At 38.2% G+C, this 59,893-nt stretch overlaps 2 protein-coding genes across 2 annotated transcripts; both read left to right on the top strand.

Moving 5' to 3' along the window:
• Positions 1-1,533: 1,533 nt before the first annotated feature.
• On the top strand, positions 1,534-13,809 carry rb1cc1 (RB1-inducible coiled-coil 1). Its single transcript, XM_029524989.1, has 23 exons — positions 1,534-1,860; positions 2,871-3,003; positions 3,091-3,217; positions 3,315-3,485; positions 3,647-3,849; positions 4,095-4,509; positions 4,609-4,779; positions 4,864-5,048; positions 5,230-5,416; positions 5,621-5,702; positions 5,792-5,856; positions 6,024-6,127; positions 6,493-6,619; positions 6,845-8,778; positions 9,016-9,202; positions 9,713-9,821; positions 10,030-10,336; positions 11,370-11,421; positions 11,514-11,561; positions 12,007-12,065; positions 12,300-12,427; positions 12,594-12,664; positions 12,875-13,809. Exons 2-23 carry the CDS (start codon positions 2,933-2,935, stop codon positions 12,950-12,952), a joined length of 4,881 nt encoding a protein of 1,626 aa, XP_029380849.1. The 5' UTR covers positions 1,534-1,860; positions 2,871-2,932; the 3' UTR covers positions 12,953-13,809.
• A 7,453-nt stretch (positions 13,810-21,262) lies between these two features.
• On the top strand, positions 21,263-59,635 carry st18 (ST18 C2H2C-type zinc finger transcription factor). Its single transcript, XM_029525087.1, has 21 exons — positions 21,263-21,390; positions 39,288-39,403; positions 42,091-42,142; positions 42,971-43,001; positions 43,221-43,408; positions 48,396-48,530; positions 49,432-49,522; positions 49,615-49,707; positions 50,254-50,462; positions 50,757-50,956; positions 52,870-53,115; positions 54,161-54,270; positions 54,857-54,919; positions 55,160-55,228; positions 55,600-55,662; positions 56,250-56,330; positions 57,662-57,883; positions 58,041-58,129; positions 58,264-58,367; positions 58,483-58,626; positions 58,753-59,635. Exons 1-21 carry the CDS (start codon positions 21,297-21,299, stop codon positions 58,891-58,893), a joined length of 2,541 nt encoding a protein of 846 aa, XP_029380947.1. The 5' UTR covers positions 21,263-21,296; the 3' UTR covers positions 58,894-59,635.
• The last annotated feature ends 258 nt before the right edge of the window (positions 59,636-59,893 follow it).

Genomic DNA, 59,893 nt, shown 5'->3' with positions numbered 1-59,893 from the left:
GAATGCTTGGTAGGGGAAGAGTATTTGTCAACTGTCATATGCTTTGTCACAGATGAACTGGATTTTACATTTTGAAAATGTTCACTGCATCAAGCAGGGACAGTGATGCCATACGAACTTTAATGCTCTGCAGAGATAACTACTGCATACCTTTTTTCCACACTGCGTGACATTGTAGTGGTCTGTGCAGTCTTCCACAACATTGCCAGCATAAGGCTAGAGTCTTATTTCAGTTAACCTCACTGTGCACTGTGATTCTTGTTCAAGCAATCTTTTTTGCTTTGGGGGGGTACATGTGCCACAATAAACAAGACCCATGCCCTACCTTTTTTCGACCTGTTCGTCTCTATTGGAGTCCGGGAGTAAGTCCAGTCTCTGGTCTCTTCTCTCCATCTGTATTTGTCTGTTGCCAGGTCCTCCTTTGCCTCTTAGGTTGCTCCTGTTAAAATCAAAGAATGAATATGCAGGTCAAGGATGAATACATCAGAAGGGTCACAGTATTGGAGTTACGTTGTTGGTTGCAGACATGTTAAAAAGACAGAGACAGAGTGATCTGAATGTTCTTTCATATATTTTTTTAGGTACTTTAGTACAGAAAATGTCATACAGAGGTAAGAAGTACTTTATGGTGAAAGACCTTCCAGTCAGTCAGTCTGCAACAGTTTGCCATGCCTTGTCCCTCGACTTGTTGATGGCAGCCGTATTGCTTTTTTTTTTTTTTTTTTTTGTGATTATTGCTTTTTGTTCTTTATGAGGAGCGTTTGTCCAGCGGCTAAAAAAACAAAAACAAAAAACAAAAAACGGCGCTCTGCGTTTTCCCTCTCGTGCGTCATTTGATCGGTTTTTCATCCATCCATTCATCGGGGCTTCTTGGACAGCGCAGAGCCGAGCACAAAGCCCGGCTACAGAAGCCGGGCCTGGGTCAGCCCTGATGAAACCAGGCGGAACTGAGACCGTGGACCGGCTTGAGCCTTAATTCAGAGATGGCGCTAGTTTCATGCTGAACTTGTTAGAAAAACTGGGCTTAATTTAGCGACACTGATGGAACACCCCCTTGGAAAAGTACGCATGCACTGATGGGAAATTTGAGACTGTTTTCAGAGCTGAATTTATTGAACCCGTTCAGTGGAACGCAAATTGATTTTATAGTTTATTATATTTTATTTTATTGAGTTCAGGCCTATCAGATGTGTAGGCGGTACAAAATATAAGGACAAAAATATCTTATTGTTTTACACAAAATCTAGGAACAAAACTTATTTGTAAAAATCGAAATTGAGACTAAGAATTAGTTCATGATTCTTACACGAAATTCTGTATTTTTTATTTGTTATAACTTTTTTAGTTTCGCGTGGGCTATTCGTATTTAGACTTACTTAACATAAACGTATAAGTTCTAGTTTTTACAAAACTAGTTTTTTCATTACAGAAGTAGCGGCAGTGTGTCCTTTCCCCTGAAACGGCCCACCGCCTGTCGGGTCGGTGTCAGGTGTACGGATCGTTCACGGATCGCACATTAGCAGATGACAACAACAAAACAGAGCTGTTCAGAGGGTGTTAGCGTAGTTAGCTACCTGAGATAAACAACTGCTGGGTTAGCCCGTGTGTTACACCATCCCGGCCGGGGTTTGCCAAATCGGAAAGTGAATTCACAACAGGATGGTTAATCTGTGCAAATGACCATGGTTGTCAGTTATTCTAGTCTTGTTTAGTCTAGCTAACCTTAGAGGCTCGCTAAGCTAGCTCTATGTATGCCAAGCTAAAACAAGTTAGCTAGCTAGCTCAGTTGCTAGCTTTCAAGCTAGCCAACTCGCCTAGGCGAGGTACAGACCAAGAACGGGGAGATGCGAGCAAAGTGAGGTAAGACAAGCGAAATCGATTATTTAAACGAGTCACTGTCAAACTTCACTCTTATACCAGAATAAGTCTGAGTTGGGCGATGTGGATTATTTCGCTTACTCTCAGCATATTTGTCAAAATCATCGACGTTGGGCTGCGCTAGCTTGACAGCTGTGTTAGCTAATAGCCAGTTAGCGCAGTCAGCGGTTTATAATAGACTGGTTAGCTTGTTAGCAGCTGTCGTTGGCTCTTTCTTGGGCAACCAACGCTGACTGGAGGCCTCCGTGAAAATAACAACGGTGAAGTGTTCTCTCCCCTAAAACAGTAAACATAAACAAAACATAAACGATAAGGGGCCCGCAGACCGTCGACCACTGAAAAGGGTGATTTAGTGACGTTAGCCACCGTTCACACCATCTGTGTCTGTGATAGCCACTTATTTCATGAGATGTTTTTATACTGTCACACTATCAACATTTAACCGCGAGTGGTTCGCTCTTTCTAATTCCACTTCAGTGTCTCCAAGTCCGTGTTTTTCAGTCTTCTGACTCGCCCCTGTTTAGATGAAAGTCAACAAATGTGGCATAGTTTTATCTAGTTCCCTCACGTTTGGCCAACATGTCAGGTGGTTTCGAACAGATTACACACTCAACGTTGGCTTGTGCCCGACGACGGTGTTCAGCTAAACTATTTATACTAAAGTCCGCCGGCCTCTCAGCTGTAGGCTGAAAGGGACGGTGGCTGTGTCTCCAAACGTCAAAGACACAAATTATCTCAATAGAAGGACCGTGATAATAATATGCCAGTACATAATTGTAGCATTTAGTGCAGCCCAGAAAAAAAAAAACAACCATGCAGGATTTATTTAAGTAGCTTTATGGCGTTGTGTTTTCAGTAAGTTGCACCATCCTTCACTTACTCAGCATAGAGAAAACAAGTAACAATTGTCATTACATTAAAAAAATAAATAAATAAAAAATAAAGATCACCCAGCTCATGTTAATGTGATTGTTAACTTTTTATTTTTTCAGGGTGGCCTTGAATGACTAAATGAGCAAGATAGGCAAGTGCAAAGAACTGTGGGAGATTCAACATGAAGTTATATGTGTTCCAGGTCAACAATGGCAGCACACTGACATTTGATACTGATCTTGCTGTCCAAACGTAAGCATTTGGCATTTTGTTAATAATAGTTTGTGGTAAGAGCCTCTTTTTTTATTCTCACCTCACTAAATTCCTCCAATGTTTCAGTGTACTGGAGCTTAAACATGCCATCCAAGCCAAATATAAGATTGCAATTCAACATCAAGTCCTTGTTGTTAATGGAGGGGAATGTATGGCTGCAGAGAGACGAGTCTGCAGCTACAGTGCTGGCACTGTAAGTCTGTTTAGTATGTCACAGTGTTCATAGTGTTTTTGTAAAAAGTTGGCCTATAGAATGTCCCATTGCCTGATGTCTGACTCTTCAACTGTAGGAAACCAACCCCATATTTCTGTTCAACAAAGAGATGATCTTGTGTGACCGGGATCCAACCATCCCCAAAACCACCTTCTCCATTGAGAGTGAGATTCAGGTCAAGGTGGAGGAATCTCTACTGATGCCAGCTGTCTTTCACACCGTTGCCTCACGAACACAACTTGCTCTGGTATTTACCTGTTGTTTTTTTTGTTGTTGTTGCTGTTGTCTTTATGTTTGTTTGGATGATTATTTCTCAGTTACCTTCCATTGCAGCACCACTGGCCGAAAAATATGCTTTTAAATATTTGCCTGCTACCGTTCTCTGAGGTTATTTTCATGTTCTTTCAGGAAATGTTTGAAGTTGCCAAGAAACTTTGCTCTTTCTGTGAGCGTTTGGTTCATGATGAACACCTTCAGCACCAAGGCTGGGCTGCTATTATGGCAAACCTAGATGACTGCACTCTATCTTATCAGAAGTTACTCATGAAATTTGACACCTCATACACAAATTATCAACACGACTTGGAAGACATTAAAGTGAAACTTACAAAGTAAGTGCTGCCGAGGCAAACTGCCCTGTACTGTATTACTAATTGCTAACTACTGGATAAGAAAAAGTACTGTTTAACTATTGCTATTTGCATTTGCCTTTGACTTTTTTAATAATCCAAATTAAAACAACGTAATGATGAAAAACCTAACTGTAAAGAATTGCAGCGCATACTATTTCTGTGGAATGAGCTTGATCAACTTTCCCTCCTAATACACTTTTTTTTTTTTTTTTTTATGATTGCAGGTTAGGGACAGCGGTTTCTGTAATGGCTAGGATACCTCTACTGGAAAGCTTGACAAGACACAGTTACAAAGAGAGCATGGAGAAGTCCAGTTCAACCCCAGAAAAGGATTCAGATGAGACAGAAGAGGAGAAATCCACAGACTCTGTGCTCTGCACTGCTGAGGCACAGAAGCCCTCCAGTTTATCAGCACCCATCTCCACTTCAGGGAAAGCCACAAGTGAAACAACTGGTGACCAGGAAACAAATGAAATGACTGACAGTGGTGGATTGAGAGCTGCGCTATTAGATGAAGACACTCCAGAGTTCGCCAACCCGTCCTCTTTCAATGTCACACTTTTAGACTGGATCAACGTGCAAGACAGACCAAATGATGTGGAATCTGTAGTGAGGAAATGCTTCGACTCCATCAATAGAGTGCGTCACAGTTGCATGAAATACATCAAAATAGAATTTTGTATAACATATGTCATAAATTGTGTTTGAAAGTTTTGATAAAAATTTAATTTCTTTCAGCTTGACCCATGTATCATTCAGCCCTTCCTGACAGATTGTCGTGACACAATTGCCAAGCTCGATAATCAAAACATGAAAGCCATCAAGGGGCTTGAGGACAGGTTGTATGCTCTAGACCAAATGATTGCAAGCTGTAAGAAGTTGGTAAATGAGCAGAAAGAACTTGCTCAGGTATGTGAAGTAAGAGATAAACACTATCTTCTATTTACTGTCTTCTGTGTTGCATGACCTGGACTTGCATGCTGTTTCTTGCAGGGATTTTTGGCCAATCAGAAGCGGGCTGAAAACCTGAAAGATACATCTGTTCTGCCTGACTTGTGTCTTAGTCACACCAACCAGCTGATGATCATGCTGAACAACCACAGAAAGCTGCTAGACATCAAAAAGAAGTGCACCACTGCCAAACAAGAACTTGCAAACAACCTTCAAGTCAGACTCAAGTAAAACTGAAAACCAGTTCTTCCCTATTATTTATTTCCTGTTCTTATTTCCTGGTTAACGACTTAATGTGCATAGTGCGTATGATAATTTCTATTCAATTAAGACTTAGTTTAAGGAAAAAAAACACAGTTGAAGGAAATGATTTGTACTATTTTAATTGTGGCAATTATTTTGAATTAGATGGTGCTGCTACGTGATGCTTCACGCAGATCAGGATGGTGAGAAGCTTCAGGCTCTATTGAGACTTTTGACAGAGCTGATTGAAAGAGTGAGAGTGGTGGAGGCCCTCAGTACTGTGCCCCAGATGTACTGCTTGGCGGTGGTGGAGGTCGTCAGGAGGAAAATGTTTATGCGCCACTACAGAGAGGTCGGTGCTAATTATTGGCCGCTGTGAAATCTGTACCTGGTGATCAGCACATGACAACAATCCTTAGCATGCGTTAGTTTCCATAATTTCTAAAGTTCAATAACAGAAGACAATGAATGACAATGACAATGAACACTGAAAGTGGACTAAGAGAAACACAATAATCATTTTGCTATTGTTAAATTTTACAATTGATCTTTTCAGTGGGCTTATGCACTTGTGAAGGATGGGAAACAGCTGTATGAGGCAGAGAAGTTCAAAAGGGAATCCTTTGGAAAACTTTTCAGTAAGTGTCACATCACATTATGTGTTTTTGAGAAAATCATGATCAGTCTTGATCTATCAACTTTTTTTTTTTTTTTTTTTTTAATAAAGGGAAGTCTTTCCTTCGAAATCGTTTGTTCCGAGGACTCGATTCATGGCCCCCAACATCATTCTGTGTAAGTTTAAAAAGTAGATATTTATTTATTTATTTTTATTTTTATGTTTTTGTTTTTTTTTTATATATTTTTTTTTTTATATTTTGTCCATATTCATACATAAGGTGCATTATTTCCACTATATTTGAAGAGATTTCTACTTTTGGAATATTCTTTAATGTCTGTAGACACGAAAGCCGAGAAGGTTTGATGATGAACTTCCAGACATCTCACTTGAGGACCTGCAATACTTGAAGTCTTGCTGTCCTGTTGAGGTGCAACCTTTCCTTATGTAAGTCACTGTCCTCAGTCATGTACATTGTTTTGTTTTAGTATAATGGCATAAGTTATGTAATGCTACAAAAATAATTACAGGAAGCATACAAGTGTTACTTTCCAAATATTTCTAAATCAAATGAATTTGATTGCATCTAGTATTCAAATAATAATAGAATTTGTTCGTGTGAATAGAACAAAAAAAGCGATTTGTAATACTACCAAGTATGTAATCAAATTTGGTGGATAACTATGTAGCGCACCCACTGTATATCAGCTATTAATTTAAAGTTTATATACATACATATATATGTGTCTTCTTGCCATTTTAGCACTGATTTGCAGGCATAGACATTCATTCCTTCATAATTTTTCTCCCAGGGTTCCCACAATGTGTGACTTTGAGCCCTTACATCACCATGTGGGGGCGCTTCACCAACTGGTCCAAGCAGCACAGAGTGTGGATGAGATGTCTCAAACTATTACTGACCTGTTAAGTGAACAAAGGGTAATGACAGCAACCTCTTGTTCATTAGTTTGTAAAAAAATAAAATAAAATAAATAAATATATGTGTATATATATGTAATACACTTATTCAATTTACAGTTATTATAAACACTAATCTAAAGTAGGTTTTTATGCATAGTATGATTTTTAAATTTGCTTTTCACATTTCATGAAATTTGTAAGCATCCTCTCTTGCTCTTTTTTAATCTGTTTTTGATTTTTAAGGCATCCTGTTCTCAGAGCACTCAGAGATCGACTGTACTGACCCCACAGTCTGACAGTATACCTGGGACCACCATGCCAATATCCTCCAAAACCCCTTGCTCTCTTAGCCTTCAGGGACCCAGCTGCCAGCCCTTACATGTTCCTGTCCCAGCTCCTTTGGAAGATCTGTCCCCAGACAGCATTGACGCACAAACTTTTGACTTTGAAACCATTGGCCATCCGAACATGGATCCAGTCCTGCAACAGGGCTCCCTTGATCTGGATTCTCTAGCCGAGAGCCCTGAGTCAGATTTTATGTCTGCCGTCAATGAGTTTGTGATTGAAGAGAACTTAACCTCGCCAAACCCTATCAGTGATCCTACTAGCCCTGATATGATGGTTGAGTCTCTGTACTCTTCAGTGATCAATGCTATTGACAACAAGCGAATGCAGGATACTACAACACTAGAGAGGGAGAACTTAAGGATCACTGTCCTCAAACAAGTTATCGACAAGTACCAGTCTGCAGCAGAGGAGTCTCATTCCAACTTAAGAAGCGTGAAGGATGATCTCTGTCACTTACGAGGTCTGGTGTTAAAGGATCAACATGACTTTGGCTTTGTCCTGAGGGGTTTGACTACAGAGGTGAACAACATTGTGGACAACTTCTGCCAGACCCACGAACTGCAGTTAAAGGAGCAGCATCAAAGAGAGCTTCTCTCAGTTCAGCAAGAGCTAGAGAAGCAGGTTCAAACACTAACAGAGGAAAATCAAGTAAACCAGAATATTGTCAGAGACGTTCAGCGTGCAATGCTGGAGCTAGAGGGTCTTATGGAGCGGAAAGAGAAAGAACTTACTCAGCTGGAGAATGAGAAAGAGAGATGGGTTGAAATGGAGAGCAGCCAGAAGGATAGGATTCAAAAGATGGAGCAGATGATTAGTGATCAAGCTGAAGAGATGAAAACACTCACAGCTGCAAGAGACACCCTGACCAGCCAGCTGGAGAATTTGCACATTGAGGTGGAACAACATGAGCAAAAGATTCGACGCGAGTTGGAAGTTGTAGAACAATCTCATTTAAAGGAGCAAGAGGACAGAATGAAAGAGGAACACAAGGCTGAACTAGAGACCATTACAAAGGATAAACAGGAGGCTCTGGCACTTTTAGCTGCTGAACATTGTGCAAAGTTAAGTGAGGCAGCTGATAACCATACTACAGCTCTTAGAGAGAAAGACAGCCAAATCAAAGAATTGGAGGCTTATATTACTGAGCTTGCAGAACTCCGCTGCAAAGTGGAGGTGGAGCTAGCCCTCAAAGAATCAGAGACAGAAGAGATGAGGCTCTTACTGGAGGAGGCCAAGACTCAGCAAGCCGAGGCTGTGAAGTCTCAGGTAGAGACTGAGACCAAAGTCCTCAGTAAAGAGCTGGCAGTTATGAAAAAACAGCTTCAAGCAAAAAATGAAGAGTATGAAATGGACCTTGCTGAGCTGAGGACTCTTATGAGGATTGAGAGGGAACACTGCATCTCAGAGCTGGTGGAAAGACACGAGGAGGAGACTATTTTGTTGCGCAACGAGCTCTCATCATTGCAGCAGCAAGCCCAGGATGCTGAGAGGAACCATGCTCAGCAGCAGCAGAAAGTTAAGCAGGAATTAAACCAGCAAGTGACTCTAAGCGAAGAAAAGGAAAAGCAGTTGAGGCACTTGCAAGAAGTGGAGCAGGAGCTGAGGGCGAGCATCAATAAATTACAGGCAGAAAATGACCTGCTCTTGAAAAAACCAGAGCAAAAGAGACAAGTGGTCGAGAAAGATTTGGAAAAAGAGGAGGGCACCAAGTTTACATCAGCAGATGCCTTTAAAGAGTTGGAACAGGAAAAGGAAAAGATGGAAAAGAGACTGCTCGAGAAAATCAAGCAACTTGAGACTGAGCTGCATGAGAGACAATCCTTAAAAAGGTAAATGTCTGATCAAGACGTCAAATGTTACACGATTTGTTTCATGTTTTAAAAGCTGACTTGTTAACCCAAATTTGATCTGATTTCATTTAAGAGAAAGTAAATCAGTGATCAGACATAGAAAAAAGTTATCAAACTCTGGAGAGTTAGTTATCTATTCTTTCTCCTTGTATGTCTTTGTGTATCCTGATGATGTAATTACCCTGTAAGAATGAAAGTTTGCTGTGTGCTTTTGAGTGATGAAGGGTTATCACTGCATGCTGAGGGGCGTGCAGATTCCGGAGCTCCCCTGTCTTTGGACTCAGCGCTACAAGAGCGGCTACAGCAGGAGAGGGCTTCACTGCAGTCCCAAATGGAGCTCCTGGAGAAGAAAAAGAATGAGGAGATGCAGAACCTTAAGACATCACTAATTGCAGAGCAGCAGGTTTGCATTTTTGCTGTAAATAACATTTATCTAATTTCATTGCCAGACATTTCATGACATTGCTCATACCTATGAATGGTAATTTATTAACAATGAATGGCAAATATATATATGTATGTTGAGTAATCATACATAACAAGATGAGGATACTGATATTATTTTATTGTATAATAGGCTAAGCATTTTAAGTTCAATGTCCCCATAATAATGTTAAACTCAATAGGTGTAATATATTTACTTATAGTAATAATAATAATCAGTAAATCACCATCTCTCTGCAACTTGTTTTAACTTGGTGTTCATAGTAAACCTTCAACTGACTGTAGGATGTAGCTACAATGCTTTTGTAACTCTGACGCAAGCGACTGTTTATGTAGCGATTTAATCAAATTCACAAGTGAGTACATACTTTCTGCAACATTTAACTTGGCATAAATGTTGGCACGAACACAGCCAGATAGGCTTTTATTCATTTGTACAGCAAATCACCTTTCCTTTTTTCTTCCCCAGACTAATTTCAACACAGTTCTAACCCGAGAGAAGCTGAAGAAGGAGCAGATCATTAGTGAGCTCACAGAGAAGTTACGGAAAGTTACCCAACAGCAAGAGAAAGACAAAGGTGAGTGCTGTACCCTCTGAGTACTTGGAGTGGAGGGTAATCATTTCTATTTGTCTAATAAAAAATCATTGGGGCTAATTGTGTCACAGCTATTGTATTAACTTAGAAATGATCAGAAGACTTTTCTTATTAACTGGCGAAGAATAGCCAGTCAAGTGTTGGGTTATAGTTTGACATTTTGTGTCAAATTTATCCTCTCTTAATTCAGCTCTGATAGAGACGCTCTCTGAGGACCGGGCTAGTGTCATGCAGGAGAAGAAGCACTTGGAAGAAGAGCTTAATCGCCTGCGCAGCACTGCACTCGTGTCCTCTGCCTTCTTCCCTCCCAACCCATCAGCTCAGGAGGTCACAGAGGCTGGAACAGCAGCAGCAGCAGCAGCCGTCAGAGCTCTGCCTGTGACTGGGGCCTGCTCTTCTGAGCCTGTGGCAGAAACTGACAGACTGGCCTCTGTGGCAGCAATTCGAGATGACGAACATGTTGATTCAGCAGTGGAAGCCAGCATGATGACAGTCCAGTAAGCATCTTCGCTCCAATAAAAATTGATACATATTTTCAAGTGATTATTTTATCTGGATACTGAGGAGAAGTGACGCTCAGGCAAAAAGTGTTTACAGGTCACTGAAGGGCAAATCTGTCTTTTGGGGAAGCATACAAAAAAATTCAGGCAGACACAGGCATTTTATGCATGCCTGTGTCTGCCTGACTTTTACAAATAGCCCAGTGTTCATTCCATCGGTTTCATTTTCTAAGTACGGCTGTTACTGCAGTACTTTCCCAGTTGATTGATAAATGCACATCATTATCATCTGTGACACTCAGTATACACTACACAAAATCAGGATGTAAATTATCTTCTGTAGAAATGCAGTTCAGAGCATTGTGACACAGGAAACATTATTTAGATTACATAAAAGAAGTCAAGTTGAATAGCAGAAGTTTACCAGTGAATGACCGCATCCTCTTTAGCTTCACTGTAAAACAGCGTTTCTATAATGATGGGAGTGATATGCTATTTCATAAACTGTCATTTTGTATTTACCCAGTAGCAGTCGAAGATATCAGTATATGTCAGAATCCAAAGAGATATCAGACAGATGCCTTTTTCCTATTTGTGTAGTAAGTTTTCGTTTGCAGTACTTTTTCCTTTCCTGTTGTGTATCAACACAATCCCCTTAGTATTTTCCTTCACCTTTAACTATGACATTTTGAACAAACTGCAAGAGTTAGCAGAGTTACAGTACACCTGGAGGAAGTTATACTTACACACAGTGGAAAGCCTCTCATGCTATGATTATATCAAATTGGTTGCTAGTAACAGAAGAGAGAGAAGCCTTGGCATCCATAGTTTCAGAGGGCCTGAGGTTTTGTAGACAGGAGTGGAAAGAAGTCAGTAAGTGTTTCATTTATCACCATTAAGTTTCCGAACCGTTTAGTAGTTGTTATATGATTATAGTATATTTTTTTTAACTATCAATCACTTTTCATTTTCACATCATACAGTTTCTTAGCCTTTTGTCAGAGTGCAGTAACCTGTTTTCCTTTTTTAGTGAAAATGTCCTAATATCAGAGGAGAAACAGCGGATAATTTTACTTGAGAGAGTAAGTGGACACATTATACTTTTTACTTTACATATAGGTGAGATATGCTGTGTTTCTGGATGTCTTTTTAATGAACCTGTTATATGTTGCAGACTTTACACATGAAGGAGGAAGAAAACAAGCGCCTGAGTCAAAGACTGGTCAGTTAAATATTATCCCTATGGGTTGTCCATCACCTGCTCCACTAGGTGGCAGTAGCATCAAAGCATAAAAGCCTGACCCAGGAGGTTAACAAGCTGAGTGAAGACAAATACATTTTTAGCCAGTGTCATTAGTGTGTGTGGAGGGCTGAATTTTATTGAAACTGCCTTCTTATAATACAAATATAAAATGTATGCATGTGTTAATAATATGTATATATATATTTTTTTTTTTTGCTACAAAAGTTGTTTTAATGAGACACTACCTGGTTCAAAAAGGGTACAAGGGTACGTTAGTTTTGGTATAATTCTGCCAGTATGAATGCTAATCGCAAAGTCAATTTTTTCCAACTCTATACAGTTCTTCTTGGAAGTCATTTGTAGCCACTGTTGTTAACACTTCTCTGAAACATGTATAATGTCGGCGTAATCCCTTTCTTTGTAGATGTCTCAAAGCATGTCGTCGGTGTCGTCTCGGCATTCAGATAAAATCTCCATCAGAGAGTAAGTGGCTAGAATCTAATACATGGTTTGAACATGTGCATGCTGATGAGCCAAAAAAACAAAACAAACAAAAAAAAAACCAAGGAAAAAAAATAAACTCTTTCTGTCATTATGGGCTGTATAATTATACATATTATATAATTACGTTTAATGTGTTGTGTCTTTTGTTATCAGCTTGCAGAACTGTGTGTCATCATCCTTTTTGTCTGTTTGTCCATCTTTTTTATATTTCAGTTTCCAGGTAGGGGATTTGGTCCTAATCATCCTGGATGAAAGGCATGATAACTATGTGCTGTTCACAGTCGGTCCCACCCTCTACTTCCTCCACTCAGAGTCTCTCACTGCCCTGGACCTCAAACCAGGTCAGTTTTGTCCATTTGTTGTCATGCTTAGAATATTTGAATTTGTTTTGTGATTTACAGGTAAAATAAAGATGAATGAATGAATGAATGATTTTGAAACAATGGCTATATATTTTGTATGTACATGATTGTGTGTTTGACGTGTTTGAATTGTTTTGTTGTGTAGCATCGGGGACCTCAAGACGGCCGTGGGTACTTGGAAAGGTGATGGAGAAGGAATATTGCCAGGCAAAAAAGGTATTGAATTTATTTCAAGATATAACTTAATCTTTTGAATATATATATATATATAAATATAAACATAATTAAATTTAGGTCCTGGGTTTCTCATTTTATTTTCTAGTAACAGATTGCACACTGGATTTGGATTTGAGTTGATGTATACACAATTTGTACCTTCTGTCCGTCTCACAAAGCTTTTTTTCTTTCTCTCTATTCCTTCACCAGGCCCAGAACAGGTTCAAGGTTCCTTTAGGAACCAAGTTCTACAGAGTGAAAGCTGTTCCATGGAACAGAAAAGTATAATAGCCAAGTAATGAGCTAAAATGTATATTTATATTGCTTAATTTTTGAACAGCAACTTCACACTATAATTCATAACTTGAAAATTGAAAGACCTTAAAAATGGAAAGAATAAAGATCATCATCACCATCATCTTCATCATACTATTTTGAGTTTTGTTCAAAATCTTACCTGGCACCACTTTCTTTTTTTTTTTTTTTTTTTTTTTTTTTTGTTTCTTTTAAACCCAGATTTGTCATCGTGGACCAAAAGATGTTAACCTTCTTAGGGCATTGCCCTATACACTGTGGCATTACGCCATCTGACCTGTTTGTAAAATTGAACAAAATTTGGATGTTAAATATTAGTTCTCATTATCAGCATTTGTCCTTTTGTGGAAAATACTGTGTCATTATCAACATAATTAAATGAAAATATACATTTATTATAAATGTTAACGGAGGAATGTTCATGGCATGCATATTGATATATTTTCTTTGATTGACTTATCCAGATAAATGTTGTAGTTGGAAATGTAGTTAATGCTGTTTGTTACTCACAAAGCAGTATGGCCCTCTGTCAATACTGAAATGTACATTATAGCTGACTGATGGAAACAGTTAGCTTTGCAATCCTTGAAATGCACTTTCAAAAACAATGCTTTTGTTGATTTGAAAAGGGAAGTAATTGAGCTGTCAGAACTAAGTAAATATATCAGCACAAACTTCTCACTATCATAGAATATTGATATGTAGAAAGGAAAATTATGTGACTGTGTTTCATTATTGGAAGACATTGTACATTACCCATCAAATCACACATGTAACAATAAATGACTGTATTGTAAAAGATAGAGTTTTGAAACAATAAAGGATTGATCCCAAACATAATCTGTTCCTTTTGTCATGGCCAAATATTGCTCCATATATGATGATTATATGTGATAGAAATGTAAATCAATTTGTTGGACTCACCCTTTTCACCTTTAACTGTAATCTACGCATTTTACATCAGTAAACAACTGTTCCGTTTTGGGAGGAATCTCTCTCCGGCTGGAAATTTAGATCTTAAATCACTTAATCATAGATCATTATTCTGAAACTACATGCAAACAATACACAATGCCTTTTAGGGTGTATATATAGGAAATATCTTTTTAATCATGGTTCTAAAATTTCTGGGGGATTCAGAAGTCAGTGTGGAATAGCACAATATAGTGTGTTCATTTGATTAAGCATTTTTGCTTTTGTGGAAACATTAATGTTGGCACCCTGCCGCAGGAAACAGACTTCAAAAAGGCTTCAAATCGGGGCCCAAGAACGATGCGGCCCTCATGGAGAAGGAAGCCCACCAACATCACTTTCCCAGTTCACAGCGGGGAGCATAGCAGCTCTCCGCCGATCACTCTCTACCATGTGGGTCTAGGGGTGTTTTAACAATGTTTAGCTCTATTTTCTCCATTTAGCATAAGCCCGTTGTCACATTTGGATGGCTCCTTCATAAATTGATGGTGTGATTCCTACAATTTCGGGACAGGCCTGAATGACAAAATATGCAACACAACATTCAATACCGAGGTGGCTGGCAAGCACCAACCATGTGCACTGGACAGGCTCTTAGTGTAAATGTTTACAACCCCCCACTGAGCTCAGTGCTGCTGGGAGTCACTCTCATCAGGCTGAATGGGATTTAACATTGCCATGTGTAGTCTCTAGCTAGTTCCATCATTAAAACTGCCTTTGACTTGCTGTCAAACTTATTTCTAAAACAAATAACTACTTATCTTCAGTACTATGTCATGAAATTGGCTGTTGTTAAGAAAGAAGCATAGCAACTGACTCTGAGGTCTACATCTTTGTTTTAGAATATTTACTTGAACAGAAATGTATAATTTAATTCATTAGGAAAAGGAACAAAACAATGCTGTTTTAGAAGGAATACGCTTTTTGTGTGATACTTAAAAATCCGAGATTGCAGAGATTTCAATTTACATTAAGGGAAATAAAATTGAAATACAATTTGAACATATCAAGTCAAAAAGAAATTTTGATCGACTCATACATACAAACATATCTGTTGTGTACACTACATATTACAGACACTTGCAGACATCCAAATTAAATTTAACTTAGAAAACTCTTAGGATAGAAAGTAGTTTTTAGAGGTGATAAAAAGGGGCAATACTCATTTCAAAGGAATTGAGATAACGTGCAAGTTTTTATAATTAAAAGCATTTTTTACAAATCATACAAATAAAGTTTAATGAGAAAACAACCTGCTCGTGCTGAGTTCATGAGTTAAAATCTAACTTGAACTTTTTTATCCACAAACCCATAAATTCATCATAAACACACTCCAGTAATTGTATAAAGACAGATATATTAATGCAGGTTTTAAATACCATAAGCCGAAATTCAAAGACGCATTATAATAGCCTTTCTTTGCATGTCAACACATGCTGGAGGCACTAAATTAAGGTTTAGATGAGTAAATGTGAAATATCAAAATGATGTCAGAGAAGACTCACAAAGATTGTCATACAGTCCCAGATCTTGCCCTTTGTTACTGATATCTCCTGCATTTGAAGATAATACACAAGTTGTATTTGATTTTCAAATATCTCTGACACTACACTAGATAGACGGAGCTGCAAATAAACAAGCATTATTTCTCGAGAAAATATATGCATGAACTTCAAATGATGGATAAATGAAAATAAATAGGAAAGCCTTAACATAACATTTATATTTTCAAAATCTAAATAGGACGAGTGTGTTGAGGAAGAGCCAAGAGGCATTAAGGCTGAAACTGCAAACCAAGGAGTAAATCGACTTAATGCCATCACATTTCCACCCTATTCATGCCTAAGAAAAGGGTTAGGGAAAGAGATTAGGTTATATATCTGCTGTCAGGGACTGAAGAGACCAAGTAGAGAACTTCACCTAAACAGAATGATGATCAAACAGACATGCTTTAACAGACATGCTTCATAATCTCATCCGTTATTGTCCTCTCTCTGCTTTGACTACAGGTTCAGTAGAAAATCTTAGACAGGGGCAGATTAAATGTGTGATGAAATGTCTGAGAAATATGTGAGGATGCGCAATATAAGGATGGTTGATTTTCTACCCACATGACGAACATAATCACTATTAGTAACACATATCCACATAAATATGATAATTCAAAATTTAAACACATTTATTGGGTTCATATTGGAAATCATCAACATCTGATGGCATAGTTTTATGGATAATTACCGCCATGGAGATAATGCAGCATATGAAAGGAAAGCTTTGAGGCTTCGCCACTCTCTGGGAGGAGAGTGCGTAGGTTTAGTTGTGCATCTGAGCTGTGCCCAAAAGGCAAATATGTGGAAAGTTTGGTGACGAGCATCCAGGCGTGTGGTTAACAAGATTGCATCTGGTGAGCAGAAAGTGTAGGATATAGCTTAACTATGTATTTAAAGGGCAAATTATTTTCACATTAAGTTCAATGCCATCCGTAATCCTCCCAAATATAGATAGAAGTATTTCATTTTCAGTACAAAATAATTATTCAAATACCCTATAGTGCAAATCCCATTAATTTAGTGCATGACACAGTTTTTGATTTTCTACCACAAAACAAAATGGAAAAGAATCCAGTAAACATTAAAATCTGTTGTCTTATTTTGGTAATCTGGCTGCTTACTGACAAGTAAATAATCAATACAAATAGTTCTGAAGTGTCTGAAAATAGACAGGCGATTTAAACTGTAACTAACAGCCATGCATTTTCCAGCTGCAGTGCAGTGTTGAGGAAATGACACCAGCTTTGATGGGTTGTATAGCTTTTGAGATGAGCCTCTTTATGCCGCTTGCAGTTCCATTATGGCTTTGTTCGAAAGCTTGTTTACCTGCTGATAACATACACTGGTGGATTCAGGAGCACCGATCCAAAATCTGCTGCCAAAGTCACTCAAGTCTCATTGTACTGCAGGAGGGGAAGAATGAAATGTTTATGCGGAGGGGAATGCAAATGCTAAATGTGAAATCAAACTATGGGACCAATAAGGGATCAGAATAACTTTGCCAGGTTTTATTTTTAGCCCAGTCGCAATGCTAGCTTTGTGGAACACTCCTCAGTTTAGCCTCTGTGCATCTGTGTGCTTAGGTTTTACTCAGTGGAGAAATGCTGTTCCAATTTAACAAAAATGTTCAAGCTGTAGATGTCTATTTTTCAGATGAAGTGCAGAGAATTTAATCTGATTCAATCATGCTTCGTGTCACTTTAATTAAGATGAAAATGACCTACCTGGTTGAGGAAAATACCTGAATATGGTGCTGTTTGTCTGGTATAATATTCAGTATCAAATAACTAGGAGATCAAAAACTGTTAATCAGATCTCATCGTTGTACATCACTTGAATATTTTTGGATTTCACTATCAGAAAAGCTATGGTCTCGGGTCAAAGGAATAGCCCCTTGGTTTGCATATTAAAGAGGCTTTGCTAGACCTCTGTTAGCCATGCATCCCCATGCAGGCAGGTCTCCAGGGGGCCAGCAGGGCCCCACAGACGGGCAACTAGGGGGCCAGGTGACCCTGTCTCTGAGGTTAGCAGGAAACACTAAAGAGGGATGGGCAGGGAGCTGAGGAGCCACTGAGTGCGAGTGTGCAAGGCTGGTGATGGCAGCTGTCAATGGTTTGGAAGGAGAAGCAGACAGATTGTGCGTTCTGTTGGTGCAGCCAGTTCGCCACCTGGCAGGCTTTTCCTTGTTAGAACTTCTTGCTGTTTCTGTTCTCATCAGAGAAATGTTTTTCCTCTTATCCTCTGTGTTCAGAGGAAGTTAAATTTGTCAAAATGTTTAAAGATGTTTAGCGAAATGCAATTGTTTAAAGAATGCTGTGTGCATTCTACAGAATTGCTGCCGGTCTCGTTAGTAATCAAATTCAGTAGAAATGCTATTTGTGAATGCAAACCCTGTTTTGGATGATGAAATACTAATTAAATTATGTTTACTACACACAATATTAGAGACTGTGGAGGTATGCCTTGTGAGTGTTGACCTTGTACTACATTATTTAGCTGTGTTCTTCGAGAAAGGGGGTATGCTTTAAGAGGTAGGATTTGCTTATAAAAAATAATCTGTAACTTTCAAATCCCATCATAGCCGTAAACACTGCTCCATGTTGTTCAGTTGTTAAGAAAAAATGCAAACGTAAACCATGAACAGCTTAAAAGTACATTTAAAAATCAAATTTGGCAGTCAGTCCTTGTTCCAACAGGATTAAAAAAAAGTCTTTCATTTGATATAAATATATGCAAAGAGAGTGGTGTGGTGATCTGGGTGCCAGAGGTGGCGCTTTACTCTGGATATTCTGGCTTGGGCCTGTAAGGGACATAAATTAACATGAATTAACACATGCATGCAATAAGAAAATAATTAATTCAAGTTATCAGTCACCTCTTCCATTCCAGGAATCTGATTGACAAGATAAAGTAATGTGCAAACTGCTTTTCAAAGCTAACAGCCTGGAGCACCCCTCCTATTAGTTAGTCATTCCCTCAGTATCACACCCGGAATCTGTCATTTCACAATTTTCTCCTATAATGCATATGTGCCGCTCTCACCACTCCACTAAAGCAACTGCCATCTAACAAGTTGACACAGAGAATGATACAATTCACGTCCAGTATTCAGTTCCATATACAGCAAGCATCTGAGGCAGACGGGTCAAGAATATGGTACATTCTGTTCTCTCTCTCAAAAATTGCATTTCCCTGCTGGATAAAGCTACACCTAGGATGAGGTTTTAGGATTAAAACTCAGCATGTAATGATTGCATTCATGAAATTATGCAACATTTCATTCCTCCCTTAAGACCGTCGTCTTCCCACAAACCTTAAGATGCATTATGTCTTCTATGCGACAGATGAAGCGGAGAGTAGATAGTAATAATAATAATTAAATAACAATTAAAAGTCAGCTTTGAGGAACTATTTGTGTTTTCATGAGAGATAACACCTGCACTGATATCAAGTCAGTCTTTCCAGTAGAAGGTAAAATTTTCCAAAGGTTTTCCTAAATTTACTGATCTGGCCTCAGCTCAGTTTCAGGATGCACCTTTTGTTTATCCAGCCAGTTATTTACTATTCAGAGGAAGCTGATGCCATCTGACCTGTGACTGCTCTTCTCACCTGATTGAGCCAAACTTTGAGATGTCTGTCCCCGTAGACGCAGAAACAGCTCTAATTTTGACAGCAACGACGGACGAGATGAAGATTAAACCTGCAGCTCAGCAACTTTTGGAAAGTTGGTGAGTTTAGCATCGTCACGTTTTTAGCATCTCTGCTACGTTGGCTAGCATAGCCCGAGAGTGCTATGGCAACTGATAATAATAATAATAATAATAATAATAATAATAATAATAATAATATGTATTTTTTCATGAAATGTTTTGAAGATAAGGCTCAGGCTCTATCTCTTTTGCATGTTCCACTGTCCCTTTAGCTTTATTTATCTATAGTTAGGACGCCAGCATGTTATCCAAGCTAGGTCGACAGTTGTTTGCCATGGTAAGCTAGTTAGCATCAGACTAAATACAAATATTATACAATATAAAATATCTGTCTTAAAGTATATTAATAGGATGAATGCTTTATTTCATGGAGGTTTTGATCACTGTTGAACTGTTTCCTTTATCAGGAAGTGATGCCACAGCTCAAAAGGGTGAATGCATTATAATTATAATTTTAATTGTTATTGTTATTATGTATAAGCATTCCTTTACTTTGCTGAAAGTGTTTGCTGACATGTTTTTTTTTTTTTTTGAAGTATAACCATAAAGGCCGAAGTAAAGCGAGCTTTGAATGAAAAAGCCCAGTTTACCAAATTTGGGGTAGAAAATGTGGGGGGGATGTCTAAAGGAAGATGGAGTGCACAAAAGTAGTTCTGTTGCCTGAGTGTGGTGACAGCCGGTCCCAGTCCCTGCAGGCCCTCACCGAGCACTGTGCACGCCTGACGGGAAACTGACTGCAGCTCAGGACATGGCCTTGTTTGTTCACAGCACCCCCCCCCCACCCCCCTTCTCTCTCTCTGAAAAGAGTTATGCTGTGTGTTTTGAATGGACAGCGTTTTTCTTTGTGTGCTTGATCAAAACAGAGGGCAAAGTTAGTCAGCAAGTTGCATAGCTTCTGCATTCTGATTCTTCAAGCCTCTTTTGTATGAAGTTTCGCACTATGTTTTACACTGTGTTTGACCTGAATGGCGTGCTGGAGGTAGGAGAATTTCTTTTTTTTTTTTTTTTTTAACAAGCTACAAAATAGAAAGGGGTAGAATGTAATTTTGCACTAAGTTATTACTCAATGGTGTTTTTGTGATAGAACCAAACAAGTAAAATGGTCATATGGGGTTAAAAACTCCGCTGTAATACACAAAATGACAGAGTGCAGTGTTACTGAAATATTTATATGCTTTTATCTGATCTATTTCCTAACCACAAGGTATTTGCCTGTGAATCCCTGGCACTTTTGATATTACCTGAAGGCAAATGGTATATAGATTTATACAAGTTATTTACAACAACAGCCAAGCCATTCCTCTGGAAACTAGGCTGCAGATCAAAGGATTGTTTTGATCTCTACTTAGCATATTTGTTTAACCTAGCCAGTGATTCTGAAAAGTGCACAAGCTTTTCGGTGATATGCAGAGCACCCTTTATCCGTCTTTTTCTTCTGTTAGCTCTGGATTTAAGTACTTTCTGTATTTAGGAGACAACTGGATTTGCCAGCTTTTGAAATTTAGTTGCCCACTGCTAGCAGTCTTGGCACTCAGAAATAGATAACTAGGTATGTTCCACTGCTAATCCTGATCGGCCTTGTAATAGTATTTGCGGACTGTACAGCACTCAATTAGGGCATAATGTGCTATTTTTATTTCCTTTAAGTTGGATTAAATGTGAAAATGTGTTTGGGTCTTTTTTTTCAGTTTCCATCTACCATTTATTGTGTATGTACTCTGCAAAGTATTGTTTTATACTGTTTCAATTAGTAGCACTCTCTCAACACAGGACTGCAAAATGTCAGGAGAAAAACAATGTCCAAACGCTCTCTAAAAAAGATGCCAGGGCAATCAGGAAATTTTCTGGAATGCTTAAGAGAATGCATATGCACACAATGCCCTAATTCTCTCTTACTTTGGGTTTGGGAAAGATGAGCACAGGTTTACTGAGAGCCAAAAAAGGGGGCAGATGGCTCACAAGAGGGATAAACCTGGGAAGTCATGCTGTAAATGTGTTTTACAGAAAACAATGAAAGGAGCGGACAAAGCGATTGTGGCAAAGTCCTTTGGAAAATGGAAAAGCAGCTCTCTAAGGTCCAGGACCATGGAGAAGCCGGATGAGCCGTCCGAGGAGAGTAAGGAGAAGTGCCCATCCAAGTGCACCTGTGAAGCCCCCCAACTCGGAAAGAAACCAGTTGGTAAAAGTACTTTATTTTCTTATTTCAAGTATATTCATACTTTTGTGTCTCTCAGTCTATTCTTCTTGTGGCAATTTTAATTATTACTGTGGTGACTTGTTTTTTTTTTGGGGGGGGTTTGTTTTTGTTTTTTTGTTTTTTTTTTTTTCCATTTGACTCTGTGGCCTGCCATATCCGGTGAACAAACAAACCACATTGTTGGGCAGGAGAATTCCTTTTGAGGGAAAGTGTGTCTCCGATGATATAGTGTTGCCAGAAAAAGACAAAGCAAAAAATAGCAAACACAAAAACAGTCACAGGTGCATGGGAAAAAGAGAGAACCGAGTGAATGGTCACTGCGGTCCCCAGGAGGTCTTTCAGTGTTAGCCAGTGCGGTGGGTGGACTTCTGACAAGGACGTTGGTTCGCAGCCAGGTGGAGTGTGTAACTGAGAATGCTCCTGTTTATTCTTTTCACATGCTAATGTGGCTCCTATGTGACTTTAATGCGGCAAAACTTTTTCTTGGAGTTAACATTTTTGTTGTTGCAATACATGCTCTTGTATCACAGTGGTGGGCTGATTCAAAGGCACCACATTCTTTTATATAAGTCTGAGAACGTGCCAGGGATAGAGATATATACTAACCACCGAGTACATAAATACAGACTGCTGGAATATTTTCAGTACATACAGGTACAAAAATATGGCTTTTAAATTAATGAACGAGGCAAAAAACACGAACGGGTCACATTCTGTGTTAGAGGCATGTTTGTCAGAGTTATATCTTCTACAATGACAGTGTAGAATTAAACCAGCGCTGTACAGTAAAGATGCCAGTTTTGATCCATCGGTGTTTAAGTGGAGATTAGTATGTAAAAAAACAACACGTTCTAACAAGTATGTACTGTTGATGATCATTTTATCTCATCGAACATTTGGCTCTTATCTTTTTTGCAGCCTATTCGTTGTGTAAAATGCTGACTACAGTGCAATATCTTACATTGGAGCATTTTTATGATTCCAAAAAACTGAAATTGGGCTTCTCACAGTCTGTATTGATCGACGCATTAGCTCTAAGCAAATGCACCCCTATGTGGACAAAGTGAGAACAGTGGGGTTTATGGATGAAACACATAGACCAAGCAGTTCTCAAAGGAGCATCGTTTCTCTTTACTACTATTTCTAATATGCTACCTCTCATGTTATTATAATGGGGTATCAGTACTGAAGTAAATATACACTTAAAGATATCGCAGCTTTCATTAGAAGTTTATAAGCCAACCTAATGTCTAATTCAGCAGCACAAAAGAGCAATATGGCCTCACGCTATGGGTCTTTCCATACCTTGTAATGTACAATCTGTAAATAGCTTCAAAAGCATTGCATCTGCCATCTGCACTTCTAGGAACTCTTCTGCATAACCATTAAAACAAGCTGTCTCAGAGGACATCATTCGTATTTCAGCCTCAACCCTGAATTACTGTGTGTTCATTATAATTATAAGGGAGGAGTGTTGCCAGGCTAGCCTGCAGAATGCCAGGTGCACACTTCCATAATCTACCATTTTAAACAACTCAGAGCATTAACAACAGTATCTATGTGCTATTCAGCTATTAGTTCACTTTGGCTTTCGTGCTCACACTCACATCAGTCATCTGAACATTTTGTGCCACAACAGACATACAAGAAAAAAGTGCAATACTTTGTAGTGTTCCATTTTCCTAAGCCTGCTTAGGTTATGTGACTGAGCCATGCTGCTGTGTGAAATTTTATCCCGATACTGGCACTGTATCCTTGTGAGGGAGTCTTGTAAAATAGGTTTACTTAGCGCCTTTGCTGGCATTTTCCGAAGATAGCAAATGCACAAACACTGTCCATGATCGGATTAACCGTTCTACAAAATGATGTAACTCTTTGTCTTTTTTGTGTGGCATAGGTTTCTCTGCTTAAGTTTAGTGGTCATCCACAAGAGAATAGGAACATTTGAAATCCAGTCACATCCTTATAATCCATATATTACAAATAAAATAGATGACAGCCTTGTTTAATCATAGCCTTTTGTCTCACAAATGTCACATGTAACTGCCCAGAGTGATTCACTCAACCACAAATTCGCAAAATTCTTTTCAGATACTGCCTCAAACTGAGCAACAACAATTCTTAATTAACATAAGTCCTAATTTGAAAGGCATTTAATTTTGAACTTTGCCTGATGTTCCTCTGTGGTGTTGAGGCACAGGATTTAAATTCCATGTGATAAGTGTGAAAGATTTTTTAAGCATCCATATACAGTATAAAGTATGCTATGCCAAGTACACTGAGTACATGAATTTGCACCTGAGGACATATAGCTATACATCCAGAGTCACAAGGTGTGTCAAGACAAAATGTTAATTACACAATTTATGACATAAATCAGTTGAAATATCTCCCTGGATGTCACTTATTTACATTTTAATTACTACTATTACTTATTCTTATTTTTGGGATGTGACCATAGCAAGCCCAATTCCTCCCCTACACTAGAAAGGAGCAAATGACTGTTTTCCACTGGAGGTTTAGATGCTTGTTTATCACTTTTAAATACCATCATCTTTGCTGAAATCCCCTCTCAAAAGAACCTTTCACTTGCTGGAATAAATTCAAATTAAAATTTAAATCCCTCTTTGCATTTCTTCTGCCTTTTTTAAAATAGCTGCCTCCTTTTAGAAAGCTGTTTATGTAGTGATCTGTTCATAATCCAGTTTGTTTCTCAACAGCGAAAAACACAGAAATCGTATTATCACTATCTTGGAGAGATGATGCGAGAAATCAGGAAGTATAAATGTCTGGATCTGTGGAAGTTTTCAAAGTTGTAAAGCTGAAGAATGTGGCAAAAACCTTTCAGTAAAGTAGTCTGTAAAACTCTGATTTGACTTGCAAATATATATAAGTATGAAGTCCATTGTGTCATGGTAACTCAAAAACATTTCACCTACCTTTGGAAAAGCTAGTGTGAAGACAGACAATATGTGCTCAGTCAACAAATGCATGTTTCAAACAACATGCAGAGTGTATTTGTCATATACCGCAATTAGATGTCTCATCAGAAATGTTGATGTGTGTCACATAAAGCTAATGATGTGAGATTTGGAAGATTAACCTTTGGCACTGTAGTTGACAAAGCATGTAGATCTCTGGAAACAGCTTTTTCAAATCTTAAGAGGTGCTCACCTTCTATTATACTGAGAAAAACAATATCTAATCAGAAATGTAACAAATATAAACAGAAACAGCAGACATTTACATGCAATGACTTTTGATAATAACGGATTTCAGAGGTAAAATGAAGCAGAAGAGGCCATAGGGAATTTTAATTTGCTGAAGCGAGATTGGATTTATTGTTTGGAAACAAATTATAATTGTGTCTCCTGAAAGTTAACCAAGATCTAAACAAAAGGAAATCAATGACCCACCCCCATTAATCACTCAAAACCGGCTACTTGTGCTGAAGAAACTTACTTCATAATCAATTTCTTTGTTTTGCTCGAAGGGCATTTGCATTTTAGTTCATGTCAGCAAGCTTCCTGTATCTGGCGCAATCAGAAATTGTAAGCCATCCACATTAATGGATTTTTTTTTTTCCTTCTGTTTATTCAAGTGCATATTGCTTATTATGCAAACTGCCCTACAAATAGTTTAAAGACAGAAAAAATTGCTGTTGAGTGGCAGATTTAACTTTTCTGGGGCTTGTTGTTTCTACCAGTGTCATAATAAATAGGATACATTATCTAAGACAGTTCTCTTTTAGTTTCAATGAAAATAACCAATATCTGCTCCTTAGAATCTTGCAATTGAGCACCCATGGGACTTCTTAGGCCAGACAGAAATGTGTCCTGTTAGTTGTGTCTAGACATACTATTACAGCCACCAAGGTCATTATCAAAGCATGCATTATACACACCTGTTACCATTGTTTAGATGCTCGTTTTGGCTGAACATCCAAGCTCCTATCTTGCCATTTATAGGCGTGTCTGCCTCATTGTCTGCCTGCCTGAGTAGAAAAGATGGGCAGGGACCCCCAGAGAGGCCCAGATTTGGACCTAACCTCTCAATGACACATCACAATGAGTCCTCTGCCCATGAACTACAAACACATCGACTGACCAGTCAACAATTGATTTCTTAGATGTAAGCAATCAGATGCTTCAATTTGAGGGCTGTGTATGCTTCTCATTTTTACTGATAAAGTGGATTCGAGTTTTCTATTAAAGGTTTTCTGCTGAAAAGCTCAGACATTAACTGACTAATCAAGCAGTGACATATGTAACATTACTAAAGTCAGGAACCAGTTACTGCTGATAAATGAATAATGTGTTTTTTTTTTACTGATAACGTTAATAATTGTGTCCAAAAATATATAATTAAATCATGAATCATCATTCAATGGACCCAGGTGGTTTTTACCAATTATCAACAAACTTTTGTTTTGTGTGTTTTCCACCACAGAAGACCATGTTTGGTCACATCTTTTAAGCCCATATGCTCGGTCCCGTATAGTCCTTTTATTTGTTTTGGAGGACTACCTGAAACAACAAATTGAATGTGGACAAAGTCGTCGTTCTATAGTTGTTAGTTGAAGGCAGAGACTGAAAACATCCTATATTTGTCCATAAAATATTTCAAATGTTATTGAAGTGTCTTCAAAGGCCACTGAATAAACATGGTTGCCCACTGTCACACAGAAATCACCCCAAAGGGGATTGCAGGGAAGTAATCTAATCATTTCTTTTAACTGAGACACTATGACACACAGTGTAGATAATGATCCCCATGAAAAATTTACTATTTTTTCGAAAGAATATTCCCTGTCTTCAAACATTAACATAAAGATAGTTCTACATCCTGGAGCCATATCAACAACACGTACTTATGTTTGGTTCATCGTATTTGCATATGCAAATAATTTTTTAAAAAATTTAATTCAGTCCTTTTATGTGACTTTCTGTGATGAACAAGCGGCATCAAGTGGTTGCACAATGAGGGTTCGGCACCACCAAGAAGAAGCGTTTGTGCCATTTTAGACCAAGCTTAAAGCATTATAGCTGAAATTAACCACAGTTTAATATAGATTTTTTCACGTCTATCACATTCAATGGCACAGTGTGAATATGTATTGTTGTTTTGCTGTACGGGCTGCCATACAAAATTAGTCACGTTGCTTTGTTAAAATAACTGGGCGGGGTGTAGAGTGAGGGGGTTTGTTGAAGTTTACTGCTGACATTTTGATCCTGCAGTGCATTAGAAGAATTCAGTTAAACATATTTGTGTAGGTTTCACAGGAGGAAGGTATAGTGCTCAAAACAACAGGGTGTTGTGACACTTCACTTTGCTTACATAATTTGCAGCAGAATGCAAAAAGCTTTTAGACACAGATGTGACCCATTGTAATACCTTTCTAAATGCAATCAAACACTTTCTACAAATATGAGCAGGACTTTTTAAATGTGAACCCTTGTTTGACATGTAATTTTGTCCAACCCACTCCCCTTTCATTTCTCCATCAGCTCTCTCCAGTTATGCCCACATTTTCAGTCGATGAAATAGCTTGACAAAACACTAGTTTTTAGTTTTCTATGCTGACTCCGAGTGAGGTCTCTCTCTCTCTCTCTCTCTCTTTTTTTTTTTAATTCAAAATCCGAACAGATGTTAGAACCCAAAAATAAATAAATAAATAAATATTGTTACATTTTGTAACGATGTTGCAGTGTTATTTTCAACATGCTTGCTCACAATTTGTCAAGATTGAGTTACATGAGTTGATTCCATTTGTTTTTCCACCCACCAATACCGACGTTTAGTTCAAGACATGAAATAATCATCCCTAGAACAAGCTTGTAGTATCCTCTCAGCAAGATTGTCTGCATCAGAAAGCAAAGTACATGTTACTTGATAAAATGGTTAGACAAATGAGTCTTTACTTTCATGTTTTTTATCATGATATGAATATTATTATCAGGCAGAAATGCTGAAAAGCCGGGAAACGTAGCAGGTCTGCTCTCTTTGTATGTCTCTTTCACTGTGTACCATCAATTGGCTCTTGAAGACAGTTGAAATTAGACTTTCAAATGAGGCATTAAACAAGGTGATGGTCAACTGCCAAACCTTAAGTAATGATATTCTCCATCCTCAAGTCCCCAGCCTTGCATAACCAGATGCACAAATCACAGAAAAAAGAACTGAAAATACATTATTATTACATATTGTGTTCACACGTCAGTCTCCAGGGACCTGGGGGGACATCACCAAGAGATAAGCGTGTTTGGGTGGCCCCTACCATCAGCTGGGGAAGGGCTACGCTTGGATCTTGAAGGGGGCCCCTCATGGGTATCACTTATTTTAAATCCTGAGCCACACCATCCCACCTCCCTCTTTTGCCCCCCTCGCCCCAGGCTCCACCCAGAAGTGTGGTTGCCTTTGTCATTGTAATCTGGCCCTGTTTGCTAAACGCTTCCACTGTTTACTCTCTGCTATGGGGGCTTGTATGAACAGGAGTCAGCAGGACGCAGGGTGACATCACTTTGGCTAGGGGGGGTGTTTGAAAAGCTGCATTTGTGATTTTCTCTGGGCCCCTTTCTTCTTTTATTCTTCCTCGTCTCTATCCAGGCCTGTCGAACGCATGAGCTAACCCAGGAGGCTAACATGGCCTACAGGGAGGAATTACACCTAATTACTTGAATAACTGCTAGGCAGCAGCCTTCCGTAGTCACCAAAAATCATTTCCAGGTCTCTGCCTTTTACTGATAGCCAGACTTCTTGTGACAGAAAACCCTGGACAAAGCGTTCACGTAGAAATGGGCCAAGAGAAATGAACCAGACTGACAGGTAGAACCATTAAAATGGGGGGAAATCAAATTAACAGACAAGGATTTCATATCATCTATTTTTGTTGTTGCCGTAGCGATAAAGTCGCAGACATTGAAACTGGTCTGTTGAGCCATTGTTATCATCCCTGGCCATCTGCTGCTGAGGAGTGACATTCCCTCTCATTTGCATGATGAGTGATGTATGAGGAGCTTGGGAGGGCATATGCCCTGGTCTTGTGACAAAGCAAGTGAAAGTTTTTTTAAAAGAACACATAGAATGAGGATCAATATATGAATAAGGCTGGATGAAGGAGTTAAAAAAAAAAGAAGCACTAAATCACCTGTGATTGTGTACGTGTGTAAATGTGTGGATGTGTGTTTGCCTGCATGTATGTTGCATCTTCACTGAGCGCACACAAATCTGTGGTGCATGTGTCTGTGTGAGTGTTCACACGCGCATGAGTAGAGGGTAGTGCGCATCTGCCTTCTTGTGTGCCTGTTTGTGTGTTTTGCGGATGTGGGAGTAGCGCGAGGAGGGGGGTTGGTGGCTGTTGATGTGCAAATGTGCATCATGTTGAAGGGCTGTGAATGGGGAGGTGTGACGTAAAAAGGGACCCGAACGCAGGTGCTTATCTCGAGGCTGTCAAAGGCACAGTATGTCATATTCCTGGGGACTACCTTTCAAAGCCACAGCACCAGCTCAGCTATCAAGAAACTGGGAGAAAATCAAACTTTTTGGATCACAGCACTAGGTTGGTGTCAAAGTTCTTTTTATTTAATATACTGTCGGATGGTCAGCATTTATCATCACTGATGCTCTGTATAGCATATGTGAACGACAAGTCTTTTAGCTCCTGCTGTTAGATGCTGTCATATGGAATTCAAAACAGAAGCTGAAATGTGCAAGTGTTAGAAACTTACTTAGACGTGCACTCAGATTATACTCAGCTGCTAACCGTGTGTTTTCTGTATCTAACATGATAAACAATGTGAAATAGATTTTTGCTGGCATTTATTCTGAATGATGTCAGGAGGTGTTTAGAATATTTTCTTCTCCGCTGATGATCGTTGTTTGCTTGACACAAATCAGTGTTCTTAAAATCTTTGCTGGGAGCTGAGTGTAGCTTCTGTCCAGGTTTCAGACAGACAGTTTGAGAGGAGATTAAATGGCTCAAACTGGTTTGTTTTTTTGTTGGTTTTTTTTTTGAGATGCATGACCTATTTTTGATCATCCAGATAACATGTGATACTGTCTACCTAGATTAAATTCACAGCATTTGTGTGGAGTATAAGCTTGTCTCAGAAGAACACATGTTTGTATTGTGTGCAGGGACAAAGCATTGTCAGGTTGCCTGTGGTTTTGACAGTGACAGCTGTACATACAAGACCACTGAGCCTAATGCACTTAAACATTGACTCTGTGTCCCAGAAACATATTTGAACAGTCAGTGAAGTATTTTATTGCATCCTGTTTTTGCTTTATGTAATTTCCATTGTAATTCCAGACTAAAGTTTGAAATCTACATGCTAATGTTGAGTGTGGAAGCAAAATAATTTACATTTCAGCTTTTATTTCATACTCCACTGGCAAGTCTAAGATTTGAACAAAGTCAGTGCGTTCAAATCATCACATTCTTTCCTAAATTTCTCAAATTATTGTAACTGTGGAAAAGCTGTAAGCTAATTCAACTAATGCTGACGTGTTATTGCAGTAATACAGATGACCAATAACTTTTATGTTATATGTGGGCAAGTTCCAGGTTTGAACAAATGTTGTGGGGTTAAAGCACTCAACAGTCTCCAGAGCAACTATTGATTTAGGAGGATTGATGCTGTTTGGAGAAGTTCATCATTTACCAGTAACTTGCCACACATAAAAGGCTCAAATCTGCTCATATGACCCAACTTTTAACCTGATTTTGAACAGCAGGTTTTTTTTTTTGTTTTTGTTTTTTTTAAACAAGTGATTAGGCCGAGGTTAGAGGATGTACTTTTAGTCCCCCTGATGTTATCACAACTTTCATGCCATTTTAGATTTTCCTCTTTATTCTTTTGAACAACAATAAACACGCAATATTGCCTGGAGTCAAAAATATCTGTGCAAAGGAATAACATCTCTCCCTGCTATATCTATTCCCATGTCTTTCAGAGCTATTACGCTCTCTGATTAAGGTGTTAAATCATTTTTAGCTTCAGAGAAATTCCATGGAAAATCTGGAAAATTTTCAGGGGTAAAATAAATTGAAATGCCAGTTGTCATTCTGCCTGTTCGCCTCCATTTAATCATAACTTCATCAGCTTATTTCAGTCAACTCGCATCTCCTAATAAACATGAAAAGAGCAGAGAAGGACATTAGATAACACCGAATTGTGTAACTGTGCCACATGATGATAATCCCTGAAAAAGTTTGGAAGTCATTTAGAAATGGTAACTGATGAAGGCAGGAGACATTAGCGAGGTCACAAAGTTACCGCTCAACGTTTTAATTACAATAGCAGTACAGGCAGTGGATGTGTGGTGAAGCAGTGATAAGTAAGAGGCATTATTCCTCCCTGCTCCACACCCTCCTCTTCAAAGGACAGGGACGATAGTTGCTACACAACACATATATGGTAACTTCTGCTCGCCTCCAGGAACTGTCCATGGTCCCTGATGCCCAACAAAACTAGATTCCCAAACTTATTTAAGTATTTGCTTTACACACTGAACATCTGCTGGAAATTTAGATTTTTTAAATTAGTTATTTGTAAAATAAATTAAAATAAACTTAGTAAACTGTGAGATGTTTTTTTTTTTTATCGTCGTAACATGTTTTAATTTTGAAGTAAATTGCCGTCGGATGTACACAATGTAATGTAGACAATAATATTGAATCCAAAAGCTCAACGTGCATGTTAATCTTAAAAAAAAAAAAAAAAAGAAATTAAAACACACACTTTGTGTTACCTGTTTTTGCCCTAGTCAAACTTCAGTTAGTTAATCCATGAAAATGAATTATGTGGATTTAATTCAACAAGGTCTCAGAAATGATCCATCTGCTGTTGAGCAGCTGGTGAAAGGATAAATGTAATTAATTACTTAACTTTTGAACAGTATTCCAGGAAAAAACTGTGCTGTTCATGTGTCCTACTGGAAAAAATGTAAAGCAGCAATGTAAACAATTCAAATCCAAATCCAAATGTATTTGTTTATACTCTTAGACACGTCTTAAAAAATATTTCCACACACCCTGTAGCATTGTCGAAAATTGGTGTATATCGTGTAAATGTCTAATCCATATAATGCAAAGAGTTTGTAAAAATGGAAATATAGAATTTAAAAATAATGTTTGTAATAAACTAAAATTTTAAATCATCCTATTATGAATTTAATGTTAATGTATTCAAAAGTATATAGAAGTCCAACTGTAATCCTCATTTTAACATTGATGCAGGATTACACTTAAATTTTGAGCATTTTTTTCTGGTTGTTTCTTTCTAAGAAACAACCCTTAAAAGTAGTCATTTCATGATTATGATTCAATTTTAAAATCTTAGTTAAATATGAGAGTTTTGTGTAATGTCAGTCATATTTACTATCTTGGTGCTACTTTAAAGAAAAATTATGTAAAATGTTAACAAGGTTAAATGGGGGGGGGTTCAACAACAGAAAAAGCCTTTTAGTGAATAGTTATATTTGTCTGACAGGGCAAGACTATGAAATGTTCCCAATTAATATTACATGGGATTTTTTTCCGCCTTTCTTTTTTCTAAATATATTTCAGAATTTACCTTGATTGTAATGTACCTCATTGGCTGTGGTTTTGTTTGTTGGCCTAACTATAAAGGATCTGCTTATACCCTTGTGGGTTGGGAAGAATTAGGATTTATGAATTTATTTCCTCTGTTGTATTGTTTAAACAGCTTTGGTTTAGTTTTGATCCCTTCCTCTTGCCTTTGAGGCTGTTCCACGGTGTCAGCTGTTGACTGATAGTAAGAGAACTGCCTCACAGTGTGAATGAAAGAAAACTAGCGGTTGGTAAACACTGATAAGGGATAAATAGAAAGCGGTCAGGCAGAGATAGTTCTGTGGGAGCCCAGATTGTGTGCGGTCTGTTAAAATGAGATTCTGAGCCTGTCCTTTTTATTCTTCCTCCCCTCCCCTCCCCTCCCTTCCCCTGTGCGGCGTTTGTCTGGAAAATCTCCAGTGACCCGGCTCGGCAGTCCCAGGCTGCAGTATTCTCTTTTTGTATTTGTTTTGTCTTCTAACAAGGGTCAAGTTGGCCAATAGACATGTCCCTGATGCTTATAGACAGCTGTCATGACTTCAAGTACTTAGAATAGTTACATTTCACAAGGATTCATGGTTCTGCACCAAAATGCACAACAGCAAGAGATTTGTGAAAAAAAGGAAAAATCTTCAAAATATGTACACTTTTAGTTTTTTTTATACATACGTTGAGAAGTTGTCAGCACATAATTTGCTTCCACAATTCCTGATTTTTAACAAGGTGGATAGGAGCACTTCTGAACATCCATCCATCCTTTTCTTCATATACGCTCAAAATATAAACCGTCAGGCCTGAATATATATGTATATGTATTTCACCGTGTTATATTAATTACAGTCACATAATTACATATTTACACTCTCATTATGGCAGACCCTGAGGAATATAAATCTCAGTTCTCAATTAAAATCACTCTAAGTGACTGTTTTATTCAATTCTTTTTAGGAGCAGTCTGTTCCTTGCAGTAGTTGTAGTAAAGATTTTTTTTTTTCTTCTTTTTTTTCTGGGTGAATATCTTTTGTGTGATTAAAAAGACCTTCAGAGGTCTTACCTTGAGGATCACCATGTGGTGTATTTACACAGAAAATAATTCAGCCCATTGTAGCCCAGCAGCTAATGAGATTGGTTGTTAAGTGAATGACACAAAGACTACAAAAAAAAGAGAGAAAAAAAAAAAAGCTTAGCGTTTCGGGTGAATATCACAATGTCCCTGCACACACACACCAACCAAAGACGCTCTCTCAGCAGCGAGACTCTGGACTACCCTCTACCCCACCTCGATATCCTTCTGCTCCGTCTCCTCTCCGATGACACTATGAGATTCACGACAAAGGCTAAAAGGGGCATGGTAAGTCGAGCTGGTGATTCTGCCCTGTCGGACATGTTAACATGAGTACATTTAGACGTAGGAGACAAGTGATTCTGTCTGTCTGTGTGAGGATGTGCTGTGCTGTAAAAGCCTCAGGCTCAGATAAGTTGATTCATAGAAGGGTCAGTAACATTGATGCTGTTTTGTGTGACTCAGAAGCAGCTCACCACACTTGACCATTCTTAACTCTGGCAGTGCTACTCAAACTTTTCTTGCCATTTCTTCCTCTAAGCCACATTCTTGCCTTGTACTTAAATTTTATCTCCGTATTGGAGCTTGGGCTTGCCTTTTTTCCACATAACTGTACTTTTTTTTTTTGAGTCTGTCAGTTAATGGTTTTGTTAATATCCTGAGTAATGCTTGACTTGTTGATTTATAACAATTTATCTCAAAAGCACTGAAATTTCTCATAAAGAAATTTCTCATAAATCATGACAGCAAGAGATGGCTAACATCTAGACTCAGTTTGTATCGATTGCTGGGCTGTTTAGTAACTCTCTTAAAAGTGAATGAATAATGTTTTGACACAATTGTGCACATTGTGAACACTGTGCAGATATCTTGTATCTTTGATCTCTGGATAGTGGCACTGGCGCATCAATGGCGACTGCTGTAATACAAAAATTTAAGTGCATTAGCTTATCATGCTCTACTGTCAGGCTGGAAAGTGGGTTAAAGTCCATTGCGTATATTAAACCCTGGACTTAAGTCAAATTTACATTTTGCTAAAGATTACTCCTTTTATTGATGCATATAATCATATTCATGGACCATCTGCTGATTTGGCAAGCATGGATCAAACTCACAAAACAGCCCTGCTAACCTTTTAAGTACAAAATAGTCTGGCTTAACTCTGCTAGCCCAGAAGTGTGTGCCCATGCATGTGTGTGTGTGTGAGTGTGGGAGATTGTATGGATATTGGATAATACTTAATTTAGATCCTCCAGGCTGCTCATGCCATATTTTATTTTATCATGATCGCTTTGGTATCGGAGCAGGGCTTGTGTTTGAACAACTGAGCAAATAATGTTTGTCTGACAATAAGCAAAGCAAAATCTCTGTTTAAGGAATCTGATTAAACTCTTGACCACAGCGTGCAGCTCTGAGTTTATATCCGTCACCATGGTTACGAGGATTTCACAATGCAACAATGCACATTTCCACCTGGCTGTGAATGGCTTGATGGGCTTCACCTCTTGAGTGTACTAAAACACTACCTAAGGCTTTTCTGGGTCTTCTAATAACTGATTTAGTCCTGAACTATCTCCCATTGCGTGTTTCACAGAAATAGAATTCACTATTGGGCATCCTTATTGCATGAAATACTTATGTTCAGCTCATTCCAAACAAAGCTTACGCAGATTGAGAATTCATATGCCAGAGGTAAATCCGAGTTAACACGGATTTATACTGGCATGAGTTAAAGGACTAGAGTTTGTAATCCAGGTGGCCAAGGGATTTTAACATACAGTGGCAAAAATCACTTAAAACTCCCCCAACATCCTGAGCCACAGAGCTCAGTAAGCAGACAGATTGTTCAGAATTGATGACAGCACAGCTACATCGGAGCTGGACTCTGTGTTTGTGTGTGTGCATGTATGTGTAACCGTGTGTTTGTGTGTACGCACGTATGCTTGTGTTTGTGTGTGCGCATATGTGAACATGTTTGCTTCCTATATATACTCAATTAGTACTAAAGGGGCTGTTTAGACTAAGACCTTGACAGATTGGTATTATTTTCCTTTAACAGGGTAGGGGAGCTGTATAGGGAATACTACCTTCTATCTGCATAAACATCAGTGGCATAAATAAAAAGACAGCAACCTCAATTTCAGTAACCACTGACTCGTAAGGAAATCGATCAAAGTCCCTATAATATCAAAATAATTGATCTTTTAATAGCTTGATCATCACACCCTAGACATGAAAAACATTGGGTGTCAAACAGAGGTGTGTGCGTCCATATTTATATGGGTTAACATGTGTGTGTGTTTACGCGCACATGTGCACATGTGTGTGGAGGACAGAGGAGCAGAGATAGAGTGGAGTTGTTTAATGACAGGAACAGCTGACTCATTTAGAGAGAGCAGTGAAAGGTAATTAACCCTGGGAAAACTACAGCTGCCATGCGAGCTGTTCACTTCAGCGCAATCTGATTAGGAATCACTGGTCGAGTCCCTGACTCCTTTCAGACACCGTGTGTTTGAGGTAAACTTTTCCCTTTGCCCTGGAGAGCCCCAGAGCGCTGGAGACCTGCCTTTTGAGACGGGGGATTAGCTGGAACGGTTACTACGTTTCTCCAAATTGCAGACCACCTGGTAGCATTCATGCAACCTCCTCCATGAAAGGGCCTCCTTGGGCAGGAACAATGAGCAGGATTACTCTGCTCATTGTTACACCAAGGCTAGAACTTCTTTTTCCCCAAACACCTGTCCCCAAATTAGACAGATTTGAAAAACCATCTTCATGACAAAATTCAAAGATTCAAACTAACATGAGAGTGGTTTAGCAAAATGGAGACTTGCTGATGGATGAATTGTCTGCTGTGTCATTTATTATGCTATTGATGCATAGTGTAGTGTAAGAACATACAAATTTTATTTGACTCAATATTTTGGTATTCTTAATTGGATTGAAATTCACAAATAAAATAACATATCATCTAGGCCCCTTTCATACGATAAGAGAACTAAAAGCTCCAGAAATTTGGTCAAAAACAGAAATTGGCTCTTTGATGTCAGAAGAAACAATCTGGACTTGGTGCCTCTGTGTGGTCCTGCTCCAGATGAACTCAATTTAGAGGGAAGGCTTTGTGATGACTTTGGAAAGCGATTACAAGATTCATAAATCACCTCGGCAAAGGTGTCACCATCTGACTCTTTTATGGGACTCTTGCGAACTCCATCCAATAACAAGTTTCCCCTGTAGTTATGCCATCATAACAAATCATTGAAGCGATAGTAGCTAGCCAGGCTCCTAATTGTCTGTTAAGAATTCTGTGAGCTGTGTTCTTTTATTGAAGCATCTCTGTCTTGGAGAAGTGATAAGATGCCAATACGCTCCTCTATAAAAGTACTCTTTGGCAAAAGGCACAAACACTTTGCTTGGCCGTCAGGGTAGCTGTGAGGCTGTTATATCTGAAATCGCAGTTGACTTCAAGATTTTTGAAAGTGTCTGCGTGAATCCAGAAACCTCCATCAGACGGAGGAATGCTCATAAATTGCCGGCAGAATTATTTTATTTCAATTATAGTATATAGTTTATTCTTACACATGCTTATACATATATGCATGTAAAAATAGCAATTTCAAGCCAAATATTTTCACTTTATTATGATCCTTGAGTTGTGTAATGTAAATATGTGAAGAAATACAAATAATTCAATGGATTTAATAATTTTAAAAAAGACCTTTTCATATGACGCAGCAAATTATCAAGTGCTGTGAAATATTGATTCAGCGTCAGTTTTATTCTGTAAAAAAAGAAAAAAAAATGAAAACAAGAAAAGCTCTTTCATGCCAAGTTAAAGCTATAAATTTGACTTCTTTAGACCTCTTTCATCCCCTCCCCCTCCTTTAAAATCCCTCAGCCACTATTCTGTTGTCCAGCTGGTACTTTGGGACAGGGCGCCTGATGGTCCCCTCACCATCTCACAAAAAAAGACAAGAAAGAAAAGTTGTTTATTTAAATACTCTTTGATCTTTAAACAGAGCTTAATTTACTCACCATGGAATCATTTGCATCTCAGTGAAAAATGGAAAAAGAACTCACCTGTGTACATTTTTACCTGCTGTCAACAGAGTAGGTGTGAACAGTGTTCAGGCAGGTGTATTACTGCCGGCACACCTTTTCGTTTCAGCTAGACTGTAAAAGTAGCCAACTCCCCTCCCAGGTCAACCCTACTATGGGGTAAATAGAAATTGTGATCAGTTTGCTGTATACTTAGACATTCATTACAAGGAAATATGAAAGTAAAAGGTGCTATCTCCTGCCGTTTGGTCTTTATTGTACATAAACAGAATACACTTAGCATGTAAAATTAATGTGAAAATTATTCCCGGGGTAAACTATAAACACAGAAGTTACCCCGCACATTTACCCTTTTTTTCTCCTTCCCCTAGATCAGAGTGTAATTGCCAGTAATCAGGTCTGTTTGCTGCTGATAAAACCACTCTGAATGCGAGGAACCCTCTTTGTGTGATGACTCAATTATGCCAGAAGTGGCTCATCAAACCTGGCCCATCAGCTGCTTTAATAAATAAGGAGGAAAACTTGCTGCAGGCGCATTATAATTCCATTCATTCCATAATTAAATCCATTCCAGTTTTAACCCTTCACTCAGTGTGCTTCTGGAAGAGGAAACAAAAACAAGGAGAGAGACAGAGGAGGGGGTTGGGGGGGCTACACACCAGACAGTGACCTTGCACAGAGCACCCATCCGTTCCCTATAATTCAAAATGATACCGTTGAAGAAAGGTTAAGAGAAAAAGGCTCATGGAGAAAAGGATGGGAATCAGTTAAGTCACAGCCTCTGTTTTTTATGTATGCATTGTTTCCACACACAGCCTTAGACAGTAATTATATTAAAAGAGTAATCTAATCATAACAGTTGGTTGGTTGAGTGTGCAGCACTGACATTTTGAAATCTTATTTTGTGTAATCTCATTTGCCTCTATCATCTCGCCTGTACAACCTATCTAAAGGAAATAATAAAAAGTAAATAATGTAATTAATTTTATGGTCTCCAGAATCTTACTTTGTTACTCTGGCCTGGTTTATTGGTTTCAAGATGAGGCATCAGCACAGAGTTTTTCACTCCATCACAATAATGTCTGTGTTAATTACATGAGAGCATCCCAAGTGCATGGATAAGCTGGGAACAAGGGGGCACAAAGACTCAAGGTCAGTGATGAATATCCACAGCAGCTGCACAGTATTAATAAGGCATTATATGAAAATAATAATAATAGCATCACTTTCAGCAAAATACGAGAGCATGGTTAAAGTAATGTCAGGAGCTTGGTTGTTTTACAGATATTTCCCCTCCATCTTCTCATCTTGGATCCAGCCTTTCCGATAATGGTGTGAGGCGGTGGTTATTCATGATTGCTGGACTGGGAAGGTCTCTCTCTTTTTCTACCCCCAGTCACAGCCCATTCTCTCCTCTGTGGTGGGAATGCTGGCAGATGGGGTTAGGGGGGAATGGGCTGGGCTCAAGGACACCTAGCAGCCAGATTAACACATAGAAAATTTCATAGACCCTCAGCATCAGGCTTCCTCCTTTCCCCCTGAGAAATCTGCCCCAGACGTAGGGAAATAGTCCTCTGAGAAGCATTATCTGTGTTGGTCTTGGGGTTTGTGTATGTGCGTTTATGGGTGGGGTGAGGGGGGTGCATAAATATGATTCAGCAGATGACAAACCAGCTCAAATAGTAGTGAGTCTTTTTTCATATGCTAATGAGACAGAGTGAATACCCCTCCCTCACTCACTCCCTCCTCTTTTTTCACCCAGTTTTGTTTTTCAAGGGAAATGCTCTGTGAGCTATAATTAAGACGATTTTTTTCCAAAGCTAACAGAAATAAATAATTCCATAATAAGATCTGTGAAGTGAAGAGGCTTAATGTACTCATTGTGTTCATCCTTGTTTTCCCTCTTGGATGTTTTGTATTAATTAGAACCAAGCAATTTGATCTCTGTCAAGCAATCAATTTGCATTGTGCTCCTTATTCCATGTGAGGTATTAATATGCTCTTTCCACCTTTATCTGGCTTCCTTTTTTCAAACATGCCCACAAGAACATAAAATATTCCTCTAAGAAATTTTAAAAACTGACTGAGAGACATACTGTTGATTTCCTATCTTAAAAGTAAATAAATTTCATCCTGTGAGATTAAAGTATACATGTTTTTGTGTTTGGTGTTGTTCTGTTATAGATAATGAATTACACGATCACCTCTTAAGAGATAAGACGTGTGAAAGCATCAACCAGGGCGGACAGTGTGGGTCTGGCATCTTATCCTACAGAACGCTTGGAAACCTACAGTCAAAGGTAAATAATATGACACAGATAAAACTCATAATTCTTAATACAAGGTGGAAAAATAACTCTTTTGGGGAACACCAAAAAAAAAATAAATCCCTGGAGATCAGTTATTGCGTTAACAGTGTTTTTGATAAGTAGCATAGTAAGTGGTGGAGAGTCAATGCTCTTTTGACCAGAGTGATCACAAACAGTGACATTGTTTTTAACTTATGCAGAGCTGTGGGAAGCTGGCAGATAATATAGTACTCTTTAAATAGTGTTTCTGAGTCTGCTTTCTCGGTAGCCTTTAGATGTCAGGGTGTCTCTGTTACAAACATTTTAGTAGAAATTCAAGTGAAATATTTATTCTGTACGTTTTGTGAAAGTCTATTAGGTTTAAATAGTTCATTACAACTCTTTAAAATATGACTTTTTTTAAATTAGACATTGTTATTATTGCATGTTAAGTTTTGATTGTTTCTGACATTAATGTAAATAAATGGCTTCCTGAGGGGAAAGGAAAGCACTTTCTAAATCTAAAAACACTGCTATGCTTTAGAAAATACTCAACAGCGATATGAAGTTAAAATGTTTTGTGGTGAAACATGCAAAAACACTTGTATCACACTTAAAAATTCCATTCTTTGTCCTTAATTCTATGTATAATCTTTTGTAAAAGTGATCTGCCAACAAATCATTTCTTTAGAAAATGTATTATGTTATTCCGCAAAATATAATGCCAGTCACAAACTAAGATAATATAAAAACAGCAGTATATTCATAATGAACTGTCGTACTAATCATAATATATACATATATATATATATATCTTCTAACATATAACATGAATATTTTATATAATTACAATTGTTGATCGTTATCTGTTTTGATAACATCCATAAATGGGTAGCCACGGGAGGAGATATGGTTGCTGCCAAACAGATTTGTACACTTATATCTGTTTTAAACATGTGTTGTTACGTTCCAGCTTCAAATGTCCATTACTAAATCCTGCATTTCATCAGTCGATGGCATTTAGCACTCTACCTGATAAATATATGACACTCTGATGAAAAGACTTGTTATATATTCGCAACGACAAGAAAAATTACACATGTATATGAATAAGTTCTCAGCCAGATCATGCTAGACGTGTTGAACAAAATCTCCTGTTTCACCCTGAATATATCTATTTGTTCTGCTTTCGTAAGCACTCAGCGTAACATGTTTGTCCATGTTGTTGCCATGCCAGGACTATCTGTTAGAGCACCAGAGCATCTACCAAACCTTTCCTCGTTGTCTTATTTGATGTTGGTCCTTGTTGTGTGAGTTAGATATAAATTCAGTCTAACTGAAAATGATAGGTTTTGCTGTTATTACATCAGAATTCCACATGGTGCCTTCAAAGAAGTGCTAGCAAAAAGGTTTAAATGTTTTTTCAGAGTACAACTTATGTAATGTTTGAAAGTTGATACTCTCTGCAGCTAAGGCTACAATAGCAGGAAATGGATCCACAGTCAGACATACAATGCAGTCTAAAACACTGGACTGACTATACACTGAGGTAATATAAGCCATTCTGATTCTTATAGCATTGACTTAAAGAAAAAAAGGAAAAGAAAACAACTTATGACAAACAGGTACTATTACCTTCATTATTACTAATATTTATTATTATAGAACAAAAGAAACTATTAATAGCATAAAAAGGTAAAGCAAGCCAGTTCCTAAATGTCACATAAAGAGAAGGAAAAAAACACCTTGGCTATACACGTGTGACTCAGTGGTGATATTTAGGTTCACAGATAACATCATTTGGACTTTGATGAATGTCTGTGTTGCCGATTGCAGCATGTAAGAGCAACATTTCCCCTTCAGAATGGCAAATTTATACAAAATATTGAAACATGTCTGTGTGGAAAAGTGTTAGAAACTAATGAGGTACATTTGTTTTTACAGAATGTAATCTATAGTGTTTGGGAGTTGTTTGTCTCAATAGGCTGTAGTAATCAAAAGTAATGAACCTATTATGAGCAGGACCTCTGAGGGCCCGGCGTGGCATTAAGAGTGTGGCACATAAAAGGTTTATTAAAGGAAATTAAGGTCCATCACTGCCACACCTGCTCCCCTATTATAAATGTATGACAGGTCAGTGCCTTCAATCACAACAGCAAACGAGAGAGAGGAGTCATGTTTCCCATTACCAGGGAAAAGTAACAGCATATCCTATGACTCACAGATTTCACTGGCCTGTGACCACTATACACCACCATCAGCCTGGAATAATTATGTTTAATAGGTTTTATTTGGGACCCACAAGCAACAGCCAGCGAGAGTGGATAGATTTTAGCAACTATTTTTGTCTAAACACACACAGTGAGGTGGTGTCTGTACTTTAATGTCATTATTTAGTGTCATTACATTTTTACTCACCTTTGAAACTTTCCTCTCCTGACATTATACTTTATGTGTTTGCATATTAGTGGTGTTTTAGGAGCACTTTGTGATGTTGACATCCACAACAAATTGATTTTAAGGCTCACTGGCTCTAGTCCACTGACAAAAATCAACAATAATCTTTGAAGAATTTGAACCTGTTTTTCTCTATTTACAATACAAATAAGAGAAATTGATTAAAAATAGATAAATAAATGAACATCCAAACATCACTGATCAAGTGAGGCTCATCTGGACATTCAATATTTTATTTTCAGATGGATTCTGAAGGTGAGGAGCAAACCCTGAAAACATGTAACAGCAGCGCAGGTGAGTACAGCTTTTAGCTTTAGTTTGGTTTTAACTACACACATGCATGAACACACACATACACACACTCCACTTATCGCCATGGGTTGGGGCTCTCAGTTCAACAATCCAACTTTATAACTGTCAATTTTATGTATTATCTTACCGGTCTGAAGAGCACTGCACTGCCATTTCATTATTCAGAGGGGAATAACTTCATTAAATTGGAACACTGGCTCAAATTAGTTAAGGAGTGTGTATATATTGTGTTATTGAAAACCTCTAGACTGAATATGTTATTATGCAAGTGTTCAGGGCCTCTGAGGCCTGCCTGCTCACGTTCGAGCTATTACTACATGTGGGGAAATTCATGAAAAGTGTTATTATTGGTTGTGCTTCATAGGAGTATGTGTAGAACTTGTGAATGAGATTGACGCAGACCTCTGGGAAAATTGATTTACCCTTTCAGATCATGTTGTCGTCTCTGTCAAAGGATGAGCTACCGTTGGTCTCCCGGAGAATGAGCCTGACTGAATGAAAAGCTTTTCAGATCAATGAAGAGACCACTTCTCCATCCTTATGTTGATTACACCCAATGGAATTGTAATGCTGAATACAATCTGTGGTGAAAGACTGGATAAAGCAGCATTAGCCTTTGTGGTGTCATCCCTAAAACATTATCAACAAAACAAATGTTTGCAGGACATGGTAAACACTCATTAACGATAACTCCAAAGTAGTGAGATGCGTTGAGCCTCTGATGAAGAATATGTCAGCAGATGCTGTGCGGTTGTAGTGGAAATGTAAACATGACTTTTTATCTGCTCTTTCTTGGCCTTTATTTCACAGGGCTGGCTGACTGCACCAGTGAGGCACACAGGTAAACTCTGATGTGATGTGAACACTTTCAGTTTTCTCACCTTTTTCATCTTTAAGCCAGTATTCTCTTCATAGATCAAATGTGGGATTCTTCTTACGAGGGTTTTCACTTCATGTATAGAAAAAGTCAAAAATGTTAATATTTGGACCTTTAAAACGAGCCAGCCACAGCCTCTGTTGACCCTGCTGTGCTTTTTGTCCATCCCCTTCGTCCCTCCAGCCCATATGGGTCCATGGCGAGGAAGAGGAGTGCTCAGGAAGGGGTGCAGGGCGCCCCCGTCAACAAGAGAAAGTCCCTGCTGATGAAGCCCCGCCACTACAGCCCCAGTGAGGGATGTGAAGAGGAGAGCGAGGACCTGGCACCGCCACAGGACAAAGAAGAGCTGAGGAACATTGACACTCCAGCAGGTAAACAGATGTCCTGTTGTTTTGTCTGTTTTGATGAACAATTGACGCTGAATTTTAAAATCCCATCTGTTGCATTCATATTTCCCTCCCTCTGCCATCAGCCAGCAGCCGCAGTCATTGTGCAGTGGAAGTGAAAGACTACACTGCTGGGTCCACATTAGTTGTGTCTCACGTCCACAAATTGAAGTTTTGACAGCTGATCTGCCATGATATTTTTGGCGTGGCTTTACCCTCTTTTGATGAGGCCAGATTTCAGACCTCTCATCTGTCCTTTTTCAATAGCCAGTCCAAACCCATTCAATCCATAGAATGAAAAAAATGAATGGTGTACCAGTTCACTTTGATTTCGAAATTAAACTTCCTCCAATCTGCTATATAGAATTTTTATCGAAGTTGCCTTTTGTGAAAATCAAATGAGTTGTCAGCGTCAGTTGGCTTTATCTATTTTTAACAAAGATTTTTGCTCTGCCACAGGGGGATTTAATCAATAACAGTTAAATAAAAAAATGTTTATTCTCACTTATGCCACTGTCCTTTTCAGGAGTGAAAATGTTTTCTTTTTTCCTAATGAATTGAATTTTGTGCATTTTGGCAACAATGCTTGTGGTGTACATGTGCATTCTCGCCCACTATAATCTGCACTGATTTGGTATATTTTTAACGATGTAACTAAGCAACAAACGTAATTGTCCCTTTCAAAAGCTTTTGTTAGGCCCTCTAACACAGTCTAATACATAATTAGGCATAATGTCTACAGCTCATTATAGTACACATGTGTGTAGTTAAATGGACCAGGAGAGTAGCTTACTGAATTGTGTGGATTCATTGGAAATGGAATTTATTTGTTTCCTGGGTTCATATTACATTACAATTATCTAAGTAATTCACTGTGTATCATCGGCTTTTCATTTTGTTGCAGTAAATTCTGGATATATTTACTTTTTATTATCAGACGTGGATTGAGTGCTGTATATTTTAGTCGATTTGAAGGTGATATTCTGTGGACTACAGCTTTAAAACAAAAACAAAATCTGGTCAGAATGAGAAAACAAAAGTCTTTATAGTGACAAATTAATACAGACGGTGAGGCATAAACGTTTTCAGAACATATTTTTCAGATTCAGATCAGATTTAGGTTCTATTTTCTGTTACAGAGAAAAAACTGGAAAAAGTGGACTGGACGCAGTAAGAATTTCGGCTGTGGGAAGCTGGTCATATCTGCATTTTAACAAAAAGGGAGAAAAATAAGCCTCTCGTTTGGTCGAGCCACACTGTGTTCAACTCTAGCCAACTGCAGCCCTGCTGCAGAGTGCTGGTAATGGCTATTCTGGAGTACAAACTGTTCACCTGTTCCAACACACAAACCACTGGAGGGATCCAAGTTTTTTTCCTCCATCTCTTTCCTTTTTTCACTGCACTTAATGTGTGTGTCTTTGTGTGTGTACGTTTGTGTGCTTGTCTGACTGTATGCGGCTGTGTCAGGCCAGGGAGTCCATCTGGATGAAAAACAAAACCCTTGTTGCCTGCCTCATAAATGTAAATACGTGTAACTGGCTTTAATTTTTCATTCAACAGGGTTTGTCTTTAGACACCTCTTTTCAAATATTTTTTGAGCACAGCAGGGAACACATAGCAACACATTGTAATTTTGCCCGCGCACAACACATATAAACCAGACATGTCAAATTCCACTGCAAACAATATACAATGCATGAACCCATATATCACAAAAGAAGTGAGTTTTGTTTTTTTTTTAATCAGTGCCTGATAATTTCTGTCATATTTCAAAGCTCATCTGGTAAGGATTAAGTTTTTGTGGCGCTCCCATTATTAAGTGGTGGTTGACTTATGATGTCTATATCTGTATCACTCTGAGATCTGATTCTGACAATCCATCTCTATCTATCTTCTCAACCTATCGAATCCTACTTTTGGTTCGATCTCTGGTGACTGGCCACTTAAGAGGATATGCAGTTCAGCCAACTGAAAGTAAAAACCTTCACAGTCCAAAGAGCCTTAATCGAGCATAAGTTTGACTTTTGGAGGATAAAAAGAGATTTCATTGAATCAATCCAGATGACAGCGTTCCATTGTTAATCACTGACCATGACTTAATATTATTGGTGGTGTTAATAGAGTGTTGTTCCAGATGCATTTTGAAAGATAAAGCTAACCCTCTTTGTCTGCGCCTCTGATCAGACGTTCAGTGCATAAGGCTTCATTCAGTCTCGTGGCTTTCTGCACATGTGACTAGGATTTCTGGATTTATTGTGAAAAACGAAAGGCTAGAGGTCAGTGCTAATTAAATTATTCAGAGCACTCTGCAAAATAAGCTTTAAAAAAGAGATTATACAAAGTGAGAGTACAATTTAAGGAAAATTATATGTGTTTTATAATTCTTTAATCATGACAATGATACATAGAGAGCAAAAGAATCAATTTTCAATTCCAAAAATTGTGTTTTATCCAACTTTTAGTTTTGAGAGTTTTTATTGAATAATATATATTCGCCTCATTATGGGTGTTTAATATTATTACCGTTAAATAATAAGATACGTTTTTCAACAAGAAATATTCTGCTTCACCAAGGCACAGAAATGATACATATGTATCATTTAAACGTTAAACAATAGCCTGTTTTAATTTAACGAACTGATTCAATCAAATTACCTCTTTAAAACTTGATCATTTCCATTCATGTTTTATATTATATATGCATGTTGTTGTTTTTATTTTTAGAAAAATATATGTTTCTTATATTTTTGCAGCTATTTTGTGTCATATTCACTATGAAGGCCTCTCATTCCTGTTATAACTAATGGCTGTTTCTGCCTTTAAGATTTATCCAACAAAATTGATGTCAGGTTTTTGACTGAGGTTGGCTGGCTTCTCCTAGAACAAGTTCTGCCACACAGACAGCAGCAGCTCAGAGAAATCTCTCTCTTTCATCTTCGTGTTTGTGGTTTTCACTATCTGTGTTTTCAGGAATCCTCTTCACTTTCCTTGTTTTCATCCTTCCATAAAAAACAATTTTGTGATTTTAAAATCATTTTTGTATGCAGATGACAACATGTTGCTGCTTAACTTGCACTTAAAAATACACATTACTAATTAAAATGTGATGTTCACTATCCAACACACTGTAAATCCCTGCATAATCATGTCCTAAATCTATTTTGGGTTGATGCTGTGATAGGAGACACAGAAGAAGAAGAAAACAATTGTGTTTTTCATCTCCAGGTTTCATGTTCAACTAGCAGAAAGAAGGGTCATATATGTTATTTAAAATATACTTGAAGAATTGCTTGGAAATCTTGCAACCTTATGATTACCATTTCCACTGCAACATGTGTTATAAATCCTCCCGATGGTAATAAAAACATGTTTTTCTGAAGATATTATTCATTGAAAAGTAATACAAAATCTAAAACCTTGAAAGGATTTGGGGAAGATTACTGAGGACATACAATTCTTATCCTTTGTGTGACTGAGGGGTCAGAAAAGAACATATGTGGCCTCAAAAGACTTGGAAACACAGAAACTATTAAGTGTTTTGTTGTTGTTTCAGATGGAAACTTAAATGGGATAAACGGAGTAACCAGCAGAAATGGCGGCGACGATGCTGTAGCAAAGTCCAATGATTCGGTGGGATGGTCAGAGGTGACGTCTGATGGCTCACCACAACGTCAGCCAGACACATCTGATCCTCTGATGGATGAAGATGAAGAGGAGCTCCTTAATAATGAAGAAAACCAAAGTCATGAAAGGATGAGCGGTACATCATCGCCACAGAGTCCATATGGAAACATGAGGGAAGCTGAATGGGAGCCGATGTCTTTGTCTGCCAAGGTGAACAGTTTGGGCTGCAGTCCCTCCAGAGCCTCTGATGACCTTTCAGGCCGGAATGTTAAAGAAGAACCTCACACAGATCTCGGCGGTCCAGTCGGTAGAGCGAGTATTTTTCAGACCGAGGTTTTAAGATACAGGCCACAGCCTACAGAGGAGGACAGTGAGGGGGAGACAGAGGTGGAGAGGTCACCTCGGCTTAATGGCTGGGCCCTGGGCCTCCATGAGAGGGGCCTTGAAATGAGCCGAGGGAGAGTTAACTTCAGCCTGCTGGAGCAGGCCATAGCACTGCAGACAGAGCAAAGACAGGTCCTACATCATGCTTACAGGGAAATGGACCGGTTCCTCATGGAGCAGATGTCCAATGAGAGGAGGCAACACAGGATGATGGACATGGACACCAGGCTCAATTATCCTGGAGGGAAAGGTAACAATAGAAAGGAAATGGCCTGTGCTGGAAATTTGAAAAACAGCTTTTACAACTCTAACGTCTTTCAGTGTGAATTAGATTGAGGTGTGATTTGAATGATAGATGGAGAGGAAAAAAAATATTAAAAGGAATAAAAGAAACATACGCAGGTTGAGAGAGGATCAGAGGATAAAAAATCCTCTTACATACTAAAAACATTTTGGCAACAAGTGAAGTAATAAATAAACAGACTAAAGTAGAGAAGACAAAATTTTCAGATGAAATTGCTACTACTCAGAATATTGGATTTTGATAGGAATCAACTGGATATTTAACCAGGGACATAAGTCTTAAATCCTCCTAAAGTGCCTCTCATGTTTCCCTCTGATTCTTCAAATGACTACAGCTAAATGTGTAATCCTAGATGTAATCTTTCGATGGATGGGCATTAAGAAGTGAATGCTGTGGTGAACTGCAGCCTTAACTAAAACGACAGATTAATAGATGCATTTGTGACAAAAAGTGTTTGGCTTTGCATGAAATTTCAATCTGCTGACCTATGTACAATAATTATACAGGACAAGTGTATTATGTATGTCTGTATTTCTTTATTTCCACTTTTTTGATTGAAAGAGAGAAAAGCTTTAGCATGCTATGGCATCAATACAGTGGTCATATTATTTGTTCTTTTTAAAATGTCAAATCTTTTTCTTTTTTTTTCTGTGTTTACAGATTCTCCACGGACAGATAAAAAGGATATTAAGTGTCCAACCCCTGGCTGTGATGGTACAGGCCATGTGACTGGCCTTTACCCACATCACAGGAGTTTGTCCGGGTGTCCTCATAAAGTCCGAGTTCCTCCTGAGAGTAAGTTGGACAAGGAATTCTATGGATACGTACACTATAATGGATGATGTACATGCATAAAACCTGTCAGTTTTAGGACTTACAATCGGCCACAGTAATTGGAATCCTAGCACGAACCTAAAGACAAAAAAAGACCTGCTTATATGTTTAGTTCAATTCAAAGATGCGCATAAAACTTTTCAAATAAACTTAAAGGATTTCTTTTCTCTTTCTCTCTCTCTGTCTCTCTCTCACTTCCTCTTTCTCTTTCCCGTAATATGTTGTAATGTGTGAATATTGAATTCTTTTTTATTCTTCCACATTGACGATTGTTAAGTCATTTCAATATAACTCAACAAACATTCAACATTAAACAGTAATGTTACAAAAGGAACAGAAAAAGTAATTAACTTTTTCAAAAAAGCGTGTGCTCTTAGACTGGAGGCAGTATTTGCAAATCAAAGGGGTAGCTAATGCAGTATTCAAAAATAAATAGACAACTCCAACAAACTAATTGGAGAATATGTACAGAAAAGAAGTTTCTAAGGATACAGAGCGGACCTTTAACGACGCATTTGTTTTGAAGAATATAATCAGCTGTCTTGTTACGCTCCTCTTTGCACTAAGCTATTTACATTTCAGCGACATTACAGCATCCCTCACAATGAGAGAGGCTTTTGCTTTTTTTCTTATGTTTGTGTCTCTGTAGGATCTTTGCTCTATAGGCTCTAACGTAACAGCTAGTTACATAAACCTTTGTTTAATGTATGAAAATGCATTTGTTTTATTTCTGACATGCTCAGAAAATACATATTTATGTATCATCTTATAATCTTTTGAGCTTCATTCTTCGTCAGTCATTTCACATATGCAATTACTCTGGACATGCTTCTCTCACCAAGCTTATCTCCTTTCCCCTCAGTCCTTGCCATGCATGAGAACGTACTCAAGTGCCCTACACCCGGATGCACTGGAAGAGGCCATGTCAACAGCAACCGTAGCACCCACCGGAGGTACATCGACAGGAGAAAGCCATTAGAAAATCTGTACCCTGTTCATAGAGTTACAGTATTAGGTTAATGTGTTTGATTTTCTCCTCAACTAGTCTCTCAGGCTGCCCCATTGCTGCTGCAGTGAAAGTCTCCAAACCTCAGGACGACAACCTGAAATGCAGACAAACACCTGACCGCTCACCGAGGTATGATGCCCGATAACGCTCAAGATTTTGACAGCTCTCAATGTGGTCACATGAGCAGAATAATAATTACAAGAAAGCACCCAAAAATTATATTCAGCTCTGTAGTGGACTAAAGTTTAAAAAAGCCTAACTGGGGCTATGCAAAAAAGTGATAAACACTATTATTGTTGAGAAGAGTGTGTGGGATATTTTTATTCAGTGATCCCAGTAGAACACAGACTATTTTCAGCTTTTTAAGCAGACATAAGCAATGGTTACTGGTCCTGTGAGTTCCTCTCTATTAGAGATGATAAAAGAGCAGAACTCTTTGTTCCCTGTGGATATATCATGGGCAGGATGCCCACTCCTACTATATTAATTAGTCTGGCAACCTGGCTGTGGATCTACAACACTCATCAGATCCCAGACTCTATGTGGGCAAAAACACTGGCGTTCTTAAATGGATTAAAACAATGTCTATACTTAACTGGTTAATATGAACTTGTATGTCCTATTTTGTGAGTTTCACACAATAAAATAAGTATTTTTTAATTTGTCTCCTTGTAGAGCCATCGGCTTGATAAAGAAGTTTGAGCTGAACCAGCTGAACTACCGGCTCTCTCATCCAGTAGCAGCCTTGCAAACAAGCATCACAAAAGACATGGACAAGTACAGCAGGATCCGCTTTGATTATGCCAGCTTTGATGCACAGGTCTTCGGCAAACAGCCTCTGCTGGGGACTAACCAGGACCAGGAAATATCACATTTCCCTGATTGTAAGCTACATATATTTTATTTTATTAAAGACAAACATTATGTTCGTGTGTTAGGAAGACAAATAAATGTGTTTTATGTAAAGTGAATTTCTTTTCAGCTGCTTAATTATTACTAATGTATTTGCATAAATTATGTTTTAAGAGTCTGTTGCATGAATATTGTCTGCCTTCTTTCTCCGTCAGTGGTTGTTGCTTAAACTGTCAAATATCAACCTAAAACTAAAACCACTATGTTTTGGTGGAAGACCTGGCATCTCAACAACAAACTTATTTGCTAATTATTTGTTTTTTTAGCACCTCAGCAGTATCCTGGCTTCCTTAGTGCTCCAGGTGGCCGCCTGCCCACCCCTGGTCAGCACAGCCCGCCGAGTCAATTCAAAAAAGAGGATGGTCTCCAGGCCACAGCAGCGACTGCGGCCATCCTTAACCTCTCCACTCGCTACCGGAAGAACATGGAGGCTGTTGCTGGCCGGCCCTTGGCAACCTCCACAAAGGTAATCAAATTAGACCACTTGGAAAGGTATTTAATGTGGTCATTTTAAAGGAACTCTGATTTGTGTATAAAAAGGGAAGACATCAAAAGACAGATTTTGGCAAAGGGAGCTTGGTGCTCTGGTGGCAGAAAAACAAGGAGGTTTCCACTTCGTAAAGCTTTAATGTACACAAATGAAAATTTGTGTAATCACATCAAAAGAAGAAATACAATCAGCCTTCCTTCCCAATTACGAAGACTTGTCTATTTTTTGTAAAACATGTGGTATTGTACTTAGTTTCGACATCAGCTGGCATGTAAAAATCCTGAACTGTTGTCTGAAAATGCATCTTGCCCACTGCAGATGGCAGCGGATATTTTGCTTAGTTTTATGATCCAGCATAGGCTGTGTGTCTACACCAGATAGTATTTAAAAGCATTTTAATGGATTAGGCCAATCAGCTAAAGGAGTTAACATCTGAAAAGTTTAATTCACACAAAATCCAAACTCTTCTTGGAAATGCCCATGGATCCAAAATCTCTTCAGCTGTCTTTATCTGCAACCCGGCATTGTTTTCAACTTTTTCCAAAGTCACTTCACGATTAATATTGATTGCATTCTGTGGGTTACATACATGCACACTGTACTGTAGATGATTCAAGGTTTCCACACCTACACAGCACAGATCCTTGTCTCCCAGCTTGTTGAGCTGAGAACGTGGCCCTGTACCAGGTACCAGCCCACTGAATGAATAAAACAGTGTTAGCAAGTTAATCATCTGTTCTCATTTACAGCTTAGTTGTCTTGGAGAGACGTACAAAATAAAGAGCAGCTTTCTAGTCTGAAAAAAGGGTCCATATTTAGAGTGTTATATGGTGTTGGATGCTTTAGCTTATCTGCATATGTATATTGCATGAAGAAATATCACACACAAAAAATCTGGCCTTTAAAGCGTGAAAAAACTGATTTTACTCACATAAAGGTGCAAACTTAAATTGCATTATTAATCAGTTAATAATAACAAAAGCCACTCAATACTTCATTTAAGTTTTTGACGCTAAAAACAAAGTCAAGATCTAAGTATGATCACAGAATGTCTTGCATGTCCTGTAGTATTACACTGGTGTTATTTTCATTAGGTACACACATCATCAAATGGCTTAATAATTAAAGTGGATAGCCACATCCAATGTTCATGAAAATGATCCCCTTTAATTAATTTGAAAGGCTCCCCTCTGTTACAAAAAAATAATGATGTATAGGCTTTAATGAAACATATGCGTTGAATAATTGGTTCCATTTATGGAAAGGATTTCAGCATTTAATGAGGTAAAACTTTTAATACCATAAAACAGCCATAAGTCATCATGCTTCTGCGTTTCAGCGCAAAAACGACAAACACATCTGTCAGCGGGGAAACTTATGCCACATTAAGCTTTTTAATTTTTGCTATAATAATGATGACCTAAAACCAGCCCCCCCACCCCCACCCACCAACCCACAGCTGCCATCTTGGTTGTGTGTCCTAGAAAACAGATGACACAGCTGTCACTGAAAAACTACACACCAGTGATTATTTTTTTGTGTTCAGCAGAATTAACGCTGGCTTAGTTTGGTACTTTGTCTGGTTTGAGATAACCACTGTATGTATTATTTGTATGTTCTAAACTCGATGCTCAAGTCGATTTTTTCCAGTTTTCTGTGAAATCTTGGATTCAAATGAACCATATTGCTCTTGTCATATTAATAAGGAACCATAGTGTTTTATTTACACTCCTTCTAAAGTAATTACAAAATATTTATATTTTTATCCTCTGAGTCATCCGTTTTCAGATGTTAGGAGGCATTGCAATGAGATTACTTTATTTTTTGTGCACTTCCTGCAATATGTGGCATGCATAAGTTAATTAAAGAATTGAACTGTCTGTATTTAGGACATGCTTATAGAAGTGGATGAAAATGGCACCTTGGACTTGAGCATGAAGAAATGTAAGGAAAATGTGAAAGCCCAGACGAAGACACCTTCAGACGACCCACTGTCTTCTCCCGAGTCCACTGTGGCAAAAGGCGGGAGCGTGCTCATCAGCCCCGCCTTCTACCAGCCGCTGTGTGAAAGAGACAGCTGGGAGAGCCCTATCCCTGTCAACTTCAGCAAAGCACACATTTTACAGGAAAAAGAGGTAAAGAGAGAAGCACAACTGACACCCGTGGTCTAATGTAAACTAAACATTTTTAATTTGCATGCAAATAAAACACATAAAACACAACAATAAATAAAAGGAGATGAGATTCAGCAGAGCAGGAGTTACACTTACAGAGCAGAATTTCAGAAGTACTGATGTCATAAATTCCCCCAAAACGCCTGTAAGAATCTCTAAAATATTTGATACATATCAAGATTTTATTTTTTGAATATTCAGTTTGACTCTCAATGCATGAAATTAAACTTTAGCTAAGTCAGACCTCTTAATTTTCTCTGAAGTCGTCACCTGATTTCTGAGTTCTTTCTAAGAAATTTTTAAGAAGTTACTGAACTTAAATGATGGATTTATTTCCCTTCTGAAACTCCAGAAAAATCATAATGTTGACAAATAAGGTCTAAAAACACAAACTTAAAAACATCTTAAAAATGGATGTCCTCAATGTAGAAGATGCCGTTAGTGACATACTTAGTAAAAACATTTATGGTAACATTTTCTAAGACAAAGCAGCACCCCCAGTCAGATCTGTGTATCTATAACACACATTAAATACACACTGAGGACTATAGTGCTAATCTACTCTGCACATATCACTCTTGCCCAGGGGCCTGAATGACGCTTAATCTGGTCTTCAAACGCTTTCCTTTTCATTACTTCACAGGTGGTATTCATTTGTAGTTGATATCAGGAGTTATCACATTTGACCTGCTTTTAAATCATACACAGCATCTGGTGACTCCACAGTGTTGTCTGTGAAAAAAAAAGGAAATCCATACGTCACGGCTATACATCATAAATACTCTGTGGATTAAGTGTGACTTTAAATGGATGTATGGTTTGCTACAGTTTAAGTATCCTTAAAGCATAATCTCTTTCCCTTGCACTCTAACCCCCGGGGCTTGTGTTTTAAGAGTATTATACAGGGCTTTTCATTAATTATTCACTTTTAGGTCATTGGATATTGTGCTCAGGTTCGATATTTTGGACAGCTAAAGCCATGTTTTTATCTTTTCTTTCTCAAAAGGAGGATTATGATCAGGTCTCGTTGGAGGACCAGCACTATCAAGGAGACGGCAGCATGATAAGCGCCAAAACCAAGCTGCTATTACGAGATTCAAAGAAAGAGCTTTTGAGGTACGTTATGTTGAAGACCGAAACATCTCAACGCGTAATGTGAGCTTGCCGTTTTGTTGGCAAATGGTCAGTTTTAATATGAAAAGTGTAACTCCAAACTACACCTTTCTGTAAATAGGACAGTTTGCTATAAGTGAGTCAAAAAACACGAATGAAACTCACTGTTACATATATGATTGTAACTGGTATGTCTGCAGGTTCATATGGAGAAGAAATGTATCTATTTGAAAGTGAGTTTTCGCCCTGTATGTCCTGTACAAGCTTACAACTTTTGATTCTTGTAGTTAGAGTGCATGCTCTGCTGGGTCACCTCTTGAGAATTACCCCACAAAAAAGTAGGATCCCCTAGTTTTCACAGCACAGCTCCCTTACAATCTACTCAGTGACATTCAGACACTGTTGAGATGAATGTTGAGCAAAAAAATGATAATTTTTCTACTAAACTTCCCGCTGTACTAACTCTTTTTTTTTTTTTTTAATGCCCATGAAAAGGTTCTAGATGTAAAATAAAGATTCAGTTCAAGCTTTGGGAGCTCTGTGGGAAGTAGAGTAATCTGTGTATTAAATACTTTGTGTTCTCCTGCAGCTGTCCTACCCCAGGCTGTGACGGCAGTGGCCATGTGACGGGGAATTATGCATCACATCGGAGGTATTCTAATATATATATATATATATATAGATAAATAGATAGACAACTGATCTCACAGGTTGTACAGATTTCGGTTTTCCTACACTGGCGGCAGGAAAAGGCTTGTCACAAGAAAGAAGTAGAATTGTATTTTCAAATAATTCTGTATGAAAATGCATTGAGACATTGTATTAAGATTATTTAATTCAGCTGTGATCAAAGAGTGCATTAAAGTGACTGTTAGCTCTTTATCCTCTTCAGTGTGTCTGGATGTCCCCTGGCTGACAAAACACTCAAATCACTGATGGCAGCCAACTCTCAGGAACTAAAGTATGTGTTTTGAAAACTGTTATTGTTGCTGAAGGATTTTACACATTTAACTCGGCAGCTTGTTTTTGCTTAAGCAAAGATCAGCTCAGGTCAATGCTTTGCCTTTCTTTCCTTTCCTTTTCTCTCTTTTCCTTTCCTCACCTCCTCTCCTCTCCTCTCCTCTCCACTCACTTCCTCTCCTTCCTTTCCTTCACTTGACTTGTCTGTGCTCTCTTTTCCTTTTTACTCCATGTTAGACACAATCTCCATGTATTCCTCATGAAGTTGTTTGCTATTTGTACCACATCTCTGCATATTGGTTTGAATTCACTGCTCTACTCTCAGTCTTTTGCTGTAAAAAGCACCTGGTCTCTGTGTCTCTCAACCTGCAGGTGCCCAACACCTGGTTGTGATGGATCTGGACACGTGACTGGGAACTATGCTTCGCACAGAAGGTAGCAGAGAAAAATCATCACAACTGAGCATGAAATACATTTGTCAGATGCATGACATTCAAACAGATGGTGAAAGTCTCACTTTATACTGCAAACATGCTGCACTTTTTGAGTTCTTGTGTTTACTGATTTTGTTGGCTGTCTTTCATCTATCTATGCATTTATTTATTATTTTCATGTCCAAATTACATGCAATTTTAAGACTGTCGTTTTGATTTTTGAATTCATATCAGTGCAGTTTTAGTCCAACTTATCAAGAAAAAAGAGACAATGTGCTAACACAAAGAGCAATTCATAAAAATTGTTTTCATAGATTAATACTTGAAATTTGAATAATGTGCAATTTAAACTCTCTGTTATCTAGCTGTATTCATGCTGTGTTGTTTTACATGTTAGTTCATTTTAATAAAACTTCACAAAAGTAGCACAACAGCTGCTGCAATTATTATTTTAGTGGAATTCAAATTTATAAATTTAGATTTGCTTGAACGTATGCAATTAATGTATGCCTGAACGAGCTTAGCTTTTCTTTGAGTTCGTGAATAGTTCTCATAAATGTCAACTCACACGGTTTCGACTGTCTCTAGCTTGTCAGGATGTCCACGTGCCAGAAAGGGAGGTTTGAAGCTCACACCAAATAAGGACGACAAAGATGAGCAAGAGCTTAAGTAAGAATTTTTCTTCCTCCATGCTGTCATGTTTTTTGTTTCATATATAAAGCACTGAATTATTGTGGAAATGCGTCATGTGTTTGTACCCGGGGCATTATACCTGGAGGCCATTAAGTTAAACAAAGAAAATAATACTTGTGTTGTCATAACATTAGTGATTTATTTTCTAAGGATTAGCAGCAATGTTTTTTGGTAGGGTTGTTTTTTTTCCAGGCTTTTGTATTTTTTCCTAATTTCTGAATGGAATATCTGGCTTATCACTCTTCACTGAGTGCTTTCTTTATAATTATTGTATACTAAGAAAAAGTTGAATTCCGATGGCATTGCACTTATTTGCAGCTTAACCATTGTTGTCTACAAAAGTGTTATTGGAAAAAAAAAAAATAATGTAATTGATTTGCATTTTTAAATCCAAAGTCAGATATATGAGCCCTTGTTTACTTATACATCTGGACACAGATTTTTCTTTTTAATTACTAATGCAAGGGCATGAGCTTAGGAATTATACTGGAATAGATCTCATACACATTAAGAGAGAAAGGGAGAGACAGGGGGAGGGTAGCAAATGTCCCTAGATTATTGTAAATAGTAGGCCATATGGCACGCCTTCATTGTCCCGGTGCCTTGCATCAAGCTACCTACCTGTGGTAGATGTAAGTAATGGGACTGGTGTTGTTTTGTCCTCTAAGTGCTGCTGTGCTGTTGAGCAACAAAATGCTGAAACAGGCTTTTTGCAGCAGCACTCTGCAGCATGGGTGTCATTTGTATCATCTCAGGTGACCTTTCACCTTTATCAATAAGGGAAGGGTTAGCCGCCTTCAAATTACATTCTTTCGCATGAGGGGATACATGACAATTATCTGTAATTCATGTCACTCCATTACTGACCTGCGGGAAACAGGCCTGAAAATACAACTGACAAACTCTTAATGATATTCAGCATGAGTTGTGCTTATGTTTTTCAACCTCGATACGCATGCAACTAACAGAGCGTCAATTCTAGCTCAAGTTTTAGTGGATTAGTAACTTATGTTTAATGCGATTATTTGAGTCCATTTCTAGTTTTGGCGACTTCATTTTTAATCATCATTTGGCTGGATTAATCACCTTAATGGTGAACAAATCTTCCGGTCAAGGTATTAAAAGAGAGCGATTTTTTTTAATTATACAGAGAATGATTTACTTTCAATGTTTTCGAATTGTTTTTCTTCTTCTTTTTTTCAGTTGAACAATTAAGATGTTGTATTTTTGTTTTTGTGCCGTTAAATGTCACTGTATGGAAATGCTGGTTTACATTGTACATGACTCTTTGTTTGTTTCTCTGGTAGGTGTCCAGTTATTGGATGTGATGGACAGGGCCATATATCAGGAAAATACACATCCCACCGCAGTGCAGGCAGTTGTCCTCTTGCTGCCAAAAGACAGAAGGAGTCGTCCATCAATGGGCTGCCCTTTGCTTGGAAGGCCAATAAACAGGAACTACCCCATTGTCCCTTGCCTGGCTGCAATGGCCTTGGACATGCCAATAATGTGTTTGCCACTCACAGAAGGTGAGGTTGCTTGTCCTCCATTTTAACTCTAAACAATACTGCCGGACGACATGTTGCATTCTTACTGTACAATGGCACAGTTTCACTCCCATTGACACTCTGTTGATGCTAAAGTTTGAGGATGTTCTTGCCCCTAATATTGTCATTTATAAACTAGCTTGTCGGGCTGCCCACTGAATGCACAGAGCATCAAGAAAAAACACTCAGAAGAAGAGATGATGACTATCAAATTAAAAGCCAGCAGTGGTAAGTTATTTTGACAAGCTTTTTGAGATGCCATAACTCAAGTATTTTGCAGTTACATGTGTCCTGGCATGAAAACTATATTTGCACATATAATTGCAGTTTGAACTTGATAAATTAGATCTATTTGAACTCAGGTGTTGAAAACAAAGAAGATATTCAACATTTGGATCATGAAATAAAGGAATTGAATGAATCCAACATGAAGATAGAAGCAGACATGATGCAACTCCAAACCCAGGTAAGTATTTACTCCCACAAGTTTGTTTGAAAGACATCATCCTGAGATCTTTGCTCACTTACTTTGATGAGTTTCTTATTTGTTTTTTGGGGGTGTTTTTTGTACTCGAAAGCAGATCTCGTCTATGGAATGTAACCTGAAGACAATTGAAGAGGAGAACAAGATGATCGAACAGCACAATGACAGCCTTCTGAAGGAGCTGGCTTGCCTGAGCCAAGCTCTCATTAACAGTCTAACAGACATTCAGCTGCCTCAAATGGTACAGTAAGATCTGACCACCACAACTCATTATATCTAACCTATCCTGGAAGAATTGTCATTTTCTATATAATTGTTATTTCTACTGTGCTCTTTTCACTAATAGTTAAACATGTTTTTGTTGCAGGGACCCATCAGTGAGCATAATTTTGAAGCCTATGTGAACACATTAACTGATATGTACAACAACTCGGAGCATGAATACTCTCCAGAGTGCAAGGCCCTCTTGGATAATATCAAACAGGCTATTAAAGGCATCCATGTTTAAGCTGTAGAGCTACCAAGAGGTTTCTTTGACTTTGGATAATGGCACTAGATAGCTCTATTTTACTGAAGAGTGCTGGCTTGGCTGCATGTATAAGACAAGGCTTTTGGAAATGTTTTTGGCATTTCCTGGTAAATACACTGCACTGAGAAAATTACCAGCCGGATTTGTAATGCTTTTACTGTTTCTGCATTCACTTGATATGTTTATCCTGGTGAGATTTTTACCCCTCTTGCACTTAATTATTTTGTATGGTTTGCTTGATTTTACTCTGTATGTGTTCAAGTCATTCTTCTATTATCGCTATTTATTATATTTGTTCATCAGTGTATTTATTTCCTTAATTTTTATTTATTTCTCAAATTGTAAATGCTTAATATCTGAAAACTTTCTGCACATTGTAAATTACATAGAAGCACATTCCAATTTTACGGCATACTTTTGCCATCTAGTGTTGAAAAACTTGTATTATTATTAGACCTTATGGTCTAATCTCCCTTCAAAGTAAAAACCTACTAAAACGAAAAAGCATTGATATTTTTAAGCATTGCTTTTGCTTTCTTTATTGGAAACTGAATGTATGGCAAGACATAGTGAACACTGAGATCAAAAAAAAAAAAAAATGCAATGCAACTGTACTGTACCTTTTTCCTCTCAACCAATAACAGTTGAATGCAACCACTAGGTGACACTGAGCAAAAATGCAACATCACTCGGAGGACTGAATGTCAAATTCTGCTTTGCATAGTGTGCCACAAGAAGAGTGCAACAAAAAGAATCCACTTTGTCAAGATGTCTTTCTTTTTTTAAATATAGATATTAAACTGCCTTCTGTGCACACACTTTGGAGTGTGCATATAGTATGTGCCTAAATGTATATGAATCCATAAAAATATACGAGTACTATGTTTTGTGGTAGGACAGTATTATGTGGATGGTGTCTAATTTATTATACAGTACAATTATTTTCATAGGAGGAAATGTTCCTGATGACTGTTTGAAT

Source organism: Echeneis naucrates, chromosome 17 (assembly GCF_900963305.1).
Source record: "Echeneis naucrates chromosome 17, fEcheNa1.1, whole genome shotgun sequence".
Lineage (NCBI taxonomy): Eukaryota > Metazoa > Chordata > Actinopteri > Carangiformes > Echeneidae > Echeneis > Echeneis naucrates.
The sequence above is the reverse complement of the archived record's forward strand: the minus strand, read 5'-3'. Positions and strand labels throughout refer to the sequence as shown.

Bases quoted from the DNA above. Each gene is read 5' to 3' on its own strand.
- rb1cc1 (XM_029524989.1), top strand. From the start codon at position 2,933: ATGAAGTTATATGTGTTCCAGGTCAACAATGGCAGCACACTGACATTT. The intron at 3,850-4,094 runs GTAAGTGCTGCC...TTATGATTGCAG, and splicing joins ATTAAAGTGAAACTTACAAA to GTTAGGGACAGCGGTTTCTG. The intron at 5,417-5,620 runs GTCGGTGCTAAT...TGATCTTTTCAG, and splicing joins TTATGCGCCACTACAGAGAG to TGGGCTTATGCACTTGTGAA.
- st18 (XM_029525087.1), top strand. From the start codon at position 21,297: ATGGAGAAGCCGGATGAGCCGTCCGAGGAGAGTAAGGAGAAGTGCCCA. The intron at 42,143-42,970 runs GTGAGTACAGCT...TTTATTTCACAG, and splicing joins AACATGTAACAGCAGCGCAG to GGCTGGCTGACTGCACCAGT. The intron at 56,331-57,661 runs GTAAGAATTTTT...TTTCTCTGGTAG, and splicing joins AAAGATGAGCAAGAGCTTAA to GTGTCCAGTTATTGGATGTG.